Source organism: Euleptes europaea, chromosome 3 (assembly GCF_029931775.1).
Source record: "Euleptes europaea isolate rEulEur1 chromosome 3, rEulEur1.hap1, whole genome shotgun sequence".
NCBI lineage: Eukaryota > Metazoa > Chordata > Lepidosauria > Squamata > Sphaerodactylidae > Euleptes > Euleptes europaea.
In genome coordinates this window covers 91,481,090-91,552,503 of record NC_079314.1, presented here as the reverse complement: position 1 = coordinate 91,552,503, position 71,414 = coordinate 91,481,090, and the positions used below count along the sequence as shown (strand labels likewise).

Genomic DNA, 71,414 nt, shown 5'->3' with positions numbered 1-71,414 from the left:
TAACAGCATAAATGTTGGAAGTAAAAGGCGAACTTAAACTAAGGAATAGATCACGATGGGCACAATGTTAGTCTGTCTATAGCAGTAGAAACGTCCTTTGGAGGACGTTGATTCATAGGGTCGCCATGAGTCAGCAAAGACTTGACGGCACTACACACACACCAGTAGAAAAGAGCCAAGGGTCCAGGAGCACCTTAAAGACTAACAAAATTTCTGGCAGGGTATGAGCTTTCGTGAGTTACAGCTCACTTTTTCAGATACTAAACTAACTCAAACTAAGCAATGTTTCTTTTTATTCTGATCTTAGTTTAATTTCTTTCCCTCCCTTGCCTTTCAACAACTTTGTCTTGGGGGGATATTTTGCAGTACTGCTTCCTTCTGCAATGTTTACTACTTGCTAACCCTTGTCTGTTGTTGTTATCCTGTGGCCATGATTGACGTTGAAAAAGCACCATCTGTCTCACCTCATCATACACCCTCGCAGACGCTGCCATTTCCTTATTCATTGAATCTTGTCAGCTTAATGCAATTCCTTTACTAGTATATGAAAGGCTGGAGATTTTTTTGTAATTCTTGATTTCTCCAGAGTATAACTTCCTTTCCCAAGCTGCCTTTATGGGTGCTATCATAATAAGCCTCTCACTCTTCCTGGCATGGAATAAAGGCTTTATGTACAAAGTAATAATGGTCCAGTTAGTCTTAATTTTACTTCTCAAGTGCCTTCATGCTGTAGTTGCAATGCTGCTAATGCTGTGTGGCGCTTGAGATAGCAGTTACTTGTTTGTTAACAGCTCTCTGTTCCACTCTTTGGCCAAAACCTGAATGCTGTTCGGTTACCTGAATTTTTTAATGCAACAAGCAACTAATGCAAAAACAGCAATGAATTCCTGGACACTCATCTAGAGCAATCCCATGTCCACTCTTTATCTGTTTGGGTGCTAGGGGTCTGTTTTAATGTTGGACATTTCTTATTCTTTGGCAGTCTTACTGTCTCAAGGTGAAGGAGATGGATGACGAAGAATACAGCTGTATTGTAAGTACTGAGGTTCTGGTTTCCCAGCTGCTTCCTAAAGAGTCCTATAAAAAGCCTGCTGGATCAGATCAGTGGTCCGTCAACTCCAGCATCACCTCTCACACTTTGGACAACCAGTTGTCCTGGATGGCCAAAACACAGGGCAAAGAGGCTGAGGCTTTCTCCTGACGTTGCTTCCCAGCATTCATAGGCAGGCTTAGTAGCTCGCCTGACATCGCAGACTTAAGCATAAGGGTGGGTGAACAGCGAGCAGGCCCACCAAAATTTTCAGTTTATTCTTTTGAATCTTGCATTATCGCGTAAGTTGTTACCATTCGTGGCACCTTATAAAATGCCTACTTTTTTTTCCTGATTAAAATGGTGCATCAGAAGAACCCGCTGTAAGAACTAAAATCAGAACACAATTTAAGCACTTTGGTTAGTTGGCTTTAAAATGCTTAATCCATAAACGAATATAGTTTGTTTTAAATTTATTTTAAAATTGTAGCTGTGTATACTGAGTTCCATGGGTCCCTAGAGGCAACAAACAGCCACATATGAACATTATCAAACCAAATCTGAGTAATCTAAACAATGCTAGTAATATACATCTACATATCTGTGAAATGGGGTTTGAAGTCTCATTTTATCCTAACCCTAGTTCTGTATCACATATCCTGCAGTGCCATATGCCAGTTCTTTTTCCTGGATGACATAGAAATGGCAGTCATGTGTTCCAGCTTCCATTATCCTGACTCACTGTGAAATCCCACAGACATTGGCAATTCAAGTTTTATTTAGATCAATTAAAGCCCCATCTTGGTCACTTGGCAGCCACTATATAGAGCTTGAGTACATCCAGCGGTCAAGCAGAAATACTTTCTGTAGTTCCTCATTCCCTCTGATAGTGATCATATCCTCCAGCACATGGTCCCATTAGACCGGAAGCCATATCATGCGGTCACTATTACAAAGGGGTTACGTTTGAGGAGTGCTGCTCTCAGGGCCTTTTTGGCCTCTGGGAAAGGGTTTATTTTAAGGGTGACGAACTTCAGGTTCACAGTAGGCATTGCCTGCCTTTTCTCTTTTAAAAACTGGATTTGGCTAGGAGAACTGGGGAAAAATACAGGGAAAGAAAAATGCAGGGATCAGAATTTCAGTCACAGGTTTTCATGTGTTATGTTTAAAGTCCCTGGCAGTAACTGTATGCATCAATCTTTTTAAAATTATGGAGTAAACATGTGTTTCCCTGAAATGGGCTAGAAGAGCTGACATCCATACCTGATTTATGGTACTCAAAACATCTGCGTTTTGATCCCTTTTACCATGAGACCGGCCTTCTGACAGAGCTCTGGTTGAAACTCTAGCTGCCCTGCCTTCCTGCTTCTCAGCCTCTGCTCATTCCTCAGCAGAAGCTTCCGCAGAGTTCATGGCTTTTAACGTTAGGCTGTCAGCCAGCCAGTGTGACAGCGCTTGATCATGTGGGGAGCTGAAGTTTCCAGGGGCACATCAGAGGGGAAATGAAGCCACATGTTAAGCCACTGTAGAGTTATGATCAATGGCTATAGTAATTATGATGCTTTGGGCAGGCGCTGGGAGAGCCTCTATACCGGGTCGGCACGGGGAATTATGAGTATCGCTTAATCCTGCGCTGCCGCCAGGAGGCACGGACACGCTTTGCCAAGATAAGGAAAGACGTGCTAGAGAAGATGGAGCTGCTGGACCAGAAACATGGTGAGTGGGGTCGCCCTCCCACTAGGTCCAAAAGGTAGCTTGTAGATTCCACTGCAACAAAGACTGACCTGCCTTTTAAACATACTGGGCCTGCAAGTGGGGGGGGGGGGATAACCAGGTCCTCTACAACTGAAAATTCCCCTTGCCGTTCAAGCACATTTGTACTTTCACTTGGAGTTGAACTGGCAATCTTCCCCTCCCATTGAAGTCTGTTGGCAGTTGTTTAGCCATTTGGATGCCATTGCTGCAATGTAGGGATGGATTGCTGGTGAGCCAACATCCAGATGTTTTACAAGTATCCAGGAGTACCGTGACGGTACAGAAGAGGGTTTGAATACTTAGGTAGTCAACTGGGTCCTGAACCAAGCCTCCCTTGGTGACATTTCAGCCCTTGTTGAAACTTACTTGCCTGCCTCTGCTGTAATGGGAACAGAATGTTAGGAGCCAGCGTGGTGTAGTGGTTAAGAGCGGTGGTTTGCAGCAGTGGAGTCTGATCTGGAGAACCGGGTTTGATTCCCCATTCCTCCACATGAGTGGCAGAGGCTAATCTGGTGAACTGGATTTATTTCCCCCACTCCTACACATGAAGCCAGTTGGGTGACCTTGGGCAAATTACAGCTCTGTTAGAGCTCTCTCAGCCTCACCTACCTCACAGGGTGTCTGTTGTGGGGAGGGGAAGGGAAGGTGATTGTAAGCCAGTTTGAGTCTCCCTTAAGTGGTAGAGAAAGTTGGCATATAAAAACCAGCTCTTCTTCTTCTTCTAAAGTCAATGGAAGTAGAAAAGCAATGGAAAATGGGTTAATAGGCTTGGAACATTATGAGAATTCAAGTGATAGAAGGCATGAGGAAAGAGTTGAGTTGGAAAAATGTGTACCATGGGAAGGGAGCTCCCCTAGGTGGAGCTAGAAGCCAATGATAGCGCACTTTGGTATGGGTGTTGATTTTTTAAGAGCTTTAGTGAAATTGGATAGCATGGAGATAGGATATGCTTATGTTGGAGGACGGGGAGAGAGCTGCATCAGGGGACATACTTTCAAAATCTTGTATACCATCGTAATCTTACATGTTAGAGCTGTATTAAAATGAAATGTTTGGTATTGGGACTTTCTTGTATTTGGATTTCTGCATATAGCTCTCTCCTGCACGCAGCAATGGACCTTATTCAGGTCTAAAAATACTTGCTGACTCTTCCTGGCTGAACCGATCCATTCTGGATGCCTCCCTCTACAGCCATAAATTGTTTTGAAGCACTTTCCCTTGATTTTTAGTAGAAGATCTTATTTTCAAGTATGTTTGGGCTTTGGATCACAATCTTTGGTGTGCTTGTTATTGCATGGGGTTAGAAAATAATAGATTTTGAGCTATAAGCCAGACTGCTTAACTCAGATATTTGACTAGTATTAAGGTTGATGTGGCGGCAGGCTCACGCATCAGACTGTTCAACTGGGGAGGGGGTGTTGTCTGCCGCTCGCCGTAATCATGGCTTTCCTCCTCACAGTGCAAGACATCGTATTCCAGCTCCAACGCTTTGTTTCCACATTCTCCAAGTACTATGACGACTGCTACGCTGTCTTGCGAGATGCAGATGTCTTCCCCATCGAAGTGGATCTGGCACGTACCACTCTGAGTTATGGCCAGAAAGATGTCTTCACAGATGGAGCGGAGGAGGAGGAGGAGGAGGAAGGAGGAGGAGGTGGGGAAGGCAACAGAAAGGAGGAAGAGAATGGCGAGAAACTCATCGACGATGCATGAGCTCATGGACTTGGTGAGGTGGGAAAATCACCACAGAGGACTTATAAATTCTATTTCTCTAGACTCCTTGTCCACAGTGACTTTTCTGTCTGAAAAAGCCCAGCCAGGGAGTTGAGAACCTGCTTTGGATGTGGGCGCTTGGGGATGGCTTGTTCTCCAAGTGCTTGATAGCAGTCCCACTTCTAAAACAATTCCCCTCTTCCATGTCTGCCTGAATGATCTTTTCCCCCAAATCCCATCGCCCATCTCTGAAGCTGAGAGGAGGGAGTTGACTACATGATAGCACTTTTCAGCCCTCATCCTAGTGTGGCACCCTACACCAAGGGACCGCCATTTGAGTGTGCAGGACACACGCTACCACTAGCCTATTCCCCTGATGTTTTATTTAATGTGATCATCCTTGTCTTCACTCGTGTTAGCTAGGTTCAGTGGTAAGATCACTTCAGGCTCCCCTTCAAGGAGGGGGAGAACAGCGGAGAGCGTTTGGTTTGTTCCTCCCCCTCTTTTAATCCCTACTGCTGTCATTGGGTGGGCGTCAAAGTGAGTGCGTCCCACCCCGCCCCACCACTGTCCGTGTCCCACCTCAGATAAAAAGGGAAGCAAGGTAGACAAGCCTTGAAGACGCTGACTACTTAAACAACGCTTAAGAGGGCATCCAGAGGAATCCATCAGGTCTGTATAATTACCATCCTTGCAGGATCAAATAAAAGATGGAAAGGAGATGGGGAACTCGGTAGTGGGGTTGGCACGTGCTCCCAGTCTCTGGTGCTTTTCAGTTGCAAAGACTCGTGGTTGGCCTTAACCAAATATGATCCTTAAGGGATCGCACAGCCTGCCTGGCAGACCTCTTTGCACCTCTTTTAAAGCCTTATACAGTATTTAACAAGCTATTAGATTTGGAAACCTTGCATGTGGAGAAGGGAAATGGTGCTTGTGGAAGAAGGCCTCCTGTTCTGAGGCTGATGATCAAATGACTGCTTGAAGCATTAAAGCTCTCAGCTTCCCAGCATCTACACATTTTACTTTTATTATTCATGAAATGCTGCTCCTGGGAACAGAGAGCCTATTAGGAACCCCCAAACAATGTTTCTGTCCCCCGCATACAACCCTTCAGTACTAAAGGGAGAGAGAAAACAGTCTTTTGAGGAATTCTTCTCCTTCTTCTTTGAGATTCTGATGAAATAGGGTGGCATTTTGTCCTAATTAGTAAAAGTGATCTTCTGAAGATAAGAAATGTTGGCATTCTGATAGTTTCACATTGACTGAGTCTGCTGGCAAGGAGAGAAGCTGTATAAGGGCATTAGTTTATGACACACTGGCTTCCCCTCAGTATCTATGGCCTCTTTCTGTGTGAATGGCCAGCCGGAGGCCTTGTGGGTCCGGGGGCCTTTATGTGTCAAGTGGCGTGACTAATAAATAAAAATGTGAACTTTCTGCCTTCTGTTTTTTCCCCCTCCAGATTTTGACCCATTTTTGGTTTGTGTCACCTTAATCCTTTTTTTGGGATCCCAGGCAGAGACGTGGAGAGTACACGTGATAAATCAGGCATCTCTGTGCCAATAGAATCATTAACCACTACAGCACACTGGCCATTTCTTGGCTTTAATCTCAGCTCGTCCCCTTACAGAATAGGCATCTGGCTAAAGGTTGTATCACAGCGCTACTCACTGGTTATGTGGACGAGCTTAGCCTTTGCAGATTTTTTCAAAGCAAATGGATACTCAGTCATTGGTAAGTACCGTGGAAGTAATGAGCTGCTGCCCTGACTCTCTTTGGAATGTAGAGTATGCTGGTGGCATTAGAACCCTGCATCTTGAGGAATAAATGGAAATGGCATCTTGAACTTGGAACAGAAAATCTCTAAACATAATTTAAGTAATCCAAGACTGAAGCAGCATATTTATATATAAGACAGCCTTCATTTTTTGCCCAAGAATCTGGCACTTTATGGAATGTGTAGCATATTAAGAATGTCCATATTTCAGGTTCCAGAGGGGCAGTTGTGCTAGGCTAGAATCCTGTGGGCCTATTTTGGGATAGGATTTCATGCACTAGAGTCCACTTCCTTACATGAATGAAGTGTATCCTTGGTTGGCAGGTGTATATATATACAGGGACATTAAGGGACAAAATTGTAAACAGTATGATCAAATGGTTTACGCCAGAATAAACCTGTTAGTCTGGTGGACTGCAAGACTCGTTTTTTAAAATGTATTTGAGGTTTCAGAGTATGGGGGCAAAGGCTGGAAAGCAAGACCAGGACAGCTTCCACATGGAGATGATACTCTGTGTAGCTCTCCTTGCAGAGGTATTCACAGTGGCAACAGAGTGCCAGCACAGCAGTTTTCCCAGCCCTTTCCTTGTTTCACACACACCCCAGCCATCATCCCCACCTCTGCTAATTGCCAATCATGGTTTTCAGTACTAATTGCCATGCCTTAGCTAGGTCAGGGAAACATTTTACAGGTTTCAGCTGTCTTTCATGTGTTTAGATTTCATTTCTCTTTTTGCGAGGTGCTCCAGAGGTGATCTTGTCGTGAAATTAAATAGATTATCTAATAACATGCAATTGAATTTTTGCACTGGTGAAGAGGGCTGTTGGGTACCTTTGGTAGTTTGTCCTCACCTGCTTACAGAGGACATATGCATTACCCTGATTTTTGAAGCTCTTTCTGTCCTCATAGCCTCTCTCTATATACTTGGGGCTTCATTCATCCTTCTAATAACCCATTCTTCTGAATCTACCTAAAGATTGTCCTTTGTATGCAAATTACCATCCCTTGTTGCTTGTGAAATATGCACGAGTTAACACTCTTCCCCACCCACCCCACCATAGAACACTTTGTTGTCTTAGGACTTCGTCATAACTCTGTGTGACTGTGAAGTTTAAGACCAGCAACAAAATGCTAGTTCTTGCGCAGCCTCTGCAAAACAATGCATTTAGTACCTGATCCCTCTGTGATGTAACACAGTTCCTTTTAGGTGGTGCTGTAAGGCATTTTAGGTCAGGTTGCTGCAGCAACAGGAAGGAAGGGCTTAGGCAAAGGTTGTTTATGTGAGACCTGGTATTAAAGCAGATTAAGTGTGAATTAGGCATGACCAAGAAGGTAGTTTTCATCCAGAAATCCATCTTTAAAGGGCAGGGGGCCTGTAGCCTAATTTGTTGCTCAGGTGCACTCTTTCATTTCAGTCTCCAGCGGCTGTTTGCTCTTCAGTGCTAACACTGATTTGTTTATGTAAGGGGGGGATACATTCTGTTGTGCACTGCTGTGAATACATTATCCCTCAAGACATAGGGGTGTCTCAGTGGGTACTGGAAACACTCCTCCTGCGAGCTTATCTATTGGAGGAGATTATCGCAAGGTTATGAGTTGATTAAATGGTGTATTTGCATGTGTCTTTACATCATGTGGAATAAGTATTTATCCCACTAAAATTAATTTAAAAAAAAAAAACACTCTGTGGTAAAGTTACTCATCTGAGAGAACCTTGTTAACAGCTTTCAGAGTTGCCAGGGAGCCAGGATGGCCTTCATCCATTGCCCTTCCTTACGTTTCTTCTCACCCCAGTTGCATTTGGCCATTTTACATTGCATCAGAAATAACTGAATATCAGGCAAGGTCTTCTTCCACCTGGTATGCTTGTTTTGTTTTGTACAGTTTATGATATTTAATTATGAGGGGTTCGCTCTTTTAGAAAATCGATGAAGAATGGGAAAAGAGTAGAAACCCCACAAATAAAATTAGGGAAGGCCACACTGGAGTAATTGGGTCAAGTGATTGGCACAGGAGAATGTAAATATCAGGTAGACATAGCAACAGCATGTTCAGGCATAGTGCAGGCCCCATGGATCAATGATGCACAAGCTTAGGCCACATTATGCTGCAGTGCAGAAAACGCCTGATGTGTTTCCTTCATGTGCCAACTCCTGTAGCTCAGCTGAGATGGTAATGGGAACTGGCCTTCCCCTCTGTCAGTGACTCCAGTCTGTAACAGTGAAGTTCGATCCATCCCATGCTCTTATTTTTGCTACTCTTTCAAAAAAAATCTTTAGGATCCTGTTGTTTGATCCTGTTGTTTACCGCTAGTGTGTTTATAGTGAGGCTTAAAGCATCTTGTCTCCAGCTGCAAAATCACAAATTGAGTCCTTGCTATGGGATCCATCCCACCACAGCACATAGGCACTTACAGCAATAATGCAAGGGGTACAAATGGTTGGAAATTCCATCTCAGCCCCCTTGCATTGCTTTACCATCAGAGCCAGATGATTTGGCATACTGCCAACCGAATTCAACTGGAAGGGCCTTACTGCAGGGAAGATTGTCTGGAAGCACTGAACTTAGGCAGCTGAGCTCAAATTTGCAGTGCCTATGGGGGTTGCAGGTAGCTGTGTTGGCCCAAAGCTTTGCTAGCTTTGGCTGGTGCATCAGCTTTGTCCATTCCTGGGTCAGTCAGATCTAGCCAGTGATCTGTTACTTCTAGACTGGACTATTGCAGTGCACTCTAGTTGGGGCTATCCTTGAAGAGTGTTCAAAAGGTGCCGCTCGTGCAGAACGCTGTGGCTAGACTACTGGTTGGGGCTAGCTATCCGGAGCACATGACCCCGATACTACAGTGATTACACTGGCTACCGAGCCCAATTCAAGGTGTTGGTTTTGACCTTGAAAGCCCTGCATGGCTTGGGACTAGGGATATACCCTCCAACTAAAAAGAACTGGCTTCAACAGCTGCTCATACCACCAGGCTTCTGAAGGAGACTCCCTCACCCACATGGATGAGCAATCTCCTTCAGGCAGCTCCCGTGGTCGAGACTTCGGCTGGCTCCAATATCACACCCCCCCCCCGAAAACGTGCTGTCAAACTGAAGGTCATCCCGACTAGAGGCTTTGTTTCCCCGCACCATGGCCATCTGTTGAAATCGTATTTTTGATGACATCCTGTGAACAGCCCTTTATTATGGTCATTTGCCACCAAAAGAAATGTTTTCCATGCCTTATTTTTCTTGCATTTAAGCCGTTTTCCTCAGTTTGGAAGCTAATTTGCATGGACATCATGCTATGTGCCCCAGATACGAAGGGAGCCCCCAGACTTTGAGGTGCCAGCCTGCCAATCGGCTCTTTCAGCAAGTCCTCGGCATTGCTGAACTTCTGAATCTGAAAACCAATGGACAGCTCAGCTCGCAAATGCTTGGAGGATGGGGGCAACCCCTTTGCGGTTCCATAAAATTGGACACCCCCTGTCCCAAAGTTCACCAAACTTCGGTGACCATCTAAGAAGAGTCCCTTCCAGCCACACTGCAAATTTGGTGACTCTACCTCCAAAAATGCCCCCACAGGAGCTTCAGAAAAAATCCCTATAGACTATAATGAGCCCGAATTTTCCGGTAAACCCGGAAATAAACCGAATGCCAATATTTACCAGTATGGGTATTCGGCTTATTCCAGGTTTACCAAGAAAAGCTAGGTCCAATAAACCTGAACCCGAAATTTACTGATTGTTGTGTGTGTGTGTGTGTGTGCAACCCTACTTGGGACTAGGGTATCAGAAAGACCGTTATATTCCTACCCAGGAATTAAGATTACAGGCTCTCCTGACTGTCCCATTAATCAAAGAAGCTCATTTGGTGGGTACACAAGAGGGTCTTTTCAGTGGCAGACCCACAATTATGGAACAACCTTCCCAAGGAAGTGCACTTTGTCCCCTCACTTTCAATTTTTAGGATGCAGCTGAGGATGGTTTTTCTTAGGACTGCATTTGATTAAAGCCGTCCAAATTGTGGTTTTAGATTTAGATTTTATGTAATCGGTTTTATGTATTTTATTAATATTGTAAGCCACCTTGAGGTCCATAAGAAGGCAGCTAATAAATAGTTTGGATAAATTAAATAATAAAAAAAAATGCCCAAGACCAAAAGCCATGTTAACACCTTTTATTAAGGCCAACCAAAATAACACAAAACAGCGTGCAAGCTTTTGAGTTCTCTGGAACTCTTCATCAGGCTGGATGTTAAAAGAAAAAGGGAGGGGGGAGAGAGAAATTTCAGGCCATGATCTTCAGGCCTGTTGTCTGCATCCTACATATAATGCCAGGTAGAACTGAAGTGTGTGGTGCTATGAGGAACTACTATCAGGTTACACCTTTCTTCTGGGAAAACGCATGCCTGCAGCAGACTGCCACTGTTTGCATTACTGACGTTGCAGAAGATCAGGAGCGTCAGGCCGCCTAGGCTGCTATCTTGATTCAGTATACCAAGTATATACCTATCACTGATTCTGTAGTATAGACTGATGTTCTTTGGGATTAATGTGTTCAGAACACAGAGATTAAGTAAGGCCTTTATTGGTCCAGTCTGTGTGTGTACAGCCTTTAAAGCTTCAAAGAGTCATTTTTCTAGAATGAAAGATAAAACGAGTTCTGAAATGGCATATAAAAAGTGGTTCGTTCATGTTAACAGTACAAAGAGTTTACTATTCTTCATGTAGCAGTATTCAGCAATGCCTTGTAGTTCTGTCTCTCTGAAAAATATATTGCCAGGTCAGGCCTCAAGAGATTCCCCGCTGGGTGAACCCTTGACAATAGATTTATGCTGCAAAGGTACCCCCAGAAATGTACCTACTTTTCCTGAAATCCTTGCTGAAGCTCCTGTCTTATGCCATGTAAAGAAATCAGGGCTTTGTAAATAGTTCTGGGGGTTGGTTAGCTCTGGCTGCTCCCATTAGGACATCTTGCCCAACACAGCAGGCCAGTGTCATAGAGTGTGGTTAGGGCAGGGGAGCCTGAAAAGTGAATACCTGGCCTCAGCAAATGAAGTAGGCAAACCATATTGCAAAAGCAAAGAGGCTTCTATCCCTTCAAGTGCTGCGAAAAGAGCACAACGCACAGCAGGTGCAGTTTATGCCATCTCAGTAATACTGTATGACTTCTGCCTGCCATAGAAACTTCTTAAAGGGACAGACACCCTGTCCTGGATTGAATGGGGAGGAATTACCCTGTCATGGATACCACAGGATGCATTTTTGGGCAAAACAGGCTGTACTTTATACTCGCGAAAGGGGCTGTGCTAATGACATTATTTGCTTGAAATGTTTGTGTGGATAGTTTACGGCCTAGCAGATTTCAGTGACTTAATTATTGTCTCAGCCTAGCTTCCCTACCCCCATTTTACCTACAACCTATCTCTGTGTATGTGATGAACGCTGCAGCCGGCTGGTACCTACTGAGGAGGTCAAAGCCTTCTCTCTTGTACCAACAGAACTTTGTCCAATAGCAGACTTCTTACCTCTGTACTATTGCTATCTGAAACTTTGGCACTCTGCCACTCTTTCCAAATGAAGCCTATAGATTATCTGCCTATATGGTGGTATCTCCCACTATTCTATGTATAGAAACAATCATGTCCTGTCTATTTGCCACAGCAGGCAGCACCATGCCCAGGGTCAGGGTGAAGGGGTCTCTTTTACTGAGCTGTGGGTCTGCAGAGGTAGCTTAGAAAAGGTATCAAAGACAGAATCAACACAACGGCGGCAGTCTGATTGTGAACAGCCTCTAATTGAAAAGTTTGACAATGCTGGGGGCAAACGCTTGCGGCATTGGGGAGTGTTATGAAATTCTACAGACGGTTTTTGAGAACACTGGTTTTTTTTTTTTTTTTAGGTAATCCTGTTTGCAGTACGTTATGTCTTCATACGTGTAAAAATTGCAAGTCGTGGGATGCCCCTGTTTCTCCCCACCATCCAAACAATATCTGATTTTCCTAAGCATTTGTTTTTCAGCCCCACCTGGTCCTGCCCATTGGCACTATGGTTTTCCTTTGAAGCTGAACTTTACGTAGCTAAAAACTGTCTCTTTCTACTATGTGGTCAACGTGGCAGCCACCTGGTATCATTACTGTGCCATCCCCTTCGGGCCGCCCGACTCTGTCGGTGTTTTTGTTTTCTGTAAGGTGATTCACTGCATCACTCCCAGCATTGTTAATACTGTGAGACAGGTGGTGATTGTCGCCAGGAGGATCCTCTGCTTCTGGTACATCCGATTCTGCTTCCTCTGTTTCACTGCCGCCTCCACCTGGAGAAGGATGCTCTGGTTGGGAGGTCATCTTTTTTGCCCTGTTCAAGCAGCAGTATGAAGCAGTGGCCAGAAAGAGAGAGGACAACACGACCTCTGAGCCAGCCATATAGAAGATAACATCATACTTCTTGAGTGCATCCACCAAGAGCCCTAGAAGTCAAGACAGTATAACACAGATGTATTATGGGAACCACCTGCACTCCACAGGGGAGATGCCAAGGTTTAATACACTCAGTTTCCTGTGTATGAGTTTGCAAATTGTAGAAAGTGAAAATGTATATTGGAGCCAAGCTTGGAATAATGTACTTTTAACAATAAATTTGCCCACTTCAGTCACTGTAGTACTACAGTGTAGGATATGCTGGAAGATCCGTGGAGTAAATGGGTTGAGCATATTGTTTTAATAATTGAGTTGTGGTCTAATTTGGACTGCTGCATCTATTGCTCCTAGGTCTAGTTCACAACCCTCAGTTCTAGGGGTGCAGTCTCCTAGTCTAGCTCTATTTCCTGTGCTACTGGATGGAAAGGAATGCAGAAGTAGTATTGGGAAAGCAGAGTCTAAGAGCTGGGTTAGCTCAGTGGCAAGAGAGTCCAGGTAAAGGAGACCTGAGAGGGAGCCAATAAGACAGAGGGTCTGTGTGTATGTGTATGGATTTAATATTTTAACTTGAACCAACAATTCAATCTATGTTGTTTCAGGTATGAATGTCAGTTGTATTTAGGTGTTACAATCATGGAGTTTTTGTCATAAAAGAGGCATTATTTTGATACTTCAATGAACTAGTTTCCTAATGTTTCCAAGAGAGAGAATCTATAACATTATCAATAGTGATACTTAAAGCTAAAACTGGAAAAAGTACCACCTGGGGGTCCAGGCATGATTTGTACTCCATCCTAGCGAGTGTTTACCGGAAACCTTATCAGCAGTGACTAAAAACTACAGTCACGAGGCTCTAACAGCCCATTGTAGGCTCTGCATTGTGAATATATTAGCAATTATCTCTAGAAAAGCTTTACAGCTGATTTCTTTATAATATTTCATGAAAAAGGCATGGTCCAAACATTTTATAATCCTACAAGTTGACATGACTGTTCAACAGTTAATCACCGCTGTAGTTTTTTGTACTACATGAGCATTGCAGTCAGACTTTGCCCTAGTAAAAGGTGGTAAATAACAAATCCAAAACCACCACTAAACAAGGCTCCTATAATTACTACTGATAGGAGTTTATTTGCATGTACATTTAAAATGTCACATTTGAACATTTTAAACTGTAATGTTGGAAATGCAAGTTGGAAATGCACTTCAGCTCCCCACTATGTGTGCATGCAGTGGCAAACATGTTTCACTATCACAGAATGTGTGAAGTGGAACACATGTTTCCCCATAGCATTTTAAGGTCCATGAGACAGACAGAGAGGCAAGAAAATTAGGATGAAGATGGATTTAAAGAAAGGTGAGATGGATGTTGCCCTGGCTCCCAGCATTATCAATCATCACTTCTTAGCTCAACCAAGGAACCACACGGACACTGAGCAGGCAAGTAGGAATGTGCTTCTTTCTTAGTAAACTCCTTGTACCTCTTGAGGAATTCTATATCGATGGTTAGTATGCCAAAGGATATCTAGTTCTAAGCTTGAGGTGTACTATCTCGTAAGTAAATGTGTATTCTGACATGATAGATGCCACCATGTTAATTGGGGCTGGGTGAGAGCTGAGAGAGAGACTAATCTGTGAAGTATATTGAAATTAAAGAAACTAGCGGAGTGGTACTGTGGCTCAGTGGTAGAGCATCTGCTTTGCATGCAGAAGGACACAGGTTCAATCCTTGGCAGTTCCAGTTACAAGGGTCAGGTAGTAAGTCATGGGAAAGACTTCTGCCTGAGACTATGGAGATACTCTGCCTGTCAGAAAATACTGTTTTCCTCATTTCCTTCCCCACCCTTTTTATTTTTGTACCCATAAAAACCTTAATAAAATATTTTTTAAAAAAGAAAGAAAATACTGACCTTGATAGAAAAATGGTCTGACTTGATATAAAGCAGCTTCATGTGTGTCCAGAAAAAATCTTTGAGGTAAATGCTTTCTGACCGTTCAGAATCAGGAGATGCCTTCCAAGAAGCCACACCTTTGACCTGAAGGCCCTCCTCCCTAATCACGGTTCCTGTGAGCTACTCAGTAGATGGGCATTCTGCACATTGTCAAAGCCGTTCTCTATCATTACCATGTGTGCTTGCGGATTGAACCATGGCATGGAAACTGGCTATTGGGCTAAAGCCTGATAATCTGTACCCCCAATTTAAGTGTCGCACTAAGAGAGGGAGGATTTAAGGGGAGAAGTATCCAAGACGTACCTGCAGAAGGAGGTCCAATGAGCACAGCAAAGGCCTCAATGAGCAGCACGAGCCCAATGGCACTGGAGAACTTCTGTGACCCGACGATGGCCATGAGGACTTCAAACTGCAGTGCTCCCACCATACCGTAGGATATGCCAAAGAAGATACAGAAGATGATGAGGGATGTGTAGGAGCTGGCCTTGGCACTGAGTATATCTGTCAGGCCATTGAACAGCATAGCGAAGCTGAACAAGTAAGTGACATGGGGGCGCACCCACTTAAGTCCAGCAAACATGCCGCAGGATGGGCGGGCAAAAATATCTATGAAACCAATTACGGACAACAAAAAAGCAGCTTCTTTGTCTGGCACTCCTGTGTCTTTGGCGTAGTTGACTAGCAATATAGGGGGCACAAACAGGCCCAAGACCATGATGAACTTGGCAATGGCATAAATGACGAACCCCCGGTTTTTGAAGATAGAAAAATCTAACAACTTTTTCCTTTTCTTGTGCTTTCTCTTTTTGGCTTTCTTTGACTTCTTGGTGCTCTCCGTGGTGCTGATGGCCTCTTCTACCCTTCCTCCCATGGGGAGCATTTCTTTTGCTTCATATTTGTCCTGGACTTTCTCTCTCTTCTTCATACTGATCTCCAGAGGCCTCATGACTGCTCCACAGGTACAGCAGTTGAGCAGCAAGCCCCCCATAATGAGGAACCCCCCTCGCCAGCCAAACTTCTCCAACAAGACTTGCCCTAGAGGAGAGAGGGCCGAAAGGAAGACGGGGCTTCCCGCTGCTGCAAGCCCGTTGGCCAGAGGTCTGCGCTTGTCGAAATAGGAGCCTAACATGATCAGAGAAGGCTGAAAGTTCAGAGCCATGCCTAAACCTGTAGAATTGGAGAGAGATTATCTTAAAAGACTTGTCTCTCATATATGCAGCTTTCCTGAAGTCTCTACAAAGGAATTTTCTTCTGTTTGAATCTCTTACTTCCATGCATTTTTCCTGACCCATGGGGTGACATCACATCCTCATGTTTACTAGGCAGACTATGTTTACGGGGTGGTTTGCCAGTGCCTTCCCCAGTCGTCTACACTTTACCCCCAGCATGCTGGGTCCTCATTTTACCAACCTCGGAAGGATGGAAGGCTGAGTCAACCTTGAGCTGGCTACCTGAAACCCACTTCTGTCGGGATCAAACTCAGGTCGTGAGCAGAGCTTTTGACTGCAGTACTGCAGCTTAACACTCTGCGCCACGGGGCTCTATACATTATTTAGACAATTGTTTGAATGTAGGCGTCCCTGAGGCAGTACCTCTTAAAATCAGTGGGAGCAGATATGGGCCCTGGTTAGTCTTAGAATCCCCAGATAATATGGGTGTTTTCATCTGTCAGGTTTTCCCCCTCCATTTCTCATGTCTGCAATGACAATGTGATTTGGACGTAATTTGATTTCTAGGCCACAGAATCCACACATGTACACAAGTAGCATGAGAGGCTCAAAAGGCATGTATGTGAAAATGGTTAATGCACTGTGTTCCCTCTTCCCCCTACTGCTACAGCCTCTCTCCTGCTGCTTGAGACAGCTGTTCCTCCCCTATTTACAAACACTAACCTGTCAGCATGCCAGCTGTCAAATACAGCTCAATAATGTTTGTGGTGAAGGAGGCGAGAATCATTCCAGAGGATGCCAGGAGCCCCCCAACAAGCATCACAGGCCGGCATCCAAACTGGTTTACCATAATGCTGCATGCAGGTCCTGAAGACAATGCAAGAAATTGGAGAGGGGGGGAGGGACAGCAGTAAAATACCATCATCACCCTTTATTGCTCACTGACAAAGTCTTAAGCATTTACATTGCATGGGAGAAACAGTTTTACAAGAACAGCATGATCCCTTAAAGCTTGGTACAAAATAGAACCATTTTATCGTAACAGTTTAAGATCATTACATGTGTCAAGAATTGTGCAATCTGGTAAATTTTCTCAGTATCAGCATCAAGGTGTAAAATATCAGTGGTGGTCAGCTGAAAAAAATTGTCTGCCTGATACTATATAGCAAATGTACTGCACTTCAGTGAATTACTGGGAACAGCAAATGATGTCTTGACCATCCCTGTACTGGTTTTATTTGATGTACAGGAAATACTGCCTTGGAATGTACTATGATTGGGGGGAGGGAGGAAATTAGCCATAGTAACTAGCGATGAATACTACTATGGGAGAGATTTGATGCAATTTCTTGTTTTCAAGGTTTAGCAGCAGCTTGAGTGCAGACTGGAGTGTTCAATTTCTATTTTTTATTTCAAATAGCAAATAACTATTCACTTTGATGAGATTGTGGCAAATTAGGCTGTTTTCTCACACCTATGTCATACCAAGGAAGGTCTGCCTTGGTAACTTCATAGATGATCATCAGGCAATAATAGGGAAGAATCTGACCCCTGAGATTGTTGAATGTTGAGAGGTCAAAGGTCTGGTCTTCCACTCTTCATCTCAGTCAATGCAGTTATAGTCTGTAATGTTGTAGAATGTTTAGCAACATTCACATTTTTTGTGATAGAAGTCGGAAGTCCATTAGATTACCTTCCCTCCTCACTCAGAACATAGGGGAGAAAGTGCTGTGTATTGCAGGGTGTAGGCTGAAGTTAACAGGAATCATTGCAAGGAAGGAGTTATGCTAGTAGTCAGGGAGATTAGGGAGGAAGACTGAATATCACATTCACAGTAACCACAGAGTGCTCTGGCTATAGGTCTCTCATGCTGCATGTTCAGTAAGCATACAGAACCTGTAGGACTGGTGTCCACCTTACCTGTTCCATACAGCATAGCCAGCATGATAGATGAGATCCAGGCTGTGTCACTGTAGCCCACGTGGAAGTCATACATCAGCTCCTTGAAATAGACACTCACTGCCTTTGGAAAGGCATAGGAAAAGCCAGTAATGACGAAGCAACCCAGCAGCACAACCCAGCCCCAGCCACCATCTGGGGGCTTCATTTTTTCAGGCAGGTGATCCATCTCTGCACCAGCCCTGCCCATCGTGTAAGCTAAAAGAAGAACCAAAAAGTGAGCACGCTTTGTATGCAGCAGAGAGAGAGAAGGTGGAGTGTTGTAGCAACAGAAGAACATAAAAGACACAGATACAAACTATCAGCCTTTGTAACCTTTGCAGCTTGCTTTCTGTTCATTAATTTCTATGTCTTCCCTCCAACTTGAACTTGTGGCGAAATTGTGTATGAAACAGCTATGTATGAAGGCTTGCTAATTGATGAACAGGAAGAATGTCAGAAATGTTTGAAATGAGTTCAGCTGCTATGGGAGAAGAGGAAAGCAACTAGGGAAGGGGTGTTGGTAAAGTGCAGCGTCATAGTTTTTAAGAACCTTAACTTTTGCTTACAATGCTTCCTATGAATGTATGAAACTGCCTTTATACCAAGTCAGACCAATCAGTCCATCTAGCTTAGCATTGTTCGCTCGGTCAAGCAGTAGCTCTCAAACATCTCAGGCAGAGCAATGTCTTGCTCAACACCTTCTACCTTTACCTGGAGTTAACCGTGGACTAAATCTGAGACCATCTGCATGCAAAGCATGCACTACCGCTGAATCTCAGCCACTCTTTGGAGCTCTCCAGCCCCTCAGAAGTCATCTGAAGCATTAAAGAAAAGCACACTTGGATTATTAGCCATTCATGGATTACATTTTGTTTACTGATAGTGGCCGAGCAATTGCTTCAATAAGGTTCACAAGTGGGATCTTATGGTGATTTCCACTCCTTTTTAATCCACAGCAAGCCAGTCGCAAGAACCAGATGGCCTCTGAAAGAGGAGGTTGCACTTGTAGTTCTGGGAAGACACCCAGGGGATGAAGGTCCTTCTTTGCCCTTCTTTTTCTCCTTTGATATTACATTTAGCTATCATAGCAAATAGCTATCCTCTGTGGCTTGTCTAATCTTCTGCCATCAAAACCAGTGATGTTCACTGGATCTTGTTGCAGCAAATTCCAGGCGTTATATATTGATATAAAGAAGTAATTTCTTTTGTGTCTTCTGACTCTACACTGATCAGTCATCCAGCAGTCCCATACTCTTGGCCAAGGGAGCTTTTTTAAAAAAAATTAAATTGGCAATTGAATATTGGTATAATAATATACTGTGATAATATGATAGCAGGTTCTCTGAATTCTCAGCTTCTATTTTTTTTAAGTAAGCCTTTGGCCTTTTCTGTTGCAGAGATATGCCTTTCCCCTCTGCAATAGAGGGGGATAGAGACTTACTCTTTTTTACAACGAAAGCTGGGAATTCAGGGAACCTATTACATATTGTTATCAATTCAATATTGATAGAGCAATATTAAATTGCCAATTTAAAAAAAACCCACACGCAAGCCAAAAAGTCCTCTGGGGAGTGGTCACCACTGCAGGATCAGGAGAAATGGCTGCAGTGTGGGCTAGAAAATTGGGACTTTGTTTCCTACCCATATGGTAGCCATCCGGGCTCTACTGCAGCTTTTCCCAAAACTTCATAGCAAAGCAAGCTTGAGAACAATTGGAGAAAAGCTGGAGTAATCCCAAGAGGTGCACAAATGCTCCATGATGATGTGGGGAAGTGGGGGGAGGGGGAAGGGGGAAATGGCTTCCCAACTGCTGATAACTCATATGCCAATGGCCTGAGGAAAAATATTTCTCTGCACTGTCACCAAGCCCTGCATAATTTTATAACCTTCTATCATGGATCTGCTCAGTCATTTTATCTTCTAAACAAAAAATCCTAGGGATTCATCACCTTGGATCAGAGATGTGATGTATTATTGTAATGGTGATATTCGATAATTTTAATATGGCTGGAACTCTGTCAACTGTTGCTGTTCTTTGACCGAAAATAAATTTGATTTGATTTGCACTAAAAATCCTAAATACTTTAGTGTTCTGACCCCTTGATCATTTAGATTGCCCTTGTCTGCCCCTTTTCCCATTGTTAACAATGTCCACTGTGGCTGGGGTAACCAGAACTGAGCCCATTATTCCAAAGGCAACCATAGGATGGATTTATAGAAAGATGTGGTGATTATGGCCATTTAATTTTCAGTTCCTTCCCTCATAATCCCTTGAATGGAATTTGCCTTTTCATTGCTCTATCCATTCTGACTCCCTGATTTCTTCCTTAGCTACTCACTACGAGTTCAGACCCCCACTTGTGTATATGTGACGCTTAGAATTTTTGCCCGGACATGTATCACTTACTTTTCATGTATTTGAATCATGTGTGCTGTTTCATTGGCTGTTCATACAGTTTATAATCACTGATGTGACAGAAGTTCTCTCTCTGGTTTATTGGGCAGGAACTTTTACGTGCAAAGTTGCAGGCACTAATCTGCATTGTTTGTAAAACGATATATCCTTGGGGAAGTTTCCACAATGCATTTGCAAGCACATGCACGGTTTAGTGGCATACGTTGAAGAAACATTTGCTTTCAGGGAAATAGTAAGAAGCAAGATATTTCATTGCATATTTCTAGGACTACGCTTTTCACTGGACTTTGTGAAGAGATAACCTAGTATAGTATATCCTCCTCAGAGATGGGTGAGGGGCTAGACTGTATTTTCTGGTGTTTCTCTGGGATTGCAGATAGCTTTCTTCATTTCTTTTCCTTCACTTTATTATCCTTTTCTTTGTCTGTACTTTTCATTTAGTCCTTGAAATGTGTTTATTTAAAATACGAATATCTCACTGCCTCAGTAAAATATTCTTGAGCCAGTTTACAACCTCTAGAATAAAAAAAAATACAAACCAGCAGAAAAAAATTGAAGTACAGCGCATTTAAAAGTAGCTAATTAAACAGAATGAAATACAAAAATTCTAAAAACTGAGGATTATAGAATCAGCGGCACTCTGTTTAAAATCACCCACAAATAAGCAGAGACAAAACCTTCATGGGGTAGAGATGACAGTTATGCAAAGGTACAGGAAATAAAAACATTTCCATCTGCAAAGGGTTGCAGATTTGGTACAAGTAAGCCTCTGTGTGGAGGGAATTGCAGAAACTTGGGAGTCACAACAGAAAAGACCCTGTCTCTGATTCTCCCCTACCTTGCTTCAAAAAGTGGAAGCACCCAGAAGAGGATAATGAGCCCGTTCATGTCAGAGATGATCCTTTCAAGTTGTAAACCATGGAGAGGGGGAACATAGTGGGATTTGCTCAAACTGGGAAGGGGCTGTGGCATCTGCTTGGCATGCCGAAGGTCTCCAGTTTAAAAACCCCAACATCTCCAGTTAAAAATATCAGGTGGTAATGATGTGAAAGACCTCTGCATGAAGCCCTAGGGAGCTGCTGCCGATACTGACCTCGATGGACCAAAGAACTGATTCAGTATAAAGCATATTAATGTGTTCATTGTGTGTTCAGCTTTTAAAACCATAATGATATGATACTGTGTGTTGGAGACTCTGTACGCTGCTGGAATGCAGAGCAAAAAATGGGTGTGTGTTTTTTCTAAAAAGCCTAGACACGTGCACACTCACACACTTCCAGTAGCCAAAATACTGTGGAACATTTCTAAAGGAAACAAGTCCAGTAAAGGCACATGCCAGACAGACTACTGATCTGCATGTTATGTGGCACGGCCAAGAACAGTAGAAAAATATGGGTGCAAACAGGAGACTGAGAGGAGGGTAGCGAGGGCGTCTCAGATCCTTAAGCCGGTCAAGAATGTTAGCAATGGCCAACCTCGGGCTTGTTTTCCAACACAAACGAGGGGCGGTCACTCATGACCTTCGTGATACTAAGCATATCAGTCACAGTAAAGTTTTTTTTAAAACATACTATTAGCTATTCCACTTGATCCTACAGGCCTGCAATAACTGTAGCAATGCTATAACTGTAGCTATGGATTCTATAGTGTGCCTTCCTTGGTACAGGGGGCAGACCCTGGCCTGGGCATGAGCTGTAAAGGAAATTCTGTCTCTAGCCACTCAGTCATAGAGTTGCATCACCATCTGTGGGGCCAGCGCGAGGAGGCCCTGCTTTTGTGACACTCGGGTGTGTCATATCCACAGAGGGGGTTTGGTGATAAAGTAACTACAACAGTGAAGGCTGCATCATGCCATAAATATTGTCGCACTGGGACTCTTGTACTTGGTGGTCTGACAGCAGGTCTGAGTCACGGAATGACTGAGGTTAGTTTCTGCCGCAGATAAAGAGCACTATGTCCTTCTGACAGATATTCATTAAGCCCGACACATGTTTGTTTTCTCTCGGATCTTGTTAGAGGCACTTAACATATTAAAGCCACCAAGGGTTTGCAACGACATGATAAGAAGTGCCTGAACTATGCGACAAGATGCCCTGCAGAAATGGCTGACTTCACAACTTCAGCCACCATTTAGAATTATCTCAGCGTGGCCGGCCACGGCAACTAAACTGTTCTTAGAATCTTGAGAAGTTACAATTTTTGCAGTATTAATGTTGCTAGCCCTCATGGCTATAGTGACAAGCTTAGAAACATTATGCTTATACTTTACTCTGTACTTAGGGCTTCCCTGAAATCCAGATCCTCTGGGCACATAACAATAAGCAATGAACATAAAGTAACATTGGAGATAAAATTGAAGATTAGCTCCAAAAGCCAGCCAAAGAAAATATTTTAACACCACTGTCTAAAAGCACCCTTTGAGACTGTGAATCTCTGGGGTGGGGGGGATGAATTCTATCTGCAGTGCACCGTGAATCTGCCTCTCTGCACACCTTTTCAGTACTGATTTGGAGTATGAGCAACTAATTTATTTATTGAGATATTTACACCCTGCTTTTCTCCCCAAAGTGGCTTACTACACTATTCTCCTTTCCATTTTGCCATCACAACAACCCTCGGAAGTAGGTTAGGCCGAGAGAAAGAGAGAGAGTGGCCTACCCAAGATTACCCAGCAGCGTGGAGTTTGATATGAGGGGCTAAGATGATGCTCTCGTCTCCACTGATGTTAGCAAAAGCAAAGTGACAAAAGAGGAAGTACTCTTTTAAATCATGTTCAGCAGTTTGTTTGCTGCCCAGTTCTTGCGCTGCTTTTTTTTTTTTTTTGTAGACACAATCTTTATTCATAGACAAGGAAGCAGGATCCGCTGAGGAAGCGTTCATCCTGTCTTAACTTACTTCAAGATCACCTGACAGGTCATCTTTCTGAGGCATTTGTCGAGGTGAAATATACGCAGGCCTGACCTTTTCCATGTTACAACACACACGCACATAGTCAAATACAAAACACCCCAAGAAATCAGTCCTTGGAGGCTCAGTAATCCCAAGACAAATCATAAGAACACTACATAAAAGAGCCTCACAAGTTATGCTTTCTTGGGCAGACATCACTCACAGCATGGAACAACATACCTGTGTCACATGGGAATACACCACAGCAGCCAGTCTAAAGTATTTCTATGACACTATGTTCTCTGCTCAGGTGTTTGCGGATGTCTTCTTGAGAAAAGTAGCTACCTACAGGACTACAGAACTCAGGAGTCTGTAACCAAGATAACTTTAGCAAGATAACCTGCCCTGCTTGCCTAGCTTCCTTCCTAGTTTCCTGTGTAGGACTTTCTCTTCAGTTGATCATTGGTGCATGTATTCTGTATGTGGGCTGGCCTTTGCATACTGGCATCAAATAATCAAATACTGTAACGGCTGCTGGAGAAGTGTGCTTCGTGTGTGTTTATATATATATATATACACCACTCTCAAAGCTTCCTGCTTCCTTCGTTCTATGAAACTGACATACTCTCAGTCTTCATTTGAAATATTAGCATGTAGAGTGGCACCATTACTCTAATCTCTTACTTACAACGTGCCATCCTTGCCATCACATTTCATAGAAAAACTAAAGCAAAGGCAGAATCTTAACCCCAGGAGTTTACCATCTAAGCTCTGAGAGGAGGAAGTAGATTATAAGGCATGAAAAGGCAGATAAGACAAGTAAAACAAAGGACAAATTTGTCCTTATAATTTTGTGTAGTGGGTTAAAACGCAACCTCTGAAACTTTTTTTAAAACTATTTTTCTTTAACATGGCAAATAAGTGTGTTGCATTGTACAACACTGCCAGCTTTGTAAAGTTTTCTCTCATCTTAAAAAAAAACTATACTGGGGAGGAGTAGAAAAAATCTGTAGTCACCCCAATCTGTTAAGAGTTAAGCATGCTTGAAGTTATTGATTTCAATAGATTAAGCACATACCACTCTTACCATGACCTGTTGCCTGTATTTTTTAAGTGGGGAATACTCTGGACATGCAAAGATTTCTCCTTTGAACCACTAATCCAAACATCACACATCTTCTCTAGAACTGCTGAACATTTTATTCGGCACAAGAGAATTGCTCAGATCAGGACTCAGCATGTTTAAAAGAGGCAAAACAAGGCAGGCTGGGCTTCTGTGACCTAACAAAGCAGGGACCCTTTGCACGAATCCATAGGCAGTCTACAGAAAACCATCCAGGGCAAATAAGTTGGCTTTTTCTGGCATATGTGCTCCCATTTAATCAGGCTATGGATCGGTATTTAAATGTGTATGTGTTGTCAAGTTGCAACCAACTTCTGATGGACCCCAGTAAGGGGCATTCAAGGCAAGTGGGAAACAGAAGTGGTTTGTCATTGCCTGTATCTGCAGAGCTTTCCTTGGTGGTCTCCCATTCAAGTACTGACCCTGCATTGCTTCCAAGATCTGACGAGATAGGGCTATGCCATGCTGCCTTTCCTCCATAACCAATATTTAACCTGAATAGGAGGCCAGTGGGGCATTCCCCCATAACTCAGTAATCTGCAACACATAGCAATGTTAACATCTAAGGGGGGAAATGAATTCCATAGGAAAATACAGACCTGGAGCTGAACTGTGGCTTTTCTTTAACTTTTTGTGCTTCCAAGGAGGCAGATCCGAACAGTGCTGAGGGTCAGTTTAATGGAGCAAGGGATAAACTTTCAGGCATCGGTACAAAACCCCTGGAAGGCACCTTTGCATTGCTTGCATTCCTCTTTTCCAGCCAGGAAATGTCTCCATCCAACTTAGGCTCTCAGAGATCCTGCCCTGTGCTCCTCTCCTGAAAGCCTGATGAGAGGGGAGAGGGGTCATGTAGTGATCTCCCGTGCAAGTCCTCTTTCCAGGGCCCCTCCGGAGTTCCTGGTCACAGCAAAGCCTGGTCACAGCAAAGCTCAAGTTCTAAGGTGTTTACAGTGTGGATGTGGGTCAGCAGCTGCTTATGTTTAAAGTCGCTAAACAATCATAGGTTGCTGATCTAGCAGAAATAACTTCTGTACTTTTAAGAGGCTTTCCCAACCAATGGAAAGGCGCGGAGCCCGGACTGGAATCCCCTTGTAATCCTGTTGCTCCAAGGCAAGAAGTAGCGGAGAGAGGGCCTGCAGATTCTTTAAGCTGCCATCACCTCTGCTCTTGATGCTTTCCTACAAGTTTTTGGGGAGGATGGGGGAAGAGACATTGGTCTTGGCTCATCAGACAGGGCTGCCTCATAGGACATAATAAAGGAGGAAAACTGGGACAGTCAGGATGCAATAATGGGCCAGGGCACAGCACTGAGGGTGCAGCAAGATGCAATATCAGAGCAGAGGTCAAGACAGACGGGCTGCAGAGTTAAAATTTTGGGTTGTGCAGAAGAAGCAGAGTGGGCTGATGTATGTGCACCAATACGTGAGCAGCAGCTATAGTCAGGAACAAATTAACCATCCAGCAATGTACCAGCAACTGTCCTGTGCATTTCCAAACCATTTCACTAGTGTCCTGGTTGGGGAAGTGGTTCATTTATCCAGGTCATACGTTAAAGCAAAGGTAAATCAAGCAAAGCTCCCTCTGCTGACAACCGGGTTGGGGGGGGGGAGACTATATCTGACATCACAATGCAACTTGCTTCTTTTTAATTAACTTGAATTCACTCTGAATAAAGCAATAATAGAATAGAGGAGAGGTTGCGAGAAGCCAAAATAAGATTCATTTAATGGTGTTCATATAAAGAGGAAATTTGTGGTCAGTAGGAGGAGCCTATATCAACCTCTTTTGAATATTCATGATTGGCATGTATTTATGGAATCTATGATTTCTAGAGCTGCACCAAATTTTCACAATGTTTGAGTTTAAAGCATTACAAAGAGAGGCCGGATCCAGTCCAAAAGGTAATTCAGCATGGGTGTGAGATGCTTCCAAATGTTGTTAGTCAAAAGTGACTTGAGATAAGCATATATTTTATAGATATTACTTCAGCAATACATCTCTAACTTCTCGTTGTATTTGCTTATCTCATTCCATCCTGCACTACATTTCCCCTTTTGACTAGGTAACAGCACTTGGAAGCATCTCACACTGTCCTCTGCATCTGAGGAAGTGAGCTCTGGTTCACAAAAGTTTATGCTGGAATAAATGTTCCTGGTCTTTAAGGTGCCACGGGACTCCTGTTTTAGTTTGTGAAGAGATCCTATGCTAGGTCTGTCAGTGGCTACTAGTGACTAAAGGGAGCCTCCACATTCAGAGGCAGTCAACCTCTGAATCCCAGTGCCAGGAGGCAACGTCAGGGGAAGGCTTCAGCCTCTAAGCCCTGTTGTTGGACCTCCAGAGGAACTGGTTCGCCTGTGTGAGACAGGATGCTGGACTAGACGGACCACTGGTCTGATCCAACAGAGCTGTTCTTTTGTTCTTATGAGATAAAGAGTGATAACTTTCCAAACTGAGTTATTATCAAGGTACTCCATCATCTCGCCCTGAGCCTAGCTTGCTAGGAATGAGGATGGGCTATAAATTTGAAAAGTAAAATAAGAAAAAAATTAAAATCTCACAAGATAAGATGTATAAATTAAATTCCCTTTTGTGTATGTGGTTTTTTTTTTACTTTGTGCTATTCATGAAAAGATCTTCACATTGGATAACTAAAGAAAATTCTCTACCTGCTGCTTTCTCAGCACAATTCTGGGAATATCAGTTGTCTGATTTCTTGGAAATGTAAACTCTTGTGTGGGTCTGTGAAGAATGTAATTGTTGTATATTAGGGGTGTTTTCATGCTTGTTTGAGGTGGGCTACATAACTGGCAATAACTTCTGTAACTAGTACTATTTGATATTATTCAGCCAATACAATGTCAAATCAGGTGTGGCGAGGCACAGGTTGGGGACCCGCAAGGAATTGCAGGTGGCATTTCATTTTACCTCCTCCTGGCAGTCCCTGTATCCTCTACCCTTTCCCTTCTGTCTTTCCCACCCACCAGCTAACCTGCCTTTGATCTGCCTCCCATCCTCCACTGTATTTATTATTTATTTCAGTTATACCCTGCCTCTCTCCCCAATGGAGACCCAAACCACCTTTCACATTGTTCTCATGTCCTCCACAGCATGGAACAATGCGGAACAATACCTGTGTCACATGGGAATATGCCACAGCAGCCAGTCTAAATAAGTATTACTATGACACTATGTTCTCTGATCGAGTGTTTGTGGATGTCTTCTTGAGAAAAGTAGCTACTTACAGGACTAGAGAACTCAGGAATCTGTAACCAAGATAACTTTAGCAAGATAACCTGCCCTGCTTTCCTAGCTTCCTTTCTAGTTTCCTGTGTAGGAATTTCTCTTCAGTTGATCATTGGTGCATGTGTTCTGAACGTGGGCTGGCCTTTGCATACTGGCATCAAATAATCAAATACTGTAACGGCTGCTGGAGAAGTGTGCTTCGTGTTTTACCTCCTCCTGGCAGTCCCTGTATCCTCTACCCTTTCCCTTCTGTCTTTCCCACCCACCAGCTAACCTGCCTTTGATCTGCCTCCCATCCTCCACTGTATTTGGGGAACTGAACCTAGGTCTCTCAGATCCTAGTTGGAAACTCTAACCACATAGACTTTCTTGCAGTGGCTGCTACTGAACAGTAGTGAGCAGCTATGACTGCCAGTGGTTGCTGCTGTGCCTAGCTGCAATCGGTCCTCCCTCAAAGGCCAAAACCGGCCTGACAAGGGCTCTGCCCCCTCCCCCTCCTGTTAGGGACATAAACCATGGGGTTAAAGTGTGCTTGCCTAGCAACCCCCACAATGGCCACTGCAGAGGGCATTTGTTTCTTAAAGGTACAGGTGCTGCTTATATTACTTATATATATATAAGTATATATATATATAAGTATATAAGTATATATATACACACATATCACACACACACACATATACATACATACATATATATATATATATACACACACACATACATATATATATATACACACATACATACATATATATATATATACACACACACACACACACATATATATATATACACAGAGAGAGAGAGAGAGAGAGAGAGAGAGAGAGAGAGAGAGAGAGAGAGAGAGAGAGAGAGAGAGAGAGAGAGAGAGAGAGAGAGAGAGAGACCTGGGGCTTTTCTCAGGTTTGCAGAAAGATCTATTTTGTTTGATTTATGGCTCCAGTGTCTAGATTTAAGTATCCGCAGGTAATGAGAATTGAGAATTAGAGATAGGGAAGATGGTGATGATTATGATACTGTGCTAATGCATGATGTCATCCTGTCAGTCATATATAGTAAATAAAAATGGTAAACAATGTGTGAGGCGGCACAACGAAGCCACACTCCATATGTATAAAATAGGACTCCTGCACTTTTAACATCTTGAACAGGTGGCTTTCCCAACACAGAAAGGCTGTTATGCGGAAACCTTCACACGAGGAACTACACTCTGCCTTGCAGCGGTTAGAAGGGAAAGCCGGCCCCACCAGGAGAAAAGGGAGGAATTCTACTGGCACAGTATTTCTGACAGGAAAAGCAATGGGGTGAAGTTAGGCCACTGCGGGGAAAAAATAAATAAAACTGGTGCTCAAGTCACCAGTGAGGCCAGGTAGGTTGTAATACCTACCCTGGCAAGTCCTAGAAGTGAAAGGCCTTGGTATTTAATCCTCTAAGCCTCTTAGTCTTTCCCTCCCTCCCCTTCTTCGTCTATAAATTCCTCTCGTGGGGGAAATAGCACAGGTAGGGAAGGGAGCATGTAGAGGCTCTCGGAGCTTGCAGACAGGGTTTAATTTATATTAACAAGGCTCGTTGGCTAAAGGAGCCACAACAGGTCTCTCCCCTCCCCTCCCGCTCATGAGGGCTTCAGCAACAATGAGCTGTTTGTGCTGAAGCCGGCCGAAGCCTTGAGAACCAGCCGCTCATAGAGGAAGGGGGGGACGACACCTCTCTGCCCCTCACAGGAGTAACCCCCACCCCCCAGGCCAGGAATATTTTCATTAAACCAGGTTTAAAAGGTGACTGACAGGCACTACACCTGGCGCCACGGGAGGAGAAACCAAACTCCATGCAGGTGGATGGGGAGGGCAGCTTTGTGTGGCAAGAGGGAGGTTGCGGTGTAGGCCCACATAATATCAATTTACCGAGAGCGAGGGGAGGTAAACCTTCCATCTACGCAGGTCAGGCCAATTTCCTCTACTATGTCATAGCGTATACACAAGATCCCATCCTTGCGGTTTGTTTTTAATTAAGATCTAAAGATCTGTCCCACTAATCACTAATATTAGATTCTCCTGTGTAAGACTTTTGGAGAGATTCAATCCAGCGACCATTCTGTAATCTCTTAATTTGATAGTAATTAATGATTAAGGGATAACTGATGCTCATTAAATAGCCTTGAATGTGCACTCTTATTCTGTGTCCAATGGAGGAAGAGGGAAGGTTAGCTCTACCTTGCCAATTTTAAACATTATTGATTTTTATTTTATACCTTTTTTTTAAATCCTTTTATCCCTTAGAAGCTCCTTGATCAATTGATCTTGAGCAGCATATATCTAGTGTTGGAGGGATATAAAGATTGAAACAAATCTTGCCACTGACAATGTAGCCTTGGGGTCCCTATTTCTTAGTAAAAAAGGCATTATGTCAGTCACAGAGGCATTGGATTTGTATGTTAAAAGGGGGGAAATATAGTGCAATCGAAGATCCTCGTAAAAGCAGCATTCCAAAAGGGCATGGGCTAATGAGTCAATAGAGCCAGAAGAGCAAGGGCAGATCCTGTCTGAGTATGGTATATTCAGAATTCTGCCCTGCATTACCATAGAAGGGTTAGCATTCAATCTAGCCAAGCAAAAAGCTCTACAGAGACGAGGAGTTGTCAGATAATATGTATAGGCAGGCAGACCACGTGGAGGGGGTATTCCGAAGAACTGGGATGAACAGATGCGACGAGCACGAAAAGTAGTGCTGTTATAATCAAGCTCTTTAATGCGCTTTTTAATTTTGGTAAAAGCTTCAGTTTTCCCAAGATTTAATAACATATCCTGCGAGAAGCCCAACAACGACAGTTTCTCATCTAAGATTTTTTGCCATGAGGATTTAAAAGGGTCATGTTTCAGAGAAGCTAGGAACCCCACAGTGCTAAAGCACAGTTTAAGGTGTAGTATAAAGGTGGCCAACCACGCCCTAGCTTCAAGTGACATTTGGCCAAACTCAGAACGAAGAGTAACGCCAGCAACACATCGAGGGGCATTTAGGAGTTTTCGTAAGAACTGAAGCAGTGGACGATTTATTTTATACACAAAGTGCTTTAGATGAATTGTATTGGGTTTAAGTGCACTTTATTCTGTGTTGGATTGTGTCCCAAACCTTGTTCATTGAGGTAGATAATTCTCATTTTGCAAATAAGGAAGAAGGCAAGAGATAGTTATTGCTTTTAAATATCATCTGATGAATCTTAAATAAATCAAGTTCAAGGTGCTGGTGCTTACCTTTAGAGCCAGCGTGGTGTAGTGGTTAGAAGTGGTGGACTCTAATCTGGTGAACTGAGTTGGTTTCCCCACTCCTACACATGAAGCCTGCTGGGTGACCTTGGACTAGTCACAGTTCTCTCAGAGCTCTCTCAGCCCCACCTACTTCACAAGGTGTCTGTGGTGGGAAGAGGAAGTGAAGGCAATTGTGTGCACATCCTGTGTTTTTCTGTCTTTCCATCAATATTCCTCAAGCCTGCTTTGCTATGATGTTTTGGGAAACATCGCCACAAAGCCAAGGTGGCACCCGAGTGGATGAATTTTCCACGATCCATTCACATTAGCACCATTTTCCTTGCCTCAGTTTCCCATGGTGGCCACTGCCCCCTACCAGAGACCTTTTTTAAAGAAAATCAGCCCTTTATATATTGCTATAGCAGGTTCGCTGAATTCCCAGCTTTTTTTTTTTTAAGCAATTCATTGAATGTTCTTGGGTTAGTCATTCTCTCTCGTTCTTCTTAACCCCTTTCAGAGTGATAAGACTAAAATGGAAGAAGGAAAAGTTATACATGCCACCCTGAGCATCCTGAAGAAAGAGTGGTATAAAAATGTGAGAGAACGTCAAAAAAGCAAAGCAAAGCAAAAAATTACGCCAAGGTTAGATCTCCTGTATGCAACTTAGAAGGCAAACTTGAAATATGAAAATATAGACTCATGTTTCTACACATTCTCTTCTGTGTTAGATTATTGATGCAAAGGGGAACACAGAATTAGTCTTTCAGTGGTGCGTCCCCGTCCTCCCTAGGTGCTCAACTGCAAATCATGATAAAACACCTGTACCATTCCGTAGTTTTGTGGAAGAGCAAATGGTTGCAGGCAAAGTTTGTTATCCTGGCAAGAGAGTTGTAGCTGTCAAGATTCTCTCTTCTGGATGGCTATTCAAGGTATAAGAGCCCTGATCACCATTGTATCTAGTCATCCTAAGATTCCCTTCTTCACCAAGTGCAGCTAGGGCTCTAAAGATGTTTATTTAAATAATTTCTGTCCCACTCCCTCTCCCAAAAGCTCTCACATTGGCTTCCAGACAATTTTTAAACATGTAAATGATAATCACATATGACCACCACATTAAAAAAAAAGCATCTCTGCTTTCCTGCCTCCTTGATCAGGGTGTACCAAGGTGTGTGCCACTAGTCTTTCATGAGGCCTCTCATGTTATACAGAACTGGATGCTTCAGTTCTAACTAGCATGTTCATAGATGATAACAATACATCATCCCAGCCCTTCCTTAGCAAAGGGCAGCAGGAGGAATGGGGAAGGACTGCTATGTTCTGCCGCCCCCTAGTGGCTATGAGATGTTAGAACCCAAAGGCAATAGACAGGAGGATTCACAAAGGTGTTCTGAAGATAAAGACTTTAAGTTTTCTTCGACCTCACTCTGCTGAAACCTTTTCCTTATTTCTCATATATTTGCTGTCATGGAACACAAAGAAGCGTACTTAGGGTTCCAGGAAGTGTCCCAATCCAGGCACTGATCAGACCCAGGCCAGCTTAGCTTCAGCAAGGTTATTGTGTCGTCTTTCTTCTGATCATACCTTTGGGACCAGGTGTGTGTAAAATGCTGTCAAGTCGCAGCTGACTTATGGCAACTCAGTAGGGGTTTCAAGGCAACAGAGCAGGTTTGCCATTGCATCCCTCTGCACAGAGGCCCTGGTCTTCCTTGGTGGTCTCCCACCCAAGTATTAACCAGGGCCAACCCTGCTTAGCTTCTGAGATATGACAGGATTAAGCTAGCCTGGGCCATCCAGGACTGGGGACCATACCCTTCTTTTGCTCTTGTGAGTATTTCACTTGAATCCATGGAAGTAGATCTCCAAGGCTGGCCCTACAACAACAACAACCCTGTGAGAGAAAGTGAGGGCATATACTACCTGGTATAGCATGCAGAGCATGCATCCCATGTTTCTTCCAGGGGTTCATGATACGCCCCTGCAAGAAACAGCAGTCCAAGGGATGCCTTCAGCTCCACCACGTCAATGGTGTTTTTCCACACTTTCACGTTGTTAAGGTTGCTTTCATTCCATTCTCTTAATATACACTCTCCCTCTCTGTTTGTTTCATGGATGATAAGGTAAAGAATGTTTAACGTTAAACAGTAGTTCAAAAAGTTCCAACATTGTTTTTTTCTTTGATTCCTTCTTTGGCCATGGGTGTTCATATAGAATGTGTCTTTAGCTGTGGTGTGGTGAAATGCCCGTGGAACTTTGGAACAGATCCTTCCATTTGTGCCTCAGTAACTACATCAGTAGAGAGCCAGCATGGCATAGTGGTTAAGAGTGGGCAGACTCTAATCTGGAGAACCAGGTTCGATTCCCCACTCCTCCACATGAAGCCTGCTGGGTGACCATGGGCCAATCACAGTTCTCTCAGAACTCTCTCAACCCATGCAGAGACAGGCAACAGCAAACCACCTCTGAACGTCTTTTACCTTGAAAACCTATGTTGTCACCATAAGTCAGCTGTGGCTTGACGGCACTTCCCACACACATAATTACATCAGCAATGGCACCCTCTGCAGGTTTGCCTTGGAAAGGATCCAGTTGCCATCCTGCCACCGCCTCTCCTGATATACCACCTGAAGAGCATTACCATCTGCTGATAATAACCTACTGGTGGTCCCTGGCTTTAAGAGTGTGCGGCTGTCCTTGACGAGAGCCAGGGCCTTCTCGGCTGGTGGAATGCTCTGTCTGGTGACATCAGGGCCCTGCGGGACATTAAAGAGTTCCTCAGGGCCTGTAAGACAGAGCTTTTCCACCAGGCCTATAGTTGAGGGCAGCCACGAATACCAACTGGCCTCCCTATTTCCCCCCCCCCTTCTGTATTATATGCTGGAATCCATTTGAGGGGGTGGCCTGCCTGTCTACTCAGTCAAGTCGGTAGAAATTGGAGCCCCATCTTGAGACTTGCCTGGTTTTAGCTAAACTATATTGTTTTATTGTTTTAAGTTTTTATGGTTGATGTGTATTTTAAATGATGTGGCCTGTCCTGAGCCTGGCCTCTGCTGGGGAGGGAGGGCAAGAAATAAAAAAATAATAATAAAATAAATAAATTTAGCTGTTCTGCCTTTTGGATGACCATGGGTCCAGGACCTCCCTCCATGTTTCTCTGGCAGCCTTTCCAGAGACTGGTCCTTATCAGTGGTCTGTAGTGGAGGCTAAGGAATGCTCTGAAGGAACATGGTCTTCTGGTTCTGAACAGCTTTCGGGGTGTGGAACATACTCTTTATTTTGATTGATTGATTGATTGGATTTATACCCCGCCCTCCCCAACCGATGCCAGACTCAGGTCAGCTTCCAACAAGAGTACATCAATATAGATATGTCAATTAAAACATAACACATTAAAAGTAAACTCAGTTTAGGCACCCTAATTCAATACCCCTATAAAATACACCAAGGAGGTTGGCACGATAAAACTCTGCAAGGCTGATCCCTCCGAAGAGCCCACCGGCCTCAGGCCAGGAGGGCAAAACCGCTTTTAGAACCTGCGACATCACTTTCAGCATCACTGCTGAGGATAGTTCTGAGAGCATTGTCAAAACTCAGATGTGCATGATTGCGGGCACCTCCACTGTGCTATGCAAATATAATAAAACTATAGACTGGAATATCGAGCCTTAGTCAATCGCCACTTGTGCCACCACTGCTAATGCCCACTACACTAGCTCTGCACACAGAGGACCTACAGATAAGAATTGTGTGTGTGTGTGTGTGTGTGTGTGTGTGTGTGTGTGAAGTTCTCTCTGGCTGGGCACTTCTAACAACTGCCCAGTCCATTAACAAAGCATGCCACCCAACACAACAACTCTATACACAAACATAGGACTTACACATAAGCAGAGGGGGAGGATTGAACTGAAGCAGCAAATTTTCCCTAGCAGAACACCTCCAACACTTGTCCTGCCCATTTGTTAAATCATCCAAATAACACACCATGGGGAAAATATTTAGAAAAATAAAATAAGAACTTAGTCTTGATGAAGGAGCCTTTTCTCTCTTCTCTTGCAAGTCCTCTCTGTTTCCAGGAGAGTTCCAATTACAAAATGAGAGACTGCAAAAGACAAGCAGCTGTAGGTAGCTTGTAGGATGATAGCTCAGGGCTGTTATCAAGTCACCAGTCCATCAGGAGGGGCAGCAGCTCTCCAGAGCACCTTAAAATGATTATCTGAAGCAGTATTTTATTTTGTTAGCTGCAATATATTAAATTGGGTTAAAAAAACACTACCCCAGTGTCAAAATACATAGATTTCTGGAGTTGCTTTCTATCTCAGGTCCTTTTTTAAAATGCAGAAAGTAAACCTAAGTGGAAAGTGGCTATACTTTGGGGACATTGTTCACTATTGCATACATGACAATGTCCTAAGAGAAGTTTCTAGAGCCACTTTTGTCTGCCTTCTGCCAAAAAAAGAACAACCAGGGTAGTAAATTCACCCAGGGGTACATTTTAGGACATTTGTTTCTTCAGATTATTAGCAACTCTATGAACTCAAGAACTGGAAAATGGACCTTGAGAGACAGCATGGTGTAGCAGTTAGTATGTAAGACATGGGAGACCTGAGTTCGAAATCCCCACTCATCCATGAACCTCATTGAGTGATTTTTGGGCCAGTCAGTCTACCTCTCTTGGAGTTGTTGGAAGGATAAAATGGAAGAGGCAAACTTTAAATATGAAAAGATAGACTCAGGAACCAGTAAGAGTTTTGTTATCTTTTTTATTTTTTTCTTTAAAAAAACCACACACAATTTTGTTAGCATTATTTACAGAATCGGACTGAAAAATCAAGGCAGTGCAGGTAGACCTCCCCAGCAATTCCAGAGCCACTCCCAGTTCTGCTGATTGAGGTAGGTGGCACAGTGGATGAATGTGATAGCGAATGGCCCGGTATCTTTAACCAGAAGGCCCTCTAGATCTGGCAAAGGGTAGGGGGGGCTCTTCTGCTGGGATGGAATCTGGTGGTATAACTGGTAGCTAAGATCTACCTGCAGGTAGGCTCTTTGGCCTACTCTTTGTTCAGCAAATAGTGTAACCCTTCAGTGCTTTTAAAATAAATTCTTTGAATGGCTACTTTCATCCACTGCCAGTACAGGCTTGGATTCCCTGGTGCAGGTTATGGTTGTTGTTGTTTTTCTGTCCCTGTAGGAGAACAACTGGAGGACGTGTTAATGGAGGAGAGGGCTATTCATGGCTACTAGTCAAAATGGACACTAGTCATGATGCATACCTATTCTCTCCAGGATCAGAGGAGCAGGCCTATTATATTAGGTGCTGGGGAACACAGGCAGGATAATGATGCTGCAGTTGTCTTGTTTGGAGGCTTCCTAGAGGCACCTGGTTGGCCACTGTGAGACCAGACTGCTGGACTTGATGGACCTTGGTCTGATCCAGCATGATCTTTCTTATGTTCTTTTCAAACCTTCTTGAGGGAGGACCTATGCTAGTCCCTCCTGCACCATATCAACAATCTGTATCCCTAAGAGGTATCTGCTGGATGTGAGTTAGGGTTGCCAGGTCCCTCCTCGCCACCAGTGGGAGGTTTTTGGGGCAGAGCCTGAGGAGGGCAGGGTTTGGGGAGGGAAGGACTTCAATGCCATAGAGTCCAATTGCCAAAGCGGCCATTTTCTCCAGGTGAACTAATCTCTATTGGCTGGAGATTAGTTGTAATAGCAGGAGATCACCAGCTATTACCTGGAAGTTGGCAACCCTAATGTGAGTAGAAGCTAGGCTCCCACAGAAGAATTCCAAGGACCTTCCTACAAGATCAGAGAAAGTTCTGAGGGCCGTTCCAAGTACTGCATAGAAACAAGCAGGAGTTAGCCACCACGTGTGTACTCAAGAGGGAGCCACTGTCAGTGGAAGCTATCTGATCATAATAATCCTATTTCAAAACCAAACTAGACTAGATGATCGTAGCACTGTGAACCTGTGATTGTGATGGGAGAGAGGAGGATGTGTTTAATCTCTCTCTTTTTAAAAAACTGTTTCTCGTTGGTTGGGCAGCACAACTGCCTCACAACTTTTAAAAATCCCTAAAACTAAACAAAACCATGTTATAAAATGACACAGAAACTAATGGATTGTGACTGGGGAGGGATAGAGGAGTTGGGTAGCTCAACAGTGAAATTATGTCACAAATTATAGCTGGTAGATGCCTGTCATGCACTTCTCTTCTTTTATAAAGCTATGATTGGACTGTATGGGCTGGGGAGTATATCACATTCTCTCTCTGATGGCTCAGAAAAAAAGCCAGTCTTTGTGTTGCAAATGAGGGGAAATGCACATGATCATGCATAAAAGCCCTAAGAAAACTAAGCAAAATGACTCGGGGACCTTATTAACTGCTACAACACAGAATGTATGAAAAATAAAACGGAAAAAGGACCCGACCTCCACTCTGGTTCGCTACTTTGTGAGAAAACAATTCCAAGGGAATGCCAACCTAAACTCTGAAACAGGAAGGATTGCTCTGTACAGCTTTCTGTGCCATTCACCCACTCAAACCCAGCCAGCTTTCACCGGATGATGGGTGCTGATCGGTCATTGGTCACAGTTGGGCGCAGCTTCACAGTGGCAAAAGGGTTAGTGCCCCTAGAAAGAGACAAAGGGGAAAACTAAATCTCTGGAAACAATGCAGAGCAAGCCACATTACAACATAAAAGGCAACTCAGTCACTAACTCATTCTAAACATAATTGTCATGGACACAACTAATACAATAGGACATGTATCGGTAAGGGTTGCCAGTGCCTGGCCTTTGTGGGGCTCCTCTGGCGATTTCAGCCCTGTAGCGGGGAAATGCCCCAACCTATTCTAGCCACTCTGTGACAGAAGAAGAATCACCTTTCAAACATCTCTGTTCTTAATATCACATTGCTTTTTAAAAAATATTTTTTATTATTTTTCAAAAATATCAAACAAAAATTCAGCAATTAAAATAATCAACCAGTGAAATGTGAAAAACATTGACAGTATTCATATAAAATCAAGAATATATTGACTTCCCCTACCCTCCCTCCATCTCATAATGAATTAGTAGCCTCTTTTGTATAAAATTCTAATCCTGATATTGTTATTCATACCTATTACTCTCTTTAACATAATTATTCTTCAATAAAGGAAAAATTAATAATCAATACTGTCATAAGGAAAAAAGGTAAAAAGAAAAAAAATGTTAATAGATCTAACTAGTAATAAATGGATTAGAACAACAGAGAATAATTAATTACTTGCATTAAACATTAATTATTTTATAAATCCTCCATTTCTCCCAAGCCCTCAATATACTAATTGTATTTCTAATTCTTGAATGTCATATATAACTCCATATCCAGTAAAGCCAAGCCTGTTATTCAATTCCTTTTTTTTTTATCCCTTCCAAAAGAAAACCTAGACTCTTTTAAACAAATTCCTTTGTCCGGAATTTCCAACACATTCTTCTTTTTCGCAGTAATGTTAAGCGCCGAAGGGCATCCTTGGAAGCTGTTGATGAAATTTCTTCTGCTGGTGAATAGACTCCATAATAAATCTGCTGCCCAATTTCTTCCATTCCAGTATCCAAAAGGGAAATCGCTGTAATTTCGGTTTTTCTACCCTTTAAGTTCTCCAGGCCAGTAATAAAGAGTTGATCAGGCAGATTATAAAGACAGAAGTCAAAGTCACTCTCGGTCGAATCCATTGTAAACAGCTGGAATGCTGCAAGGGATTTATTATAGTTGCCTGTTTCCTTTGCAAAGCTGTTCTGTTGTTCATCTCTTATTTCAACTAGAGATCCCTCTAGTGTCATCTCTGGTCTCATTGCGATGAATTGGATTTTTATATCCTTAAGATCATCAAGAATGATGTCCAGTTTTTGGTTGATAAGTTGATACTGGGTGTTCACCAAAACAAGAAGTTGATCCAGTTGTTTAGTCAGGCTTTCCATGGTTGCTGCTTCTGAGAGTTCTTATAAGGAGTAGATAACAGAGTCCAGACAATTATAGCAGTGTCGTAAATAACACGGAGGTACTGAAGGAGTCTGAGTCGTAAATCTTCCGTCTTCCTTTTGTTCAGGAACTTGGGAAGAGTTTGCCGGTTACTCAATAATGCCACACATCCGATTCCAAGTTCTCCAAAACTCTCGCGATGATAAACTGGTTCCCAGAAGGACGTGGCAGGGAGACTTGTTTTTGTTAGAAAGACAACACCTCCCTCCCCCTTACACGTCGTGGTGTCTGATTGGTGCCTGGAGTGTCTTTCAAAAGTCCCGGTTATTATGTCTAGCCGCCGATTAGAAAGATAAGATTCCTGCCTGCTTATCTGATCCTTTCTTGTTTTCAAAGAGTCGATAAAGAATGGGGTAAGGAGATACGGATTTGATAGATGAGTTTAAACAATCTTTTGGAGCTTCCAGACCAGGTAAAACAAAAGAGTTCTTTTTAACTTACTCAGATTTTAGGAGAGTAGGTACTTTGCTTCTTTATAGTTGTTTAGATGGTGAAGATAGAGGAGGACTGAGCCTTATTGCCGAAGCAGCGTTCTTGGCGATAGTATATCCCTTCTTGCCAGGCGGGACCGGCATCTAAACCTCCGGGGGATTTGGAAAGATCCCTCAGATAGTTTAGGGGTCAGACCGCTCTTGTCGTCAGCAGGGAATATCCTGCTTCCCGGTCCACTGATTAGAACCAGGTTGGGGTGCTATTCAGCTCCCCAAATTGAACGTTACTTGGATTTCCCAGGGAGAGCAACCCAGGAAACATGTGCTCAGTCCAGCTGCACTACCGGAAGTCAATATCACATTGCTTTTGAAGGCCAGAGATTCAAGAGGCTGTTACACGGCTGAAGGTAAGCAAGCAGGCTTTACCCTGCTCCCTGTTCCCTCTGGGAGGCTGCCTGGGTGACGCACAAAAGCTGTTCTGACAGCCGCTTTTTTTAAAGCAGGATATATATAATAAACAAACCACAGAAATAAGTGGCCTAGAGACTGAGTTTGAATCCATTTGAATCTTTCCTTTGCCCATGAATTCACTAGGTATTTTCAGGTTAAGTCACTTTCTCTCAAGTCTCACCCCATAATTTGGGATACTCAACCCATTTTCCAGGGTTGTTGTAAGGATTACAACCTGAAAATATATGTGAAGTCATTTTTCTAAAAGTCCTGTCAGTGTCATGTTATACATTGGAACTGACAAGCTTAGGGTCACTTTTAGAAATGATAACAATAATATCTTTTCATTTATAATACAGGCTTTTAAAAACCTGTGAATATGGTTATTGTGGCATGTAATGCTTGAAAATAGCCATTTTTTAGTTCAATCAATAGGCAAGTGGCAGATACGGTCAAATGGTCTGTTAGGTGAACAGACATGGTCTTACACCTTCTTTCTGTGGACATGCACTGCCTTTAAGATTTGCAAAATACCACCTTTATAATATGGCATCTGGACTCTCCTCCTAGGGATATGTTCTCTTCTATGCTAAAAAATGCTGGGTATATATTTCTAAGAGGATGAAAACAATAACCTTTGACAATGCACACTACAGGTTGGTGAGGCATCACACAGACATGGGAAATACAAAAAAAGTGTATCTTTACTATATGCTAGGAGCAGACTATGGAAAGACGATAATCACATTGTCAATCCCAGACTAGCATAGAGCCAAAACTTACCTGGGGAACAGTTCTGGTGGATGCTCTCTTCCTGTTGACTTCTGCAATCAAACAAAAGCATGGTGAAGGGCTAAGGAGGAATAGCTTCTGAATTTAACAGACAAAACAGGAAAGGCAGAGACATGCCAGATCACACACTCATATACTCAGATGGAATCTGCACCACTGACCTCCCAGCAGGATAATGTAGATCCAGCACATATACAGCCTACAGGATATGTACCGTGCTGTGTCCCTCCCTCCACTGGCAATGCAGTCAAGTTGTATCCAGTGTGGATAGCATGACAGTAAAATAAGGGATTGTCACATGGAGTTCTCTCACCCCAAAGCATTTCTAGTGAAGAGCCCACAATAAAGGTATTTTACCTGTGGCACTATAAACTGCCCCTGTGTATATAAACAGGTGCAGGAATCCTCCTTTTAGACATGACACCCGTGTAGATAAATGCGTGTCAAGAACCACCACCACCCTGTTCTCTTGCTTTTCACTCAGTCTGCATAAAAGCACCCACATAACATTCCTCAATCCGAACATTGCCGGCTTCCTTGAGCTTCGCTAGTTGTTATCTAGTCAAAGGGACTCTGATGTTCCCTGTAAGAAACTTTCTGTTCGGACCTAACGCATGCGCAATTAGAGAATCGCTCGCTGCCAAAGTTGCTGACTTGTTAACATTAATAGCCAAGAATGATGCCATGGGAAAAACAGAAAAGTATCCTTATTGTTAAAAGTCTATAAAAGGTTGATCAACGCTAAATGAAAATGTGATTCTTTCTGCAGTGTGACTGTCTTTTGGTCTCGGCTAGAGAGATTTGATCCCAGCTTGTATATTTAAACTGGTACCTTTAAATAGTAAAAGCTGTAAAAAGTAATTCCTGATCTCCAGTGTGTTATCCTTGATCAGATCAACCTGGGGTAACGTTTTTCTAGGCACAACACTAGTCATATGTGAAGACAATCCTGCATTACTGCTTTCCTGCACATATAACAGTAACCCAGACAGGGCTTCAGTATACCATATATGAACATGCAACTACTACTAATTCCCAATTGCAAATAAGTTCCAAATCATTTGTCAGGGAGGTTTGATCTCAGCTGCCCTCAGTACCAATCTTTACCTGACATCTGCAGGAAGCCACTTTGAACAGCTCCCTAATCCCTTCACCCATCATTACCACACAGACCTTTGTTTCTTACAGCTCTTGCCCAGGATGATGTGAGTGTTGCTATCCAGCAGTCCTCCACTTACCGTGAAGCCATCCTAACCACTGTCCTGCAATTTCCCACTCAAATTGCAGGAGATAAATTTGGCCCACCCTGGCTAGCTCAGACCTTGCTCATAGAGAGAACAGAACACAAGGATCCTTTGTCTTGCTTCTCTGCTCCTTGCTTCTTTTCTATGCCCCTTCCTCTAAAAAGTCACACCTTGATAGTCACTATTTGTAGCCTTTGCTAGTTTTCCCTCACAGTTCAGCTGTTGTTTTGTAGCAGTCAGTAGCTTATCACTCACTAGAAACAGCTTCTAGAAAGTTCTGCTTGTTGGATGGGAAGAGTCACCCATCCCTGTTTGACCTCCTGAAATATGAGCCCTTCACTGGAACCGATCTTTCTTTTGGTGATGGTTTATTTTCCAAGATGTCTTACTGGCACAGTTCAAAACCTATATGGGGCACTGCGTGTTTGAAAACACAGCCATGTTTTTTTAAAATCCCCTCCTGCACAACCTTTCCACGTGGAGAGAGATTTTTAAGAATATAAGGAGAGCCCTGCTGGACTGGTCCAGTGGTCCGTCTGGTCCAGCATCCTGTCTCACACAGTGGCCAACCAGTTACTATGGAGGGTCAAAAGCCAAGGTTGGGAGCCCTTTCAAACAAGCTGAAAACATCTAGAGTCCAAACACACTTCAGCAACACCCACCACATCTAAGGCTATGTTCACACGAACATAAATAGCTTTAGGTAATGAGTTTGAAACAGTAGTTATTCCAGGAAGCTGGGGGTAGGGGAGAGCAGGCAGTTTCTTTCATTTGTTCCTGCAAGAGTTTTGTTTGTGGATTTGTCAGTCATTAAAAACATATCAAGCTGCTTTATACTAAGGTCCATGCAGCCCTGTATTGTCTCTATGGACTAACAGTAGCTCTTTGGGGTCTCAGGCAAAGTTCTTTCCCCACCCCTTCTCCCTAAAATCCTTTAGCTGGAGATGCCAGGAGTTGAACATGGGACGTTCTTACGCAAAAAATGTGCTCTGTGGCTGAACTATGGCTTTATTCCTAGTAATTACTATGTCCCCCAGTGCTTTTCAACAAAAAAAGACTGTAAACCCTCTATACAGAACTCACACAATTTTTAAAATGCATGACATGTGATATGAAAGGTTCTTTTAAAAGAATAACATGCTGCACTTCTGTGCAGTGCACAGATATTTTGCAAACAGCAATACAAAACACTGTAATCACAAGAGGGCTACATTTAATTATGTGAGGATACCCCAGACTTTCTCTTCTGCTTGCAGTTGCACAAAAAAAGGCATTCCCTGGAAAGGCTGTACTTCTGAAGAGCTACCAGAATTATTACTCCTCTTTCTTTCCACACTTCAGCTCCTCTCCCAGTATCAACAATACCAGAGTCAGAGTTAGGGTTGCCAACCTCCAGGGACCAGCTGGAGATCTCCTGCTTTTACAACTGATCTCCAGCTGATAGAGATCAGTTCCCCTAGAGAAAATGGCCACTTTGGCAATTGGACTCTATGGCATTGAAGTCCCTCCCCAAACCCTGCCCTCCTCAGGGTCAGCCCCCAAAACCTCCTGCCAGTGGAGAAGAGGGACCTGGCAACCCAAGTCAGAGTGTTAAGAATGTGAAGTGCATTTCTTTCATGGACGTAACTGTTGTGTGAACATGGCCTAACTCTCAATCCACAGCAAGCAGCAAAAATGTTGTTTTCCTTTCCTAGAGGCCGAGAGCCCCAGGTTTCCGCACAGCACAGCACTAGCATTCTGCTTCCATAGCTTCTTATTCAGCACTTTTGGAAGAGGCACCCCAAGATGCTCAAGCAGGAGGCATGGAAAGGTCAGCATTTCCACCTGCTGGCCAGGCCCCACCCAAATCCCTTTTCAACACTCAAAGTCCTACTATTAGCAGAAAGAGCTGCTGCCCCGGAGCCACCAGAAATCAGGCTGAGATGTCATGGAGCAGAGCAGGGAACTGAAGGGACCCTGGAAAGTGAAGAGAGAAATGACTGAGACTCTCCCACTGGGGCAAAAAAGCAGGATGCCTAGGCTGGAAGGAGGAAGGAGTTGAGACAGACCAAAAGGGACTTGGTTGAGAGTACCTAAAATAAAAGGGGGGGAAGAGCTCCAAGTAGGCCAGTTCTAAAGCCTAAGTAAGAACTACCATCACAAATTAGAGAAAGAATTGGAGATGCTCTATACACAGTCCAGGATAGAGGGTGATGTTCACTGAGAACCAGGAAGGAGGGAATCTCCTTGTGAAGTTCTAATGGTGCCGATGCCGCACAGAAGTACTTGTGAATGTTTTTCTAAACCAATGTTATTCTAGAGCCGAGGTCCCCAACTCCCGAACTTGGTGCCCTTGGGCACCATGGCACCCTCTGACACCTTTCCTGGTGCCTGCCAAGTGTTTTCAGAAAGAGGGCAGAGTGAGGTGGAGCTTTTGCCCAGCAAGGTGTCTGATTGGCCACTGGAGATCTGATTGGCAGTGCAGATTTTTAGAAACATTGCTTTTGGCAGCAGCTGTGACCACAGCAGAAGGATCTTCACTGTGTGACTGAAGATAAGCTGTGGCAGCCATTGTGTGGCTGGCTTCGCCTCCTGCAATACCCATTTTCTGGCTGTGCCCACCATCCTGTGTCAGAATTCCAAAGGTGCCCACAGGATCAAAAAGGTTGGGGATCCCTGTTCTAGAGCAATTATTCCTATTTTTCAATCTTCGGGAGCTATCGTTTTAATTAGGTGTCATACACAGCCCATGTGCCACAAGTCTCCGGTAGACACCTCCAGATATCCATCCCATAGTTTACATATACACCTAAGACCAAACAGCTGATATAGACTAGCCAGAGCCAATGCTCTGGTGCTTTCCCTCATGCCAGCTTACCCAAACAGCTTCTTCCTGAATCTATGAGCAGTGCCTTACAAGTATTATTACATAGGAATCAGACCTAAGTAGCTGGTTCCTGGGGGTAAAAGAACCTCCTTGCTGTTAATGTTTAGCCTATATAGCAACAGGAGGCAGGCTCAACTTCACGCAACCTGGAAAATCTGGAGCCTTGTTGCTGTCGGAGAGAGAGCATGGAGCTTCCCACTGAAAAGCAGGAGGCTGATAACGAAGTTACACGATAGAGAAAATGCCACAAATTCCCAGCTCTACTTTTCCAATTTCCTATCTCAGTGCAATGGATTCAAAGGCCAAAAATCACATGCTTGCTTACAACATCACTGCCAGTGGTCCTAACAGAGGGGCCATAACCATGTGACTTGCCTGGCAACGTGATTCACCATTGAATACTTCACTGGAGTCCAATCACTTAGCAGCAGTGCATTAGCAGCAACCACATCTCCTAAACAGCACACAAACCTAGCCTGAACCAGCCCCCTTTGTAGGGCTGCCAACCTCCAGGTATTAAAACTGATCTCCAGCCGATACAGATCAGTTCACCTGGAGCAAATAGCCTCTTTGGAAATTGAACTCTATGGCATTGAAGTTCCTCCCCTTCCCAAATCCCACCTTCCCCAGACTCCGCCCCCAAAATCTCCAGGTATTTCCCAACCCAGAGCTGGCAACCCTACCCCTTTGTCAAAGTATGTCAGAAAGTTATCTGTAGACCATCACCAGTCTGTGCAATAACAGTTAGATCTTTCGGTCTGAGGTGAACTGTACTCGTACCTTGGAGTCTGAGGTGGTGGCTGCAGTATTAGCCACACTGCTTCTACGACTGCCAGCCGCCACCAAAGCAGGAGAAGGGCTTGGCGACTGGGGTCTGGTAGGAGTGTGCCAATAATCGCCTGTAGATGGGGCACTTGGCCGATCAATGAGCTCATCCACACTATGACTGCTCCGCAGAGGAAAAGGTCTAAGCAAAAGGAAAAAGAAAGGATGATAAACAGCCATGAATGGGGGAGGAGTCCTGAAAATGGTTCTGTGTAACGACTTGTCTAGGAGTCAAAAATTTCAGGTTCAAAGCTCACTTCAGCACCAAGCTAGACCTCATATGAATGACCAATAGCTTTTTTTCCCACTGGAGAAGCTGCTTCAGCAGCAGCAGATCAGGCATGGAGACAGGACTCTCACTAGGGTTGCCAACCTCCAGGTGGTGGCTGGAGATCTCCCACTCTTATGTGATCTCCAGGTTGATAGAGATCAGTTCACCTGGAGAAAATGGCTGCTTTGGAAGGTGGACTCTACGGCATTATACCCTGTTGAAGTCCTCTTCAGGCTCCACCCCCAAAATCTCCAAGTATTTCTCAACCCAGAGCTGGCAACCCTAATGCTCACACTGTTACCCTGACTGATTTTTCTCTGCCTTAAATGCCCTGCAATGGATTTCCCCCTTGGGGAAATAAGTCCAACCAGGCTCATGGTGCGTACGTGTATGTGTGTGTTTGTGTGCGTGCGCCATTGGGGAGAATGAGAAAGAGGAAAAGTTAAGTATTATTCTCTTCTCTTTCTCTGCTCCTGATTGCCCCTTTTGGAGAATGGAGTTTTTGAGCAGAAAGATGGCATTTGTGTTTGTGCGTAATCCCTGTGTGTGTGTGTGCTGTCAAGTTGCAGACAACTTATGGCGACCCCTTTTGGGGGGGTTCATGGCAAGAGACTAACAGAGGTGGTTTGCCAGTGCCTTCCTCTGCACAGCAACCCTGGTATTCCTTGGTGGTCTCCCATCCAAATACTAACCAGGGCTGACCCTGCTTAGCTTCTGAGATCTGATGAGATCAGGCTAGCCGCTATGTCCGCACTTCGTTTGCAGCTCCGATTTCTGCGGGCTTTCCTTGCATGTTCACACTTCATCTCAACTGAAGGATTCCGGAGACGTCTCCAGAGCACAATTTCTCCGTGTTACGAGCATTCGCTTATACGGCGAATTAATAGAAATGAAACGTTTTCCTCGCCCGGAGCCTTAAAGTGCAAACAGAAATCTGTCTTCACTCCACTTCCTGCTGCCAGTCCACCCCCCACTCCTCCCCCACCTCCCTAACTGCCCACACTCGATTCCCGCCCTTTTTTCTGCTTTGCAGAAAAGTGCAACTGTTTGCGCGAGCAGCGGCAAGTTTGCTACTGCCTCATCAATTGCAAAGGGTTTTTTTTTTTCATTGCTTGCACGAAACGCCATGAGGTTGTGTCATCTTTCCTCTGCTCAAAATAATTGGAACATCTGTGGCTTGCGCTTGTGCCCACATCATGTCGTTTGATCGGGAGGGTTTGTTGGAGGCGATGTGCAACATCTCTTTATTTTTGACCGCTTAGGCAAAGGCAGATGTGAGGGGTGGGATGGCGGCAAGTTTCGCTTTCCCAAAGTAAAACTCCTTCCCTGCATTACAATCACAGGTTTTGTTTGTCCCCTTTTTGCTGCCATTTTTTAAACTGGCTTTCCCGCAACCGTTATGAAGTGCCCCACGAATTTTCCTTAATTTCCCCTGGCGCTGACGCTGGACCAATCGCTGTCCTTGTTTCGAGCACCGAGTGGGCATGCGCGGCAGGCTACCACCTCAGCCAATCACAATGCTCCTTCGAGCTGGCGCGTGAATGCTGCCGCGCAAGCATGGGAATTTGACGGCGGTCATTACTGTGATGGCGGAAGCGCTGCCCCCGTTTCTCTTCAAAAAAATATGCTCTAAATCGGGGAGTGCGAGGGGAAAACATACGAATTTTATCTAATTCAGCGGAGGAAGGTGTTGCGGCGGGAACAAAAATTTTAAGTCGTGTTGGATGCTTGTGTACTGGACACGTTTAAATTGTGAGGTAAGTTGCTAGTGCGTTCACAGGCCAGGTCAGGCACACCGCAGGCTGCTTCTCTCCCACCCTCCACAAGGGGTTCCAAATGTATTTTACCCTCAAAAAACAACTGTCTGGAACTCAGGAGGGGGAATAGCAGGGGAGAGGGAGATTAGGAGAAAGAAAGCAACAAGCAAAGAGTTACACACAAAACCCATCTCCTCCTGCAGCTGCTTTTCACTAAGAAAAGCAAGTATTGTTAACACATATTGTGTGTTATGCCGTTTCTTTCATCTGACCTCGATGCTGATACCGAGGAAAATTTACCAGGTTGCAAAATATTTAATGCATGTAATGGCCTTAAAATTGTCTCAATAAAATGGTTCTATTTTATACCAAGCTTTAAGGGATCATGTTGTTTTTGTAGAACAGTTTTTCCATACAATGTCAATGCTTAAGACCTTGTCAATGAGCAATAAAGGTTGTTGTTGTTGTATAACCTTAAAACTGGCCAGAACCATTACTTCAAACTACATTTGATTGGGACTGGCCTTGATATCTAATAACACTTACTGAGGCCTGGCTCATCTCTGCCCCCTTTCCCAGCATCATCCCCCCCCTTGCCCTGAAACCCTACCCCTCCTAATTGCAACACTCCTCGCTATCTTCCTTCTTCATCTGCCTTCCCTTCCTTCTCCATGTCAACGCAGAAGGCAGAGGTGTGCCCTGTCTGTCTGCTCCAAAAAAAAAAAAGGCTGGCCCTACCCTGGACAAGACTCCATATGAGAACAAAGACCAGCACATGTGAACTTCAGAATATATGCAGCTCAAGTTCAATGTTACCTGGGGATGTTCTCCTCGGGTTCTCTCACCTCCTCCAATGGCTTCACAAAAGCTTCAGGGAACCAACCACTCCTAAAACCAAAGACAGATGGCAATGTGTGGACAAAGTGCCATCAAACCACAGTCGACTCATGGCGACCCCAGCAAGGGCTTTCAAGGCAAGTGAGAAGCAGAGGTGGTTTGCCATTGCCTTCCTCTAGAGTCTTCCTTGGAAGTCTCCCTTCCAAGTACCGACCCCGCCTAGCTTCCAATATCTGACGAGATCGGACTATACCATGCCGCCTTCCCTCTCATACAGATGGCAACAGCTGCCCATTATGGACTCCATCAGCCAGGCCTTTCAAAAAAAATAAGTCGTACCTTTTTATTTTGCCGAATAGCTCAGTGTGTTGTACACGATGCCCACCCCATTTTTTTCTTCACAGCAACCTTATGAGGTCAGCTAGGCTGACAGTGATTGGCTCATGGGAACATGGGAGCTCCATTGGTAAAGCAAGGATTGGAAACTCGGGCCTTTTATGCATGGCTGTTTCCCTCGCGGTCACCCCCCTCCCTGACTACTTCGGGGCTTTGTTTTGACTATGCATGCATTTTCCCACTATCAGAGGTCGCCTCGCTCCGCCCACCCCCCATGTTTTGCCGGTGTTTTCTGGATACTGGCTGAAACAGCATCCAGAAAACGCGGGGGAAACGCGGGAGAGAGGGAGGCAACCTCTGACGGTTGGAAAATGCATGTTTATTAAAACAAAGCCCCAAAATAGTGTGAGTGGGGCGACTGCAAGGGAAACAGGCATGCACAAAAGGCCTCGTCCAGTCTTTTAATAACTACATCACATTCTCTTCAAGTTCCCTACATGATACATGAGAATGGTACCCATACCTTGGGGCTTGGCATTCTTACCCCATTCTTACCCCATGATTATTGAACCCTGCTTTAGATGTTACAAGCTTTATACTTCAACCCAACAAGAGTCACCTAGATGTCTTGAATCTCAGTGAGAAAGGAAGACTACAAAAAGCATAATTAATTAATTAATGCATCAGAGAGAACTGTGTGGATTGAATATGGATGTCACAGCAAACTGAGGTTATGTAGAAAACATCCTGATTTAGGAAACTTTTGGTCTCAGCTCCACATTCTTGGAGAGGAGGGAGCACGTGAGTTGAAGAACAAACTAGGCTCTTATCACAAACAAACTGTGACCACCCCTCTATTTTCTCAAATGCCAGGTGCATGGCAGGGCATTTCCCAGTTTCCTTTTATGCCACCTCTCCAAACCATGCTTTGCTTATGATGTATGAATAGAGTCTTGGTGTCTTGCGTCCTACTTCTTGTTTCCAGCAATGGAAGGGCACTTCCACTGACAGAAGGAGGAGTGATTTTCACCCCTACCCCCTTGCACTGCACACACCCCAGTTTGCCACCTATGTTACTCCTGAGGGTCCAGTGACCTTCAGGAACATAATTTCAGGAGCCTCCATGGGCAGCAGGGGGAGGGGAAAGCAGGAAAGTCATGCTCTGCAAGGTTCACTCCTATAGCTGATTGCATTGGGTACAAGCCAATGGGCTGGATCCAGGCCACCAGGGCTTTTGCAATATAAAAAAAATCGGCATTAGAATACTGGTATATCAATATACCACTGTAATAAAAAGTGTAGCAGGTTCTCTGAATTCCCAGCTTTTGCTTTTTAAAAAGCAAGTCTCTTTCCTCTTCTCTTGTGAGGACATGCCTTTTCTCTTATATCTCTGTAAGGGCAAGGGTGGGAGACTTACTTAAAAAATAAAGGTGAGAATTCAGAGAATCTGCCACACCTATTGTTACAACAGTATATCAATATAGTGATATTCTGGTGATGATTTAAAAATAATAAAAAGCCCCCTGGTGGCAGGGGGGGCAGAAATGGCTGTTGTAAGAACAGGGTCAGGGACAATGGCTGCCATATGAGCGAGAAAATCCAAATTTTCCCACATACATAGCGGACATCCCAGCTTTATTGCAATCTTTCCCAAAACTTTGGAACAATGCAGGTTTAAGAAGGATCGGAGAAATGCTGAGGAAACACCCTGGAGGTGCACGAATACTGCACAATGCTGTGGGGAAGCAGGAAAAAAAATCTTCCCAAAAGCATTGAACACAGGGCAGATAACCTGTGCAGAAATGACCATTGTCTCTAAATGATGTCAGAGGGATTTAGCCTGTAAACCTGGGATACTTTGGTCCTCTGAATTCACTTATACCAATCTGACAGAGTGATTTGAAGATAAGAGCACCTGCCTCTCTTAGGCTGCGTAAGTACTCTTTATGTTTGGTGTTTGATGGAGAAACCTCACCATAAGGTGAAAAATATCTGATTCTTTTTGTATTTAGCTTTCCAGTCAATACAGTTTAACAATGAAAACTGTTTGTCTCTTCCTTTCACCATATGGCACCTCTGTATACTAAGGGTTCAATTTGAACCTATTTCTTAAAGATAAGTCCCCCATGAAGGAAGAATCTGCTTGGTCAGCAATGCCAGTGAAGGGTGATTTCGCCAAAAGCTTTCTCAGCCCACCCCAAATCCATGGACGTGAATCTGAGCACACTTACGTGGATGTGCCTTCCAGCCTGCCATAAAGCCAGCCATTCTGTGCTTCTGGTATCAACACGATAACTATGTCTCCAAGGCTAAACTGCAAAAGAGTCCGGTTGGAACCAGCAGAGTGAGGTGCTATCGCTCGGACTTTCAGCACACTATTGCTGTTCTCCTCTTTGCTCCCTGCTTCTTTCCCTCCTCCTGCCTGCTCTCCAAAGGAGCTAGAACGAGAACGTTGGCCGGTGGAGAGGGAACCTGCAAGAGACAGAATAACTGAGTGAAGTTACAGTGCTGCTTGATGCCTCGTTGACTTGAGAAATGGGATAGTTCCACATATATCTCAAATGCCACTTATAAAAGACCCTGGACATGCCCTGGATATTTTCTATGGCCGAATTACCAGTGCATTCGAGGCTGAAGTGCCCCGCATATTTTTTTAATCTCTTCACGCTGAACTGTCATTCCAGACGTCACTGCGAAACCGGCGCATACCTGCTTCGCATTTCTTAAGAGCCCCTTTAATGTGACCTTTTGTATTTGCTCCACCCTTGCATCGAAGCATTCACTGAAGGAAGCATGCAGAATCACAGCCACTGCTTAGCTGTGCGAACGACTATTGCTAATGGCTATGCAAACAAAGGAACGAAGGAGCAGGCGAATGTGGGGGGGTGGAATTTGTTTGACTTTCTCTTCTTGCATCGGGACCATGAATAGTCATTTTAAAGGTTGGATTTAAAAAATCAGCATTGAGCGAGGAGCAGAATCAACCCTGCATAAATAGCCTATGATAAATTACTACATTTAGGCCACGTGCTTACCCAGCTTCACTGCCCTGGCTGAATGTCACAGCCTCACCTACATATACCGGGCATTTTGGGGAAATGTTTGTTGTTTGAGATTCCTTATCTCCCATTAGATGAGACACGCTGGAAGGCCTTTTAGTTCCCCTCCCCTCTTACCAGCAGAAGACGTTCTTGGCAGGGATCTCCTCTTTGGTTCTGTCTGAGGAGAAGGCATAATTTCCACAGTCTCCTGGGGGAAAGGGCTGGAGCTTCGTCCTGTCATCAGTGTGCTGAAATCACTCATGGGTCTCTGAGGCTAGAACAAGACAATGAAGGGTGTTGAAAATTTATTCATTTTTTAATTAAAATGTCCCCCAATAACAGGGACCCAAAAAGGCATACAACAAAAACTGAAACTTCAAATAACTTACAATAAAACCACAATATACATAAAAATAAAAATAAAACTAGACACCAGTTTAGAACTGCTCATGACCACTATCTGACATCCATTCCTAACAGTCTCAAGAAAGCTGTTCCACAATACAGGAACTGTCCCACAAAAAACAACACCCTGATCAGAGAAAATCCTATAGCAGGAGACACCTCAAAGAGATGAATGACAAATGCCTCCTAAAGACACACTGACATCCTTTCTGTCAGAATTCTGTCGGGTTGTTCTGTGGTTTTATGGTTTTATATCTTTTGTTGTTATTGTTATATTGGAAATTTTGGTGTTGTAACCCGCCCTGAGCCCGGCCTTGCCAGGGGAGGGCGGGCTAGAAACACAAAAATAAATAAATAAATAAATAAGAATATAGGCTAAACTGAATGTGACATTGGAAGATCTATGAGCAGCTCTTCCCCACATTAAAAAGAATAGAAATAGTAAGCTCTTCTTTTTATTTGTATGTTTTTATTTTATAACATTTCTACCCTGCTCTCCCCAACCCGAAGGTCGGGCTCAGAGCGGCTTACACAAACTAAAATATAATAAAACAATAACCCATTAAAAATGTAATTTAAAATACAATGTAAAATAGCCCAATAATGCCACTCAATGGTGCTAAAGCTCCAAAAATAGCAATCTGCAGGCGGCAGATGAATCTAACCATCCCCTAAGGTGGTATAGAAGAGGTGGTGCGCAGCAACAGGGAAAGGGGGGGTGAGGAATAGGGAAGCCAGTAATTATAACAAGAACCGTCGCTGGCCTCAACCATAAGCCCAGCTTGTTTTTAGTAGGCTTCTGCCTTTCCCTGCGCCATTTTCCCATCCCACGGACAGCTCTGGGAGAGCATTATTTGTCCATGAGGGGGCTGCATGTGCCCCCCCCCCCCCGTGTCAAAGTCGTGATAAAAACTGGGCCCTGACACACTTGGGAACTTAATTCCTAGTAGGAGCTGTCTGAGTGTAAGAGGATCTGAGTTGATTCAGGGAACCTCAACTCGACCTGTGGCAAAAAAAACATATCATCTAATATTGCTCCCAGCAGAGACCACAATAGACCACAATGGGTTTAAATTTCAGGCAGAAAGGTACCGTCTGGATATTAGGAAACATTTTTTTACAGTGAGAGTAGTTCAACAGTGGAATATGCTGCCTAGGGAGGTGGTGAGCTCCCCCTCGTTGGCAGTCTTCAAGTGGCGGCTGGACAAATACTTGTCAGGGATGCTCTAGGCTGATCCTGCATTGAGCAGGGGGTCGGACAAGATGGCCTGTATGTAGGGTTGCCAGGTCCCTCTTCGCCACCGGCAGGAGATTTTGGGGGTGGAGCCTGAGGAGGGCGGGGTTTGGGGAGGGGAGGGACTTCAATGCCATAGAGTCCAATTGCCAAAGCGACCATTTTTCTCCAGGTGATCTGATCTCTATCGGCTGGAGATCAGTTGAATTAGCAGGCGATCTCCTGCTACTACCTGGCAGTTGGCAACCCTACCTATATGGCCCTTTCCAACTCTATGATTCTATCACAACCGGTGGAAAAGTTTTTATTCCATGAGACAATGCCTCAAATTGTCCCACAAGTTTTTAAAAAGTCTTTTCCTCACGGGAAAAGAATTACTGCTTTCTATGGTAAGCTACAGAGAACATTAAGCTGTCAACAAGCGGTTTGCCCTGAAGCTTACCAGAGAAAACAGTAAATCCTTTACCCTGATGAACATTTCATGCTTGAATCACATATTGGCAATCCGATGCAGTACTACATAGAACTTTTGCATATGTCATGTGTTTCTTTTTTATTTTATTTTGCAAGTTGGTGCAGCCCCCTCTGTGCTCACTTGTACAGACTTTCAATTCTGCCTTGGCAGCTTTAACTGCCAGAATTCTGTTTTTCATTTCAAAACATTAGATTCTCAGGAAGCTGAACACTGTATTCAGTCCAAATTCCTGTACTTGTATGGTGTGACTATGGAATGGCGAAACACACAGTTCAAAACATAAGCGGCCAAGGAATGTAGTGGTTGTGTTTCTGGCCAGGCTGCAGCAGCTCAGTCTCTTACACCCATGGACCTCTTTGGGGCTTTCTCAGGCCAGTCCACCCCATAATAGATCTTCCATGAGCACAAATAAAAGCATCATAGAGAAAAGAAACATTCTGGTGATGTCTTGACCCTGTAAAAAATGGTTCCCCCTCCAATTGCCATCATTCCTCTCACATCAGTCCGCCCCTTTATTAAGGTCATAACTGAAGGCTCTCCTGTCTTCAGATGTCAGACTGGTGACTGCTGGGGACCATGGCTTTCTCAGGTGACACCCAGGCTGTGGAATAATCTGCTTAGAAACAAACCCTTGGCTCCTTTTCAGTGTTCAGTTTGGTACCAAGCTTATTTGAAAAAAGCTTTTAACTGAGATAGCTCATACTTCAGTTATCCTGCTGCTGTTTTGGTCATTAAATACAATTTTGGTCATTAAATACAACATTAATTTTCCCTCAGAACTGAATTTTAGATAGAGTTTTGTCAGCTGCCTTATAGACTGCAGAGAAGGTCTTAGCCAGTGGGCAATGGGGGCAGCTGTCCCAGATCCCGTGCTGGAGAGAGGGGCTGTCCACGGCCCCAACCCCCCATCCCGAAGGAAGGAGGGAAAAGAACGAGCTCCCTCTGCCACTATTCTCACCTGTTCTGTTCGGGGCTCGGACTGCCCACTCGCAGCGACCGCCACTCACACCTGCCCCATCCAGGGCTCAGGCAGCTGGTTCAGCAGCAGCCATTTGTGTCTGCTCTGTTTGGATCTCGGGCAGCCAGTTTCCAGTGACAACTCCTACCCACCTCACACGAAGCAAGGGTTCCCCTTGCTTGGCTCTAGTGAGCAGCAATTCTCAGGCCCCATCCTGGACTTTTGCTCAGGGTCCCAGAATCGCTGGCCATTTATGCTTGGTAATTAGCAGCGTGTTCCAGGCTGAAGTGCCCTGAATATATAACGCTGAACTGTCATTCAGGAAGTGACTGCAAAGCCGGCGCGTACCTACTTCACATTTCTTAAGAGCCCCTTTAATGCGACCTTTTGTGTTTGCTCCGCCCCCACACCGAAGAATACCCTCAAGGAACCATGCAAAATGACAGCCGCGTGTTAGCTATGCAAACTGCAGTTGGTTAATGTAAGGAACAAAGAAGCAGGCAAGTGGGCGGGTGAAATTTCTCCTTTTGCGTCGGGACCGTGAATAAGCATTTTAAAGGTTGCATTTTTAAAAAGAGCTTTGAGCGAGCATCAAAATTGACCCTGCATAAATGGTTACTGAGACCGCCCCTGATAAACTGAACTGTGGAAACGTAGGCTATTAATATGCTAGATAAAGAAACGATAACAGGAAAGGACTGGTGTTGTTTGCCTCCTTTCCTGGACAACTCTACATCACAGTCACTTGTTTCAGGAACCGTTTCTCATAGAGGGCTATGGGTTACGATCATGTTCCTTACCGTCTCAAGGTGGGTAGGAGTCAGGCGGCCTGACGGGTGGCCTTGGCTGTGGGGAGCGCTAAGCAAGGTTGGGACAGGATTGCGGCTGGCCTCCAACTGCTCCTTCCACAATGGTGACTTGTTCTGGATGATGCCCCGGGACTTAGCAGGAGTAAAGAAAACAGTAATGGAGTCAGCATACTGAAGAAGCATAAAGTCATGGCCAATCCTCTTTAAAGGATTGGGAGGAATTGGGTCAGGCCTCACACATCAACAAACATGTCTATGCTTCAGTGTTTGAGAGGAACAGATCCTTTCCCTTGCATGGCAGTAACAATGGTCATTGCAAACATAATCGCAGGCCAGGATAAATGTCGGGACTTTAGTGTACTTTCCATGTGGCTTGTTGCTTTGTTTGACCTACAAATTTCATTGACAGCCTCCTGTCCCTCACACCCCCTGACACACCAATGGCTTGGCTGATCGGCTGGGCTGGAGGGAGCTTTCGCCCCAGACAACAACAGCAAGGATTACATGCTGGCTGAGCTCAAATTCCTCTTAGGTGGTGTTTTTTTTAATAATTTAAAATGTGTATATGTCACTTCTCTTCATAACTATATTTGAAGCAGCTTACAACATAAACAATAAAAGATCAACAAAACCAATAAAACAATAAAACATCAACAAAACATTGCATGGCAAATATGGTAGTTATAACAGAATATCTTTAAAACATGATAATTTCATAAATATCCTTTTTTTATTCTTTTCCCATTATGGCAACTTCATAAAGTTTTCAAGGCAAGAGACATTCAGAGGGAGTTTGCCATTGTCTGCCTCTGTGCCACAACCCTGGATTACCTTGGCGGTCTCCCATCCAAACACTAACCAGGGCTGACCCTGCTTAGCATCTAAGGTCTGGCAAAATCAAGCTACCCTGGCCTATCCAGGTCAGGGCAGTATTAGAAAGAGCCTGCAAAATCACAAACGACTAATATTAGGGTAGGGTAGCTAACTCTAAGAGCAGGTTGAAAGACTGGAGCGAATAAAACATCTTTGTTTAGACCAACCGGGGGTCCGCGGACCCCCAGGGGTCTGCGAGAACTAAATTAAGGTCCACGAAACAAAGTTATAAACCCATAATAAATTAATATTTTCAATTAAAAGTTCTCTATTATAAAAATATATATTCAAATATTATTCTAAGTTTAATGTTTAACTAACAGTTATGATTAAAGTTTATTTTCAAATTCTCGGAATTTTTATTTTGAACCTTGGGGTCCCTGCACCGAACAAAAAAGTCCTAGTGGTCCCTGGTCAAAAAAAGGTTGGGAACCACTGGTTTAGAGCCTATAGAAGCATAAGCAAGCCACGGTGAGGAGGGATTTCATAAGAGTAACCTCACCACCAAGAGGGCCCGGCCTCTGGTGCTCTCCCATCTCCCTTCAGAGCACTGGTACACATCGAGCACAACCTTAAGTAATGACCTGAGGTGCTGGGGTGGGGGGGCGGCGTTTACATACAGAAAAAGGCAATGAAGGTCCCAGGTTGCGTATAACTTTCTAAGTCAAAACCACTACTATAAATTGTGCACAGAGGCAAACCGACAGCCAATAGAGATCTAACCTTTGGGTTTTGCCAACATTTTTTTTCAGAATTCAAAAAACTTGAGGTTCAGCTAGGGTTGCCAGGTCCCTCTTTGCCACTGGAGGGAGGTTTTGGGGGCAGAGCCTGAAAAGTGCAGAGTTTGGGGAGGAACTTCAATGGCATAGAGTTCAATTGCCAAAGTGGCCATTTTCTCCAGGTGAACTGATCTCTATCGGCTGGAGATCAGTTGTAATAGCAGGAGATCTCCCGCTAGTACCTGGAGGTTGGCAACCCTAGGTTCAATGCTCACTAAAAATGGCATGATCCTGCTTAGTTCAGGAATGCTGAATTTTGAAAGTTAATCCAAGATAGAAGAAGTGCTCTCCCCCCCACCCCCGCCATTAGAAGAGGTCTCCAGTATCAGACATCCCATCATATTCTGCCTCCTGAATGCCAAACCCACGCCCACTGCCTCCTGAATGCCAAACCCACGCCCACATTTTGCATTTGGAACAGAGTTTGTGACTTGGACATGCCAGCATTTATTTGTTTAATATGCATAGCTTGGTTATGTTGCTCGTTTAGTAGGCATTCTTATTTTATCATGCTAAAATGGAATTTCCTTTTTAGCTCTTTTGCCAAGAACCCATATACAGCCTTGGGCAACAAAAGCTGGAACTTCTCAAATTTTAGAGAGAGAGAGAAATCTATAAAACAGGGGGAAAGGACGACTGGCCACCATGTAGGATTACCAACCTCCAGGTGGGGCCTGGAGTGTTCATGGAATTACAACTGATCTCCAGACAACAGAGATGAGTTTCCCCTGGAGGAAGCAGCAGCTTCAAAGGATGAACTCTATGGCATCACTGCCCAGCTGTGTTCCCTCCTCTGCCCAAACTTTGCCATCCCAAGGTACTACCCCTAAATCTCCAGGAATGTTCTAAGCCAAAGTTGACAACCCTACCATCACAGCAAAGGACTGAAAGCTGTGTTGAAGACAGGTCTCATTATCTAGCCAATGAAACCCCAACCCTCCTCCGATTTCTGCACTTTTAGAAAAATACCTCCATATATTTTCTTCTAAGTTTCCATCAGTTGCTGTTTTTCAAATCTGAAAGGTAGGGTGCTTAAGGTTTTGCACACAGTACTGCATTCTCCTTTAAGTGTCATCTTCCATGAGTAACCATGCTTGAGTCATACATCATGGCAATACATATGCTTCACCTATGGATATAACCTATAGGAGCCCCGTGGCGCAGTGTTAAGCTGCAGTACTGCAGTCAAAAGCTCTGCTCACGACCTGAGTTCGATCCCGATGGAAGTGGGTTTCAGGTAGCCAGCTCAAGATTGACTCAGCCTTCCATCCTTCTGAGGTCGGTGAAATGAGTACCCAGCTTGCTGGAGGTAAAGGGAAGATGACTGGGGAAGGCAAAGGAAAACCACCCCGTAAACAAAGTCTGCCTTGGAAATGTAGGGATGTGACGTCACCCCATGGGTCAGGAATGCACAGGGGACCTTTACCTTTATATGGATATAGCCAGGAGCCATTGGCTTTCGTGATTTATCAGAAGACAACCAGCCATGGGCTTCCTCCTTTCCTCTTTCAAAAGATATCTCACCAGATTCCCTTTGATGTCAAATCAAATATTCACGCAATCTAAATATGCCAATAGTTAGATTTTTCCCCCCTCTCTCTCACACACACGCCTCTCCTCACCCTGTTGTAGAACTGAAGGAAGGTATTGGATAGTAAATGGTGCTTCTCTGCTAGAAAACGATAGCGGCGTTTCTCCTCCAGCTCAGCGGCCTGTTGACTTTCACTGACAAAAACTTGCATCTCCGTGCGCAAGAGCATCATGTTTTCCTGGAGTTGGGTGAGGGAGAAAGAATGAGCGTGAGCTGGTACTCTGAACAGGAAATTGCTGTCAGGCCATCCGACCTTCCTGCAGGAAAGTCTAGATCCTAGCTACTCTACACAGCTGGCTGTGTGGGGAAGTATTTCTCCAGTAACTCTCATTTATTTAATTACTTCTTTGTTTTATTAGATTTGTACCCTGCTCTCTTTCCGACCATTGGCTATTTCCATTTTTCATTCTGCGATGGTGTGTGTGTGTGAGAAAGTTACCTCACAGCAGTCACAATGATCATCTGGCAAGGTGACAAATTAATCAACTGGTCCCTTTGTGTGGCCAGTTGATACAAGCACTGGATGCGATGCCTAGACAGAACCTGGCATTGTGCCACAACCAGATCGGAGTTCCACACAAACCCGTCCTCTGCAAATCCTAGGTTTGCAGTGTGCCAGTGCCAGACATTCTGCCCATCTCCTTTCTTTGAATTTTCTTTAGTCTTCTTATTATTCCCCACCTTCATCTCTCGGGCATTCTTGTCTCGCGTTCTTTCCATTCTCCATAGGTCTGACATGCATTTGTCGAGGTTGGCAGCTCTCCTTCGGTATTCCTTCTCATATCGCTGGCGGCTGTCCTACATGCAGGCATAGCGAAGAGAGAAAAGCTTGAATTCATGGCTGAGGAGGGAAAAAAAGCCTACTTGCTGCACAATCACTTGCCAGAATTTGAAAACATTAACTACTAAACTCCAGAAAGTAAGAGAAATGATCCAAATTGTTTACATTTGTCTTGGTGCACACTGGACCTCAGAACACAAAAAACAAATATAAAGCCATGCTACAAGTCGGGTTGCCAGCTCTGACCTGGGAAATTCCTGGGAACTCAGGAGTGGAGCCTGGGGAGCGGAAGAACCTCAGATGGTCCATCCCTCCAAGGCAGCCATTTTCTCCAAGAAAACTGATTACTGTAGTCTGAAGATCAGCTGTAATTCCAAGAGGTCTCCAGGCCCCACCTAGAGGTTGGCAACCCTAGCTACAGGCAAAGGCAATTTCTATGCAGCTGATGGCATACCCAGGGCCAGAGAGGAGATGTGAGAACCAAAGTATGTGTAGGGTGGACAGAAACATGCCAAGAGTTGGCCCGTCACTCACATTGATGAACTGCATATCCAGTTTGGTGTTTTTTTCCATTTGCTGCAGCAAGTCTACATGAAAGCTCTGGGCCTGCTCAAAAGAAGGGAATAATTAGAAACCGCTGCACCTAGGGTTGACAACTGTGGGTTGGGAAATTCCTGGAGATCTGGGGGTGGGGAGAGCAGTCTTTGGCGAGGAGAGGGACCTCAGCAGGGTTTAATGCCTTTAAATTTAATGCCATAGAATCCAGCCATTTTCTCCAGGAGAAGTGATCTCTGTAGTCTGGAGATCAGTTTTGATAGGGGGTTTGCCAACTTCCAGGGGGGGGGGGCGTTCTGGGGAATCTCCCAGAATTACAAATGATCCCCAGTCTTCAGAGATTAATTTCCCTGGAGAAAATGGTTGCTTTGGAGGAATGACAGCATGGCATTATACCCCACTGAACTTTCTCCCCTTCTCAAATCCCACCTCCCCCAGGATGCACCCCCAAATCTCCAAGAATTTCCCAACACAGAGCTGGCAAGCCTAGGTGTAATTCTGGGAGATCTCCAGGCGCTGCCTGGAGATTTGCAGCCTTAACTGCGCCACTCAGTCACATGGCATAATAATTGGATATTGCAACAGAGTAATCCTATGCAGAGTTGCTCCCATCTGAGCCTATTTAAGGCCAGAGTAGGGTGCCAGATAAGGCAATGTCATCTGTGCTGCTACATCACTTCCAAGGAAAACCCGGAAGTGACCTAGGGTAGTTCTAGGAATCGCCAGAAACGCTGTGGCTTTACCATATTTCTGGTGATTCCTACAGCCAGAGCCAGACCAACCACTTTTGATGCCCCAGACAACCATTGACTTTACCCCCCTCATGGACAAGATTATGGTTGCCTGCCTCCAGGTGGTGGCTGGAGATCTCCTACTATTACAACTGATCTCCAGGTGATGGAGATCAGTTCACCTGGAGAAAATGGCTGCTTTGGCAATTGGACTCTATGGCATTGTAGTCCCTTCCCTCTCCAAACCACGCCCTCCTCAGGCCCCACCCCCAAAATCTTTAGGTATTTCCCAACTCAGAGCTGGCAACCCTAACCAACATGCAGTGAAAAGCCATTGCCTGCCCTGCTCAATCCCTAAGGCAGGAGACTGCCTCCCACCTTCCTCCCTCCCCCCCCACACCAAGGCATAGGGTTGTCAGGTCCCTCTTCGCCACTGGCGGGAGGTTTTTGGGGCAGAGCCTGAGAAGGGTGGGGTTTGGGGAGGGGAGGGACTTCAATGCCATAGTGTCCAATTGCCAAAGCGGCCATTTTCTCCAGGTGTACTGATTTCTATCGGCTGGAGATCAGTTGTAATAGCAGGAAGCCAGGGCAGGAAGCCACCATCCACTCTCCTTGTATTCTTGTGCAGCAGCAGCAGGGCAGCAAGGAAAAGGGGAAGAGGGCCAGGGCTGCCCTGGCATTCATCCCACTAGGCATTCATCCCACAGCCTAGGATTGCCATGTTGTTACGCCGTGGGCCTGTGAGGATGCCATAACAATGTGACCGTAGGTGGTGGGGGAAGGAATTTTTAAAATCGCCATCAGTGATGTCACGCCTCTCTAGGAATTGCCAGAGACTCCCATATCTCCACCCTCCTGCCCCTGGTCTCCCTCTTGCTGGGCCTGACAATCCTACCACAGCCATCCGCTGGGGCCAGGGGCACCTCCTGGGGTACCAGTTGCCACAGCACATCCAGACTCCGTGGTTGGGGGGGCAGAGCTGGTTGGTGTCCCTCCACCTCTGGCACCCATGTCAGTTGCCTAGGGCTGCCTAGTGATGCACGCTCCGGAGAACAAGTATGGCCTAGCAGATAGAGAATTAGACGTGGTTCTGGGAAACTTGAGTTAATGGCCCACCTCTGCAACAGACATACCACTGGAAAGTCATTCTCAGTTGCAATTCTTTCCACCGAATTATATGTCTTCCTATAATTTCATATTTATGCCTCCAAGATACTCACAACTACTTCCAGGTTGCGGTTCAAGTGCATTTGGGTGTCGGACATCTGTATCAAAATTTCACCTTCAAAGAAAGCAGGACAGTCATAATGAAAGGATTTCCTTCTTCTGCTTATCACGAGCAATTACATATGCAAAGCCATTGAACTTGTGACTCACGAAGAAGAAGAGTTGGTTTTTATATGCCGACTTTCTCTACCACTTAAGGAAGAATCAAACCAGCTGACAATCACCTTCCCTTCCCCTCAATACCCTGTGAGGTAGGTGGGGCTGAGAGAGCTCTCAGAGAGCTGTGACTAGCCCAAGGTCACCCAGCTGGCTTTGTGCGTAGGAGTGGGGAAACAAATCCAGTTCACCAGATTAGCCTCCGCTGCTCATGTGGAGGAGTGGGGAATCAAACCCGGTTCTCCAGATCAGAGTCCACCACTTCAAACCACCGCTCTTAACCACTACACCACGCTGGTTCCAGTTAAACATAGCCCAGGATCAGTGTATGGCAACCCCACCAGGACAAAACAAACCACCTGGTTTTGCTATCTGTGTGGAAAGGATGGAACAGGGGTGTCGGCAAGCACCTGGCAGGCCACAAGTTGTGCAGTCACAAGTTGTGCAGGGACACATATGGGACACATTTTCGTAGTGCCAAAGTGTTGGGTTTGGATCATGAGGCAACAGGTTCAAATCTCTGCTCAGCCATGATTCTCATTAAGTGGCTGAGGAAAATCATTCTCCTACTAACTCACCCCAGGGGTATTGTTAGGATGACAGAAAGGTGGATAAAGGTTCCCAAAGCACTTTGTACTCTAAAGAGTTTCTCTAGATGCGATTAAGACACAGAGACAATAAAGGGCCTAATATTTCAATGGGAATGATAGATAACGCCACAAGATCATATCTCTCAGGAGAAAAGTCCAACTGATATCGTTATATTTTTATACTCTCTGCAATTGAATGGTTTAGATAGGGGATTTTTAGCTTATCAGGTTCACTTGTGTAAACTGTATGGGACTAGAAAGGGTTAAATATCTTCAAAATTATCTTGCTGCTTTTCAAAGCATTTTTAAAGCCGTTTTCCCAGGCCTCAGACAGAGAAAGGTCTTTTCCAGCCTCTGCTGCCTGAGATCCTTTAGCCAGAGATGCCAGCAATTGAACCTGGGCCCTTCTGCCTTAAAAGAGTCTATGCCCAATCCTTTCTTAATAAAGTATCTTATGGCACCTATAATGCAGGTGTTGCCCAGTTTTCCTGTTCTTTATGTTTCCTGCACTGGTAGCTCTATCCTTAGCTCTATCCCTTCTGACAGATCTCTCATTTTACATGCGTATAGACTAGATGAATTGGTGGCCAGCTCACAGTCAGTCAGACCACAAGGAAAGTGACAGGCTAAGGAGTGCGTTGTGTCCTTAATGCTAGGCATCAAAATAAGATGGCAGCATGGTTTCAGTCAGGAGCACAGTTTTAATACATCCCATCCTTTGTCTGGACCTGCTATGTCAACAACTTCCTTTCTCCCTGTTCCTGTTCACACTAAGTCCTGGACTAGGGCAGTCTTAAACCCTGGCCCAGATTAAAGGAACAGAGTTGCCAAAACACTACAGTGTGCATTCTCTCAACACCCATGCAGAGGAAACACAAAAATGGCATTTCATCATTCACCCTAAACATTAAACTCTATCCAGACCCCCGATCCTACCAAAATATGGAAAATATAAACTATGACTAGACCATACTCTGCACCTGTGAATATTTCTGGTGGCTGCACAAAAAGCACAGGAGCCCCTGCCAAGAGAAGAGTGGTGATCTCCCATTGCCATCAGAGCTACAGGCCATGTCTTGTGGAAAAGAAAGGCAGGAGCAGCGATCTTACCCAATATCTGCGAGGTAGAGCTCTGTAGGGCTTGCTCCCCAATCTTCTGAATTGCTGTAAAATAGACATCAGCAGCCTCACATAATGCTGCAGACAGAAAAACACTAGGTGAGTTTCTCCCCCGTCTGTGTCTCCCTCCTCCTGCTTCCCCTGTTGCCTTTAATGCCTTTAATCCACATGACCCTTCATTACTTCCTTTCCTGCAAAGCCTCCTCTTCCAAAGATTGAACTCTGCATACAAATCCTCTATGCAGACATTTAGGGAGGGGAATCAGAATTGCATCCCTGTCCATATGTGGAACAATGTAACAAACCGTGGTGAAACGTCATACACAACCCAGATTTTGGATCTAGGTTTATTATCATTGTGTCTGCACTCTGCACATGTTCAGTGTCTGTTTCTGGCTGGGAGGTGAAAAGGAAAAAGAGGAGTGGGTGTGACTGACTTAAGCAATCCAGTACCATAGAAATATCCTGGCCCTAGCAGGAGAAGGACAATAGCCAGGCCCCTTAGCTATAGAGCTTGTAGGGGCCAACAGGAGAGAACCTTCCTCTTGAGACAGGAAGAGGCAAAGTGTCCACAGGGGATGAGTAGAAGGGGAGATTATGAAACCCCTAGACACTGGGAAGTTCTGTTCCTCTCCTCAAGTCTCCATTTTACTGCAAGCTTCTCTAAGCAGTGGCCTTGCTAATCTGGACTGCATCTTGAGCACATGTTGCTAAGGTCACAAAGGGGAAAGCCCCAAAACACTGAAACAAGGTAATGGATAGTTAAAAAAAAAAAAACCCGCTAAGAATCAATAGCCTATCCTAATTGCCCTTCATTTAGGGTTAGGGTTGCCAACCTCCAGGTGGGGCCTGGAAATCTCCCAAAATTACAATGGAGCTCCAGACTACAGAGACCAGTTCCCCTGTAGAAATTGGCTTCCTTGGAGGATGGACTCAATAGCATTGCACCCCTCTGAACTCCTTCCCCTCCCCAAGTCCTGCCTTCCCCAGGCTCCACCCCCCAAATCTCCAGGAATGTCCCAACCCAGAGTTGGCAACCCTGTTTAAGTAAGAGTTAGAGTCAGCTGATTGTGGTTTTATTGCCTTTTCTTTTGTCCTTGCTCAGTCTGTTGCTTTTCAATTGTTGTGTGTACTTTTATTAAAGGTAAAGGTGCAAGCTCCGGTTCATTCCTGACCCATGAGGTGACGTCACATCATGACATTTACTAGGCAGACTGTGTTTATGGGGGTGGTTTGCCAGTGCCTTCCCCAGTCGTCTACACTTTACCCCCAGCAAGCTGGGCACTTTTATTACTTTGTTAGAATTCTTCAGATTTTGAAAGCGGTCACTCTGATCTCTGTGATCCATGCTAAATCCTGCTCTGTCACGCATACCCAGAGAGAGGAGAGGAGGGGGCAGTGATTGATCCCAACTCCCCTTGTGTATGTGAGGATCAGCACTATTACAACTGATCTCCAGCCAAGAGATCAGTTCACATGGAAAAATGGCAGCTTTGGAAATTGGACTCTATGGCATTGAAGTCCCTGCCCTCTCCAAACCCCGTCTTCCTCAGGCTCCACCCCCAAAATCTCCTGCCGGTGGCTGAGAGGGACTTGGCAACCCTAGTCCCAGTCTTGTTAGTCAGGTGGTGACCACGGACAGGACTCATGAAAAACCCTCCTCAAGAACACTTGTAAGGTGTTCTCCGCTTTCCTTTATGGGCCAAGCTTATATTATTAGCCTGTATGCATTGAGGAAATTATTTATCTCACCATTGTTTCTATTTGCTGTTGCTGGCTGATGTGTTATATTTTTATTTAAATACTGTTCAAGCTTACTTGGGAGTTTAAAAAAATGAAGCTAGAAAGGCAGGGTATATTATATATCTGTTTTGTGCAGTGCCTTTGATGACATGATTTCCACTCTTGTAAATATGCAAGTAGACATTCAGTACACCAAGAAGAGCTGGCAGATGGACTCATGATCTCCTTCACTGAATGTTTTGCACAGGGCTATTAAGACAAGGCCAAATGGTTACAGGATCAGGGCCATTCACTTCTGGCCTAGAGAGTCAGCTAGCATCGCCACTCACCATGGAAAGCTCGCACATATTTGTTACCCAGGTACACCAGATTCTCCAGAGCCGGGTTAAACTGTTCCAGGATACTCTGTTAACCCATCCAGGTCAAGGAAGGATTTAAAAAAAACATACATACAACATATTAGCATAAATCTCACTAAAACTCTGAGAGGCTATAGCTCAGGGGTAGCTATTGTCAGTATTCATGGGCACCACACTCACTGTTCCCTCTATGCTGTGGTCCAGAAGTGCATTTTGCCACACAAAACATATTCCCCTGATGGGAGGCAAGGCTCTATAATAAAGTTAGTGCCAACTACCATGTGGTTATAGAACAAGAATATGTGGAGAATGCAGGTGGGGTGGGGTGGGCCTGCAGGCACAATCCCCTTCTCCATGAAGTTGTTTGTAGGTCATTTGTGTAAATCAGATCGCCTGATTCAGGTCTCCTGCACAGAGGTCTGCTGTTAGCATTATGTGTCACTACATTCCTTTTAGCTTTTTGGCGTGCCTCAGGGGCGCCTTAAAGAGAAAAGGCATGTAAATTAACACTATGTAGTCGAAGTTGAGAGGCATGACTTATAATTCCCTTGTTTATTCTTGTGAATGAACTATTTGCACATGGAAGATTAAGGAAATGGATCATTTAATGAAAAGCAAATGGTAGAACAAGACAATGTAATTCTAATCTCTTTGCTGTGACTAGGGTTGCCAACCTCCAGGTAGTAGCTGAAGATCTCCTGCTGTTACAACTGATCTCCAGCTGATAGAGATCAGTTCACCTGGAGAAAATGGCTGCTTTGGCAATTGGACTCTATAGCATTGAAGTTTCTCTCCTCCCCAAACCTGGCCCTCCTCAGGCTCTGCCCCAAAAACCTCCCGCCAGTGGTGAAGAGGGACCTGGCTAGGGTTGCCAGGTCCCTCTTTGCCACCGACAGGAGGTTTTTGGGGTGGAGGTTTTTGGGCCATATTCTCCAGGGGAACTGATCTCTATCGGCTGGAGATCAGTTGTAATAGTGGGAGATCTCCCGCTATTACCTGGAGGTTGGCAACCCTAGCTGTGGCCATGTTTTCAAAACTAGGGGACCATAATGATGAATTTTCATTCATGATGGTCAGCAGGTGATGTTTGAATCTCTGGTGATAATTTCCCCGTTCTATTTTTTTCTAACGGAAGTTTTTAAAGTGGCCAGCCTAAGAGATGTAAAGCAATAACGAAGCACTGTGCTATCTCAATCCAGAGCTGTGGTGGGGTGGGAGGACACCACCATCTCTGGATGGAACATGATGGAGTTTAAAAAACATGATGGAAGCAAATCCTGTGGCATTGGAACTGGTAGTACTTACTAAGTACACTGTATGTGAACCCCAGCAGAGGAAATCTCATGCAGAAGAGCCAAAACTTCCACTGCCTTATAGAAAATGTTGTGCTTCAGAGCAATAAAGGAGAACACATGAACACATGAAGCTGCCTTATACTGAATCAGACCCTTGGTCCATCAAAGTCAGTACTGTCTACTCAGTCCGGCAGCGGCTCTCCAGGGACCCAGGCAGGGATCTTTCACATCACCTACCTGCCTAGTCCCTTGAACTGGAGATGCTGGGGATTGAACCTGGGACCTTCTGCGTGCCAAGCAGATGTTCTACCACTGAGCCACGGCCCCTCCCGAGAGAACACACAAACACTGACATTAAAAAAAAACATTTCAATTGAAAATAGAAAGTTAAAAATAAGGAATAAAGGTAGGAGCAATTGAACTGGGTGGCCTTGTGGCTAATTTTGTCTTAAGTCTAGTCATAGGCCTATGATGCCTGTGTGCACCCCCTTTTCACATGTCAGCAGCAGCAGCAATAGATCTACAGGTTGGGGGAAAGTATATTTCCCCAGCAGGGCCAGCCCTACTATTAGGCAGCCTACCTCAAATGATGACATATTTGGAGGGTCCATTAATGGGCAGCAAATTGTCAGCCAATATGTTGTTGTTGTTTTTACCATAATGGAAAGCACTTTCAAGGATTTCAGCATCAAGCACCAAAAATATTTTGGCCCCATTGTATCCGAATGCAAAACAGTAAGGTTTTGTGGGCTGGGGATATGCAGTTTCCTCACAATAAATGTACCCCATTCCCACAAGAGGGCATGGGGGCTGTATGCAACTACTGTGTACATTTATTGCCCACCCACGTGATAAACCAAAATCTTCCAGATAGGCTGATGAAAGACCCATCTAGTAGAATATTCTAACCCTCCATTTGGGTAGGTTTCCCAGAATTGGCCAGCATTTTTACCATAGCTACTTCCAGTTTTCTACTGCAAAGCAATTCTCAATCCTTGTTTGTCATGATATAACAAGAAGGAACATAATCAATAATGTCAGAGCTGGGCCTTGGGAATGTCTCTGCTGCCTTCCAAGCTTGAAGAAGCCAGAGAGTTTCACTATAGCTAGACTTTAACTTGAGCTCAGGCAAGCTGGAATTTTGAGTGTGTTGCTAAGAAGGAGAGGTCATTGAGAGGGCCTGTGATGGCTTAGCTCACCAAGCTCACTGAAGAGGAGGAATAAAGAAGCCAGAACCTACGAAGGGCAGTGGTTAAAAGTGTCATACTGGTGAGAACTGGGTTCAGATCCAACTAAGCCATAAAATTTGGTGAAAGACACTAGGCCCATTCATTCTCTCTCCATCCAACCCACCTCACAGGGTTGTTGTGAAACTAAAATGGAAGATCTGGTGTACATTGCCTTCAAAGGGGATGGAATTGGGAACATTGAGGTCAGTTAAATAAGCCCTGACCTGAGCACTTACCCCTCCTTTCCTGCAGGTAATTTAAAACCGAGGTGTGGCCAGAGGCATGAGATTTTGGTGCTAGCCAAAAAGCTCTTGGCTGCTACTAACCTGTGGCCCTGTATAAACTATGCTGGTGGAACCACCCCCAGCCTGGGACAGCCCTGGGACTCATTGCCCCCTTATTTGTTTTGGGGCTCTTGGTGCTGTGTATGTTATTGTAAATGGTATTTTTATGCTTATTTTGAAAAGCATTTTGTCTCCTCTCCCAAGTATGGAGGAAAAGGGTGATAAAATATTCTCAAATAAATAATGATGGGATAAAAGCGTGATCTATTTGGAAGGCACACCACGAGGAGCTCTGAGAGAAAGGAAAGTAACATTCTTTAACATGCATATTCTAAGAGTCTAGAAGGATGGTTGGGCTGGGGATATGTAGTTTGGTTGGGCTGGGGATATGCAGATCAACCCTTGGGAAACACAGGGCTGCAGGAAACTAGCCGGCACGCCAGCTGGCAGGAAGCTGGAAAAGGACAGCCCTGAGAACACTGTGCATTGCTATGCAAGCATCCTCAGGGCTGGATTTTGACCCCACCACACCTTAAACAGGACTTTGTCATGGTTCATTCTAAACCAAACAGCCAGACCTTTCACATTGTTTTACTACTTTCCAACTAACTTTCTACAACTTTTGAGGCCCCTTCTTACCAATGGTTTACACTGGCTACTTGAGTGCCTTTTTAGTTTCTTCTAAACAGAGAACAATACCTCCCTACCTGCCACTGACCACTTTGATCCAGCTTGGCCAAGTGCTACTACCAAGGACCATTAAGACATTATGGCTGTTACCGCACTTGTATTCCCAGCAATGTATTAAGAGTTTGAAAACGTTTTGAAAAATACTGTTCGCACTTTCTATGTATTCCCACCGATATATTAAGAGTTTGAAAACATTATAAAAAATACTGTTCGCACTTTGTTTGGCCCCTTTAGCTGTGAAGACGTTTTCCAACCATTTATAAGTTGCAGAATCCAAAAACCCTTTTAAAGCGGTGTTTTTTATAACATTTTCAAACTCTTAATACATCGCTGGGAATACAAAGTGCGGTAAACCCCAAAGAAAGTGGGTAGGAATGCTCCTCACATTGCCACCAACCTACAGCTCAACTCGATAGTAATCCGCCCCCTTTTAGAAGCTGTCCAACTTTTTTGCTCATGGTTGAGCCTGCTTGTCAATTAAAAAAAGGGGGGGGGAATACTCAATGTTACCTGAACCTGGATCCAACTTCCTTCACTATATGGGAATTTTCTGTGTCAACACAAGGCTTGTGAGAGGTTAAAACCAAATGCTGAAATGTGGGGGGGCCCAAACTCTCCCTCCTGCAACAGAAAGCTGGTTCACACTTTGTGTGGCAAAAGTGACACTGCCGTTTCACACAGTAAACATTTTAAAAGGTGACTGGCAAACCCGTCTTCTTACACACATGCATGGTATATATACCCACTTGGGGCCTGCAAGCGTTCCCAATAAATATACACAAGTTTTCAGGAACACAGCCTATTATTCACATTTTGTGTAGTTGCTGTGGGAAACACTGGAGTGATTACAGTAAACACGATTGCCACACAAAAATGAGAAACTGCCTTCTGGTTGTTCTCAGAACAAGATTGATCAAGACAGGGCTGTCGGTCAGTGTAAATTGCCATGTTGCTTATGATAGGACAGAGTCAAAGAATGCATCCGCCACCCATTCTTGGGTTTAAATTCCATTTGAGATCTGGACTCTCAATTTAAAACAACAAACCAAATCATCGTCTTCATCTGCCTTGCTCTTCTTTGCTGCTGTGGCCTCCTCCATTAAGGAAGGTCCTGAAGCCACATGTTTCTCTGAGCCAATCAAGAGCAGCTCTTGCATTCCAGAACATGCACAAGAAGAAACTGAACCTCACCTTATAGATGGAGATTGTAGACCTGTAGGACTGCTCCATACCCTCCAGCTTGGATGGTCCAAAGATTCCTTTCCCCAGCAAAGGGAATGTTGAAGAAAAGATATGTTGATCTCCCTCTCCAAAAAACCCACTTATGAATCCAGTTCTACAAGTCTAGTCTGGACAGGAACCTCCTTTGCCGTACCACAGCACACAGCAAGGATGTCTATCCGCTTGGAAGGGAAGAAAATGCCATTAGGCGTTTAATAATTCACTAGGCAGGCTGTTAGAACTTGATCCTTAAGTGTAATCAGATACCAGGTAGGGAGGAATCCTGTGACAGCCATGAAGGTCATGTGACTTTCACTTTTCATTATTTATCGCCAGTTTCTGCATACAGCTCCCTGTGTAGCTCTGCAAGATTATCAAGCTAAAGTGTCTTCTTGACCACAACCAATCACATTAGGATTTGGTGTCACCCACAACCTGCCCTTGCCTTAGAGAATGCAGAAAACATTGGGAACCACCACATTACAGCAGCCTTGCTTTATTAGCTAGTGCACACAGATGTCCTGATCTCTTTGATATGGTTCTAGAACCCAGATCAACATGGATCCTAAATAAGGTGTTTCAGAGATGCGAACAATATTGCAACATATTTTCAACCTTTTATGACTGTGTTCTCGGGCTAACACTTTACCAAAATGTCACCTGTCATATTTACATGAGCAGATATAGTAAGCAGACAAATTCCCATGACAGAAGAAAGCAGGTTAAAATGCTAGCACTGTATTCATGTTTGCCCGAGTCACTTATGACATCTAACTTTGCAAAATGCACATCCAGG

At 44.4% G+C, this 71,414-nt stretch overlaps 3 protein-coding genes across 3 annotated transcripts in view; 1 reads left to right on the top strand and 2 right to left on the bottom strand.

Moving 5' to 3' along the window:
- The window catches only part of PICK1 (protein interacting with PRKCA 1), a 13,543-nt gene extending 8,903 nt beyond the window's left edge, over positions 1-4,640 (top strand). The window contains exons 11-13 of the mRNA XM_056846228.1: positions 983-1,033; positions 2,602-2,746; positions 4,245-4,640. Coding sequence (XP_056702206.1) covers positions 983-1,033; positions 2,602-2,746; positions 4,245-4,498 — 450 coding nt within the window. The 3' untranslated portion in view covers positions 4,499-4,640. The remainder of the gene's footprint in view (positions 1-982; positions 1,034-2,601; positions 2,747-4,244) is intronic.
- A 7,644-nt stretch (positions 4,641-12,284) lies between these two features.
- On the bottom strand, positions 12,285-17,935 carry SLC16A8 (solute carrier family 16 member 8). The gene is made up of 4 exons (XM_056846999.1): positions 17,707-17,935; positions 16,510-16,653; positions 14,921-15,784; positions 12,285-12,715 (listed from the first exon to the last, which is right to left on the bottom strand). Exons 1-4 carry the CDS (start codon positions 17,933-17,935, stop codon positions 12,330-12,332), a joined length of 1,623 nt encoding a protein of 540 aa, XP_056702977.1. The 3' UTR covers positions 12,285-12,329.
- Positions 17,936-37,090: 19,155 nt separating this feature from the next.
- Positions 37,091-70,650, bottom strand: BAIAP2L2 (BAR/IMD domain containing adaptor protein 2 like 2). Its single transcript, XM_056847412.1, has 14 exons — positions 70,589-70,650; positions 65,870-65,945; positions 63,789-63,875; positions 61,926-61,987; positions 59,954-60,025; positions 59,320-59,436; positions 58,670-58,816; positions 55,387-55,527; positions 51,650-51,788; positions 50,705-50,945; positions 48,117-48,188; positions 45,228-45,414; positions 40,329-40,369; positions 37,091-37,271 (listed from the first exon to the last, which is right to left on the bottom strand). The coding sequence occupies exons 1-14, from the start codon at positions 70,625-70,627 to the stop codon at positions 37,196-37,198; spliced, it is 1,497 nt and encodes a 498-aa protein (XP_056703390.1). The 5' UTR covers positions 70,628-70,650; the 3' UTR covers positions 37,091-37,195.
- Between the last annotated feature and the right edge of the window lie 764 nt (positions 70,651-71,414).

Bases quoted from the DNA above. Each gene is read 5' to 3' on its own strand.
- SLC16A8 (XM_056846999.1), bottom strand. From the start codon at position 17,935: ATGGGCAGGGCTGGTGCAGAGATGGATCACCTGCCTGAAAAAATGAAG. The intron at 15,785-16,509 runs GTTAGTGTTTGT...CCAATTCTACAG, and splicing joins GACAGCTGGCATGCTGACAG to GTTTAGGCATGGCTCTGAAC. The intron at 12,716-14,920 runs GTACGTCTTGGA...CTTGACTTCTAG, and splicing joins CATTGGACCTCCTTCTGCAG to GGCTCTTGGTGGATGCACTC.
- BAIAP2L2 (XM_056847412.1), bottom strand. From the start codon at position 70,627: ATGGAGCAGTCCTACAGGTCTACAATCTCCATCTATAAG. The intron at 63,876-65,869 runs GTGAGTGGCGAT...TTCTGTCTGCAG, and splicing joins ATATGTGCGAGCTTTCCATG to CATTATGTGAGGCTGCTGAT. The intron at 48,189-50,704 runs GTAAGTGTGCTC...CTTTGGTTTTAG, and splicing joins AGGCTGGAAGGCACATCCAC to GAGTGGTTGGTTCCCTGAAG.